General features: G+C 37.5%; 8 protein-coding genes and 1 long non-coding RNA gene across 13 annotated transcripts; 5 read left to right on the top strand and 4 right to left on the bottom strand.

The window, feature by feature from the left end:
• Positions 1-12,928: 12,928 nt before the first annotated feature.
• On the bottom strand, positions 12,929-16,203 carry LOC106353895 (LEAF RUST 10 DISEASE-RESISTANCE LOCUS RECEPTOR-LIKE PROTEIN KINASE-like 1.4). The gene is made up of 5 exons (XM_013793721.3): positions 15,307-16,203; positions 15,047-15,070; positions 14,621-14,950; positions 14,234-14,539; positions 12,929-13,749 (listed from the first exon to the last, which is right to left on the bottom strand). Exons 1-5 carry the CDS (start codon positions 16,124-16,126, stop codon positions 13,121-13,123), a joined length of 2,109 nt encoding a protein of 702 aa, XP_013649175.2. The 5' UTR covers positions 16,127-16,203; the 3' UTR covers positions 12,929-13,120.
• Positions 16,204-24,555: 8,352 nt separating this feature from the next.
• On the top strand, positions 24,556-30,034 carry LOC106406066 (disease resistance protein RPS6-like). 2 transcript variants are annotated; one of them, XM_048760786.1, is made up of 7 exons: positions 24,556-25,302; positions 25,410-26,520; positions 26,618-26,923; positions 27,030-27,437; positions 28,079-29,356; positions 29,436-29,551; positions 29,651-30,034. In XM_048760786.1, exons 1-6 carry the CDS (start codon positions 24,812-24,814, stop codon positions 29,502-29,504), a joined length of 3,663 nt encoding a protein of 1,220 aa, XP_048616743.1. In that variant the 5' UTR covers positions 24,556-24,811; the 3' UTR covers positions 29,505-29,551; positions 29,651-30,034. The 2 variants fall into 2 exon arrangements, with proteins under 2 accessions (XP_048616743.1, XP_048616744.1); XM_048760787.1 differs by having other exon boundaries at positions 24,610-25,302; positions 28,079-29,350.
• A 202-nt stretch (positions 30,035-30,236) lies between these two features.
• Positions 30,237-30,833, bottom strand: LOC106406067 (non-specific lipid-transfer protein 2). The gene has a single exon (XM_013846660.3). The coding sequence runs from the start codon at positions 30,706-30,708 to the stop codon at positions 30,418-30,420; it is 291 nt and encodes a 96-aa protein (XP_013702114.1). The 5' UTR covers positions 30,709-30,833; the 3' UTR covers positions 30,237-30,417.
• Positions 30,834-31,659: 826 nt separating this feature from the next.
• On the top strand, positions 31,660-34,159 carry LOC106406260 (protein PLASTID MOVEMENT IMPAIRED 2-like). Its single transcript, XM_013846886.3, has 3 exons — positions 31,660-31,900; positions 32,051-32,182; positions 32,280-34,159. Exons 2-3 carry the CDS (start codon positions 32,072-32,074, stop codon positions 33,966-33,968), a joined length of 1,800 nt encoding a protein of 599 aa, XP_013702340.2. The 5' UTR covers positions 31,660-31,900; positions 32,051-32,071; the 3' UTR covers positions 33,969-34,159.
• A 1,070-nt stretch (positions 34,160-35,229) lies between these two features.
• On the top strand, positions 35,230-38,029 carry LOC106402448 (probable inactive leucine-rich repeat receptor-like protein kinase At1g66830). Its single transcript, XM_013843185.3, has 2 exons — positions 35,230-36,761; positions 37,291-38,029. The coding sequence occupies exons 1-2, from the start codon at positions 35,318-35,320 to the stop codon at positions 37,908-37,910; spliced, it is 2,064 nt and encodes a 687-aa protein (XP_013698639.2). The 5' UTR covers positions 35,230-35,317; the 3' UTR covers positions 37,911-38,029.
• A 306-nt stretch (positions 38,030-38,335) lies between these two features.
• Positions 38,336-38,922, bottom strand: LOC106402449 (keratin, type II cytoskeletal I-like). Its single transcript, XM_013843186.3, has one exon. The coding sequence runs from the start codon at positions 38,874-38,876 to the stop codon at positions 38,499-38,501; it is 378 nt and encodes a 125-aa protein (XP_013698640.2). The 5' UTR covers positions 38,877-38,922; the 3' UTR covers positions 38,336-38,498.
• Positions 38,923-40,171: 1,249 nt separating this feature from the next.
• On the top strand, positions 40,172-41,956 carry LOC106403006 (zinc finger CCCH domain-containing protein 14). 4 transcript variants are annotated; one of them, XM_022704571.2, is made up of 4 exons: positions 40,229-40,499; positions 40,570-40,635; positions 40,732-41,395; positions 41,477-41,956. In XM_022704571.2, exons 3-4 carry the CDS (start codon positions 40,754-40,756, stop codon positions 41,777-41,779), a joined length of 945 nt encoding a protein of 314 aa, XP_022560292.2. In that variant the 5' UTR covers positions 40,229-40,499; positions 40,570-40,635; positions 40,732-40,753; the 3' UTR covers positions 41,780-41,956. The 4 variants fall into 4 exon arrangements, with proteins under 4 accessions (XP_022560293.2, XP_022560292.2, XP_013699290.2 ...); XM_022704572.2 differs by having other exon boundaries at positions 40,172-40,635; positions 41,489-41,956; XM_013843836.3 differs by having other exon boundaries at positions 40,229-40,635.
• Positions 41,646-46,947, bottom strand: LOC125588867. The gene is made up of 3 exons (XR_007325070.1): positions 45,251-46,947; positions 42,711-43,044; positions 41,646-41,780 (listed from the first exon to the last, which is right to left on the bottom strand). It is a non-coding gene; the product is annotated as an uncharacterized LOC125588867 (long non-coding RNA).
• Positions 46,948-58,733: 11,786 nt separating this feature from the next.
• Positions 58,734-61,849, top strand: LOC106404858 (beta-D-xylosidase 3-like). Its single transcript, XM_013845514.3, has 6 exons — positions 58,734-59,290; positions 59,403-59,690; positions 59,771-59,940; positions 60,123-60,571; positions 60,670-61,080; positions 61,185-61,849. Exons 1-6 carry the CDS (start codon positions 58,853-58,855, stop codon positions 61,751-61,753), a joined length of 2,325 nt encoding a protein of 774 aa, XP_013700968.2. The 5' UTR covers positions 58,734-58,852; the 3' UTR covers positions 61,754-61,849.
• The last annotated feature ends 4,879 nt before the right edge of the window (positions 61,850-66,728 follow it).

Genomic DNA, 66,728 nt, shown 5'->3' with positions numbered 1-66,728 from the left:
GGACTCTCCTTGTCTCTGGTACATAGCATTTGTACCCCTTTTGGTGCGTAGAGTATCCAATGAACATTGCCTTTGTGCTCTTTGCCTCCAGTTTGTTTCTTAGTTCTCCTGGAATCAAAACAAAGCACACACACCCAAACACACGCAAATGATCAATTGATGGTCTAGATTTGTTTAGTACCTCATATGGGGTGGCATCAAAGAGGACTCTTGTAGGTGTGCGGTTGATTAGGTAGGTGGCTGTGACTACTGCATCCCCCCAAAACCGCTTGGGTACATTTGTATGGAACATCATACTCCTTGCCACTTCCATCAAGTGTCTATTCTTTCTTTCAGCCACACCATTTTGTTGGGGTGTGTAAGGACAGCTGGTTTGTTGAATGATTCCATGTGAGGCTAGATGTTGTTTGAAGGTTGTGCTAGTATATTCACCACCATTATCTGATCTAAGAATTTTAATCTTAACATTGAAATGGTTAGTAATATAGTTCTGAAAATTTTTAAATGCTTCTAGCACCCTATCCTTAGATTGCAACAAAGTGATCCATGTGTATTTAGATTTTTCATCAATGAATGTCACAAAATATTTATGTTGTTCTCTAGATACACATGGAGCAGTCCACACATCAGAGTGAATCAAATCAAAGCAGTTTTCATATTGGGTTTTTGATTTAGGAAACACAGTTCTGCAATGTTTTCCTAATATACACGCTTCACACTCATTTTTAAAAGAAATACTAGGCAACAGGATGTTCAAGGCACGAGAATGGGGATGTCCTAGTCTAGCATGCCAGATTTCATCTTTAGGGAATTCAGAAACAGAATGAAACACACACGATAATTGAGATACAGGTCTTGTGTCCTCAAGTAAGTACAAGTCTCCCTTGGTAACACCTTTGCCAAGCAACTTACTAGAATCAATATCCTGAAAGTATACACTGTTAGGCGTGAAAGTAACTTGACAATTGAGATCATTAGTTACTTTTTTAACAGACAGTAGGTTTGAGGCAAATGTAGGCATATAGAAAGCTTTAGATTCTTTATCAAACAATCTAAGTTCACCTACACCTTTTATTGGAATTTTATCTCCATTTGCTATCATCACATTTCCTAAAGCCGGTTCTATGTTCTTAATCAGTTCTAAATCACTTATCATGTGATGAGAAGCACCAGAGTCTATAACTAAGGGCTTAGCCGATTTAAAATTATTCATAGAACCATTTGCATTGTGAGAAGCATTAAGGGAGATACCAAGAGTTTTAGATATACCAGATTCCTTGAGAGCCTTGATGAGAGCGGTTAAGTCAGACTTCTTGATGGTCTCATCTAGATTGGCTCTTGGCGTGGCATAGCCTGATGTGGAGGCAGTAGCTCTTCCCACACCTAGGTTGCTTATACCCATGGTGATTGGTGTTGTTGGCTCAGCACCATCAGTTGAGAAGTTGGCTCTTGCATCTTGGTATTGAGGGCGGTTGTCCCTAAATTTGTTGGGCTTGAGGTGCGGATGTAGTATCCAGCATTTGTCCTTCATGTGGCCCTTCTTCTTGCAGTGATCGCAGGTCAAGTTTTTCTTCTCATCTAGCTTGTAAGCTGCCTTGTTTGACACGGCTCGTTCAGCTTGATGTGCCATGTTTAAGTCTCCCTTGCCTCCAAATAAGCCCACAGAGCCTTCTTCCTTCTGAATTTGAGCGCATACTTCATCCAGGTCAGGTAACTTGTCAGCTCTCAGGATGTGCTTGATTAAGCTCCCATAAGATGGATTAAGCGTGAGCAGTAGTCCAAACACTCTGTCCTCTTCACGCCTGGTTAAGAGAGTGGCGGGGTCGGTAGTATGTGGTCTGAGTAGTTCCATCTCTGCCCAAAGAGACCGGAACTTGCCAAAGTGAGGCTGGAACTCCATATCTCCTTGGTTGAGGGTATTGATAGCTCTTTTTACTTCAAAGACCCTTGTAAGGTTGGAGGTATTTCCATACACTTTGTAGAGTGTATCCCACAGCTGCTTGGTAGTTTCACAGTAGGAGTAAGACTCCATGATGGCGGGTTCTAGGGAGCTAAGGAGCACTGTGAGAACCATGAGATCTTCCTGAGCCCATTTGTCTTCATCAGTAGCTACCACAATCTCCTGTCCATCTTCTCCTTGGGTGGTTTGTTTTGGAGCTGCTTCTGCTGAGACATGACTCCACAAACCCTTTCCTCCAAGGGCAATCTTCACCATCCTGGTCCACAAGAGGTAGTTAATCCCCTTCAGGGTCACAGGTATGCTGATGCGGTTGTTGTTATTGTTGTTGTTGTTCTCCATCTTGGGGATTTACTTGGTCAGAGGTAGAGTGTAAGAACTAGAAACAGAGTTTTGATTTTGCGGAATTTAGAAAGGTTTCAAGATTGTTGTGGCTCTGATACCATTATAATTTGTGGGATTATGAGAGCTTCTAAGTGTTTTAACCGTGATGAAGCACACGAACAAAGTAAAAAAAGAGTGAAGTAACCGTAATTATTTGAGAGAGAAGAGAAATTTGAGAATTTAAGAGAATGAGAGGATTTGTGAGATTGAGAGAATGAAAGAAATGTTTGTATTGAATTGTGTGTTTAATTGTGTAACATACATGGTGTATTTAAAGGAAACAAAAGCAATAAGCACTCAATGGTGGAAGAATAAATAACTAGTAGTGGACTAGCCACTCCTCCCCATTTGGTAAGTGATGTGGCCACTCCTCCCACTTCCTCCACTAACTAGTAGTGGACTAGCCACTCCTCCCCATTTGGTAAGTGATATGACCACTTCTCCCACTTCCTCCACTACTTCCCTTTGTTTAATTCTTCATGTCAACAGTCACAACCCAAGATAAGCCAAATTTTTTCAGATAGAAACCGCAACCATGAACAGCACAACCTATATACTTCAGTCTCTTTGATTTTATGTTTTCTTTCATAGTGTTGATCAAAAGAAAGCAGAGCTTGCGAGTTCTTCTTCCTGATGATCAGAGCTATCTTCTCAAATCATGACTCAGATGTCAATGCCATTCTGGTCAATTGCTGCAAATCTTACTTCTCCTTGACTAGCAGTGCTGATTAAAACCTATCTTCTCTTGTTTCGCTTCTTGTTGACTCAACATGTCCATCAAACCACAATTCTTCCCTGCTTTAGAAACTTACACAAAGCATCTGATACGTACTTTGGCCTTTATTGAATTTTTTGATTGATAAAGACACGAGAGCAACTACTACTCATTGTTATTATGAAGAGCATAATTCTCTACAACTAAACCACCAACAGATTTCGCCATCTGCCTGGTGGGACGACGCCACACACATGTGTGCCTCTCTCAAGAATACCCTGGGCACGTACCTTTTTCTTTGATGGCCTCCTGGTATTTATTTGATTGTCAAAACCCTAAACCTAGGACTTTTAGCAATCTTTCCTTTTTCTTCCCTCATTTTAAATATACTATTTAAGATGTTTACCCAACTCAATAGCCACGTCTTGGCTTGTATAAGTCGAGCACATGTTATCCACTTATGTATTTCAGTAGTCACCTCACAGCTTAGCTTCCTGAATGACTTCATGTACCACTTCCTGTACTACCACGTCTTTTGGCATATATCATGATCACTTCTGATAGCTTCTCAAACCAGTCAGCACTACATCTTTAGATGATGAATGTTGTGGGGGCTACTAGTCTCTTTTGTGGACGATAGACTTTTCTTCTTAGCTATATGTTGTTTCAAAGATGTGTTGTTACTCATGAGACGACACAAATTAACGTTTGGTATCTATGATGGATCACAAAAGATTCTTCTTCCTAATGTGATTGATCACGTTCTTGTGCTGAACCGAAAAAGCAATAGAGACAAGACAAGCAATTAGCTTAATTTCAGCTTGTATGCGGCTTAAATGAAGAAGCATGTTGATTCATAAGCTAGGAAAACCCAAACTTAAACCGAAATGATTTAGGAAATCAAATTCCTAACTGGAATTGGTTTACTTGTTCTTGATTTACATAACTTAATTATAAATAAATAAAAAAAGATTAAACCGACAATCTTCTCTCTTCTTGGTTTTTTCCTCTTCTTCCTTATGTGCACGAAATAAACTAAATGTTGGAGTGCATCTTGGTGGACTTTGGCTCTTACTCGTGTCGTTAGCCCATCCCAAAAGACAAGTAGCTCTTGTTTCTGCGCGCCAATCTCAATTTGAGCCATTGAGATCTTGTTTCGCCCATCTTCAGTTTGAGCTCGATCAACCACCATTCTGACTCGGCTGAATTGTTCTTCATGTATGGTAAGATGAACAATCTAGTCTCCTTTGTCCAATTTGACCTCAAGTGCATCATCCTCCTTTTCCTTTTCATTTCTCGCCCAAACGGCTCCATCACCATTGCATATCTCAGGTTTGTCCAACTCCTCATTGTATGCTTCGGCCAACTCCAACTCGCCCTCGTCCATCTTCAGCTTGTCCGGGTGCACCTCTACTCTATTCGACTAGTATTTATAATGGTTAATTGACACCTTAGATTCTTTATTTTTTCCAAAAGTGTTTTAGGTCAATTGTTGAAATGTACATCTTTTAAACTTAGTAAAACCATATTCTCCATTGTATGGTTTGGAAGAGTAACTCGGCTTCTCATTAATGAATAGCTAACTAAAAGAATGGAAACATGTTCATCTGTTCAAGTATATAGAATAATAACTCATGAATTTTCAACATCTTATACCAAAGATGAGCTAATTGTATAAGATTTAACTAATACCCTTCTTTTCATATTGATTACTTGATTAACCCATGGACAAAACATGAAATATGCAGTAACGTTAGGCAATCGGTATTCTAAAAGATGTGGTGCTAATACTACAATAGAAACTCGATAAATTAATAAACACAATATATTAACAAAGTTCTCTGATCATAAATTGGGTGGTGTAAAATAGAACTAAGATAATAAGATGATAATATTTTTAAGAAAATTCTTATGTAAATATATGGTCCTATTAAAATCATAATTAATAATTACCATATAAAAATTATATAAACATATACAAAACTATTTGTTGTGTATTTTTCTTCAAAATAAATTTCATCTCTAATATTATTTTCTTGTTTTATCAAATTACATATATAAGTTATTAGGAAAACTAATTAAAAATTACATATAAAAGTGAATTTGTATTATATGATATGTATTCATCATACATTAAATATATCAATATCTAACAAAAATAGTTAAATTCAAATCGATAAAATATAGCCAATATATATCAAGAATGAAATATTATCTTCATTTTTCCATTAGAAATAGAAAAATTTTTATTAGATAGTCCTTTTTAGTTTATTTTCACAAAAATAGACTCCCAAAGAGAAAAATGACCAAAAGAAGTTTTATTGAATGGTAAATATGCATTTATCCTTAGGGTTAACTAATATAAGACATAGGGTTTAAAGTTAAGGGGTTGGGTTTTGGAAATGTGTTCAAATTTTTAAAAATAAAAAAAATATTGAAATTTTTAAAATAAAAAGGCTATTTTGGTCATTTTATTTTTTGAGTGCTATTTTTGTGACAAAAACTTAAAAATAACTATTTGACAAAATTACCCTTAGAAAAATATATTTTAATATAAATCGAAAAAAAAAATTAATAAATTTTTATAGTCACGACATTATTAATTTATAGAGATTTTATTGAATGTTACAAATATGCCACTTTTGTAAACCAGACACTTAATATCATTTCATAAGATTAGAATAATATAGGTAAAGTTACAATATAATATTGGGAAAGCCAATTCATCAACATATATCATATGATTGTTGTGAAACTAATGGAAAAGTCTATCTTTATTCATAACATAGAGGTTCCTTATATAAGAGATTACACCGTCATAGATAAATGGAAAGATTACAAATCATAATCTTTTGGTTATGAGCCATCCACAATCTGGTTCATAACACTCCTCCTTGGATGCCATAACCATTTAGAGCTTGTAATGTGTTTTAATGTTGCCTCATTAAAACCTTACTATGAAAACCCAATTGAGACAAAACCATGGTGAATGAAAAAGAGTACAACACACATTACTCCCCCTGATTTGGACATTGCTGAAGGTCCCTTGGACCTCTCCAATTTTCTGCAATCCGTGGGTGATGAAGATCTTGGGCAGAATATGCTTCGTCCTCGAACATGATAGTTGGTCCTTCTTTACCATCGGCCATGCCACAATCTGATCGAACATATTGAGTCATCGACCTCAAATACACACACGAAATCTTGGATCATGTTGCTGTGATATGCGTGTACCACCATGTGTAAAACATAACCTGTCTGAAAACAAATCAACAAAACCAAATAACCCCTCTTTGGGCTGGTTAGTATAAAATAAACCAAAATCAAAGGCTTCTTCATCGTCCTTCTTATGGACCAATCAGATCAGTGTCTAAAACAAGACTTCTGCATCGTCCATCTCAGGACTAAATGGACTTCTTTATCGTCCACCTTTGGACTGAATGGATCAGTGTCCAAAACAAGTGATCTCACGCCCATGTACTAGATAATGGGTGAGACTGGTTCATATTAAATTTCTTGAGTACCATTTTCTGTATATACTATTTGATGCACAAGGATTTCATTGTTAATGTACTCAAGCTGTAATCCAAAACAAAACTTTGTTTTCCAAGATCTTTCATCTCAAACTCTTTCTTGAGATATTCAACTGTTTGGGAAATTGTATCCAGAGGTTCCTAGGATATTCAGATCATATACTTTGATGATTATCAATATTGTTCTCGAGAACTTGATGTACTTTCAGCTCAATACCCTCTAGTACTTTCATTATCCAGTGGACCATATAAATATGCAGTCACTACATCAATTTGCTGCAAGTCTAATTTTCTCTCTTATATAGCAGACTTATGAGAAATCTAAAAGTAGTTGCATCCACCACATGGGAGTATGTCTCCTCATAATCTATTACTGGTCTTTGTGAGAATCCTTGTGCAACATCAGCTTTATATCTCACGATTTCTATTCCTCACGAGACCCATTTATATCCACTGGTTTTAACATCATATGGCGTCTTAATCATATGGCCAAATACGCATTTCTTCCTTAAACTATTTAACCCCACGTTTCCATTCAATCCAATCTGTTCTACGAGTGCGCACTCTTATATTGACGTGGGTTCATGATCCTCGCTTATATTCATAAATTCAAGTGCTACCTTGTATGCAAATAAATCATCTTATGTCGACATTTCTTATTGGTTCCATTATGTTCCAGACATGATATAATCGATTGAGATTCATTATTATCAGGACCTTTAATACTTTGCAGCTTGGCGTCCCAAGGTACATTGTTTGGTACATGTACCTTAGAGCCGGCCGGCCTTATCTCCATGTCTGGGATGGTTTCCTTAGTTACCTTGGATTTGGATTTTGATTATCATTCTCTGTACCTTTCTTTTGTTTCTGAGGATTCTTATCTTTTGGAACCTATTGGTCTACCACGTTTCATACGTTGTCTAGACTTTGTAGCAACTTGACTGTGTCTCTTCTTGGACATCAAATTCGTTGGTGCTTTACAAGCTGGTTTATATATGACTTAGTCATTCTTTTTCGGCTCAACAAATGTGTCTGGCATTTGATTAGCTAGCTTTGTAAATGTATAATCTTTAGACGTCTATTTCATATTCTTTAGTCCGAGGATCTCTCCAAGACATTGATGATTGATTCCAATCTATTTCCTTTACCATTCTTTTACCAGCTTTATTATTTTTCTCCTCCTGGTCTTAAAATAATCTGTGTACTTGGCCTTAAATATAATCACTCATAGTTGGCTCAAAGTACTTTATTATTGTGGGAGAATCATATCCAACATATATCCTCATCCTCCTTTTGAAGTCCCATCTTAGTTCTCTGTGGTGGAGCAATTAGTACATAGACAGCACATCCAAATGTCTTATGATGGGGTATGTCTGGCTCTTGACCCGTTAATAATTATGATAGGGGATATTAATGCTCATTAAATGGCCTGATGCGTATTAACTTAGGTGCATGTAAATTTTGTGTGGCCCAAGCTGTGAATGGGAGTTTTGACCTCATAAGTTATGGTCTATCAATCAGCTATTTCCGTTTTAAAAGATTTCGGCCAAGCCGTTCTTGGTATGGACATGTATCACAGAATTGTCCACACTTACCCCCATGGACATACCATAATCATCTAAACGCTTGGAAAATGTATTCACCAGTATTATCTAGACATATAGTCTTTATTATGAAAAAGGGGCTCGTAGCCGTTTTACTAGTGATGGCCTAATGAGTTTCCCTTGTGTACATGCTACACACGTGAGATTATTTGGGATAACTCTTCTTATCTTTTAATGTGTGCCTTTTGAATATCAATTTTTGCATCATGTTTGGACCAGGATGGCCAATCCGGTCGTGCCATAAAGTGTATATTTTCGCAGGCTTTTAGTCTCTATCATACTGATCTATGCATAGTCTAGGTCAGTAGAGAATGCATGTATAGTCTTTAAGACTTATTATGGTCTTGGGCGATTTTATACATATATCTGAATGAACTCTTTGTTTCCTTCGCCCATTGTTTCAATATGGAAACCATTCATTCTTATATCTTTAAAACTCAATAGGCTGCTCTTGCTCTTAGAGCTGGGTAAATATAAGGCATCACTAATTTCTAGATGCATACCCTTAGGCAATAATATATTAGCCTAGCCATAGTCTTCTTTAAGACTGACGATACCTGCTTTAGTACTTATATTGGTGTTTTTCAGTGTACTCATATAGAAAAATCATTCATTCATTTAATCTAAGCCGACAATGTAATAGAAATAAATTCAAGGAGATAAAAATCAGAGAAATCATACAAGCAAAGCAATCACACAAGTTTGATGTCGAAATCAGATTATCAACTTGATTCATTTAGGCAATCATAAGTCTCATATTCCATAAGATCATCTTGATCATGTTCGAAATTATTTTCACCATCTTTATAGACCAAGTGGGTTTCAGGATTCTTCCCTTTCAGACTCTCTTTGGGAGTCCTTCATATCTTATCCCAATGGTTTCCCATTCCACATCTATGGCACACTGATTTTGTCGAGCTTTGTGGTTTAAGGGATATACCACGGCCACTGCCTTGACCATGGCTCAAATTGGGTTGATACCCACGGCCTCTGCCATAGTGATTCCCACGGCCAAATGTGTTATAGTGGCCATGGCCACGTCCTTTCCACCCTCCACGGCCATGGCCGTGTGGTCTATCATTCTGGACGTAGTTACCTTTTTTTTTCTGCGGCCTTATTGGTATCAGGTAATGAGGTTAATCCAGGAGGTCTCAATTCATTGTTTCGCATCAGTAATCCATTATTTTGTCCAGCTAGCAATAGACTCATCCACGGACTTATAGTCCTGGATTCTGGGATTCCTCCAATCAAATAGGGCCTTTGGTAATAACATCGTTTTTTGGTGATCATATCTCAATTTTTAACTCTGTCCAAAGGTCTAGAGGATTCTCTATAGTTAGATACTGATCTTTGAGACTCTTAATAAGATGATGGCTAATAATTAATATTGTCATGTATCAATCTTTCTCATTTGGCATTATCGCCTTTTGTGATTCATTCACCAAGTCCTTTGACTTTAGGATAAACTCAATATCCAGTGTCCATTTCAAATAATTATCTCCTGAGAGATTTAGGGCATCAAAATCCAAGTTGATTTATGACATCTCAAATCATATATCAATCAATTTTAGATCTCATAAAATATTTAACATACGGCCATAAACAAGACATGCTATCAAGTCAATACATTTCTAATAAGCAAACAAGCCACACGGCCAAAAGTGATATAATGCAATAAGGCCACACAGATTTATCAAGCAAGGGTATCGACCAAACAAGCAATTTCTATATGTTTTCATGCGGCCATATGGTTATAATGCAAACCTAGCATACTGATTATATATGTACAGGAGTGGAATTATGGAAACTCAATTTAAAACAATCAGATCATGCAAAGGTGATAATAATCAGATCATGCGCATAACATAAACATGTTGGTCGGGATGATATATGATGCTAACTGGCCACACGACCAAGTAGATATGATGCACTCATTGTTAGCAATCGGATTCTATATGTGCAAGGGTAATATTAAAACATTCAATCAAGGTTTAACAATTAATCAATCAGTTTCATGTATGAGATTTAGCTAGACTAATAATCAGATTCAATTAGGTTTTATCAAGACTAGCAATTGGATCAATAATCAAGAATAATCAAACGGATTCAAGCATTACACAATTTAGGGTTTTGATCCAAAAATAGGGTTTCAATCATGAAAAACCAAAACAATCAGTTTCAAGGCTGATTCTATCAATTTTATTAATCAGTTTCAAGGCTGATATTTATCAGTTTCAAGGCTGATATTAGCAAGCTGGAATCAAGCAATCTGATTTTAGGAATACGCAAATTAGGGTTGAAGGTTTCAATTCGAAATTAGGGTTTTATCAATCAATCAGCTTCTAGCAAATAATCTTAAACCTCAGAACAATTGATTATATCATGAAACTATCAACCTAGTATAATATGAAACCTCAAAACATTCAATTCGGATTATGCAATACACGGATTCTATTTTAGGATTTATCAATTCGAATTAGGGTTTATATTATAACAGATTCTAACATGCAATATTAAACCTCAAATCATTCAATCAGGTTATAAAAACTATCAATCCTAACTCACACGGATTTAAACCTCAAAGAAACATTCAATCAATCAAATAAAACAATCCATGCACACGTAATTTAGGGTTTACAGATTTTAGGGTTCCACTTTGAACATTAGTTCATTCGATTCTGGGTTCTTAGAGTTTAGGTATACCTTAAACCTTTGATGGGTTGAATGGACCACCAAGAGAATGAGCTTACGTGGATTGGTACAAACTGGAACCCTACGCGGACTGGTCCAAACTGTTTCCTTGCAGTCTGTGAGCTGAGATTGGGTACAAGTTGAGATCGAAAGTGATTAGGGTTTATCCATAGAGAGAGAGAGATCGATGGAGATTCAGATAGAGATCGAAAACTTAGCTTAGGTTGAGCTGATCGGGATCGTTGGTACGCGAGCTGGTACTTGCAGTCAAAGAACTCGTAGATCAGGAACAGTTTGATCACGAACTGGAACATGCTGATCGTACAATCTGGAATAGTTGAGGCGTACTAAAACTTGCAGAGATCAGTCCATAGATCGATCTTGTTGAGATCAGTGGTTGAATACAGATCAGGGTTATGATCAAAAAGAGGTGATCGATAGAGATTAGGGTTTTAGCAATGGAGAGAGATTTAGGGTTTATGGTCAATATTTTAGCGTAGGGTTTTAGAGATCAATCGTGCTGATAACGTGTTGTGAAAGTAATGGAAAAGTCTATCTTTATTCATAACATAGAGGTTCCTTATATAGGAGATTACACCGTCATAGATAAATTGAAAGATTACAAATCATAATTTCTTGGTTATGAGCCATCCACAATAATCCACAATCTCGTTCATAACAATCATGTAATTTTTTTGTCCAAGTATCAATTATTACAGTTTTTGTTCACCTGAAATCCAACACTCTATATATGTTACAATTTATTATGGAGTTGTGGTCCCCAAAAAATTACGATCAATGAAAATTAAATGTTATATGTAAATCAGTAAATGTAATGTGTTTGGTGTAAGGCAGAAAAAATCGATAAATCAATTATTTGTTTTATTCTTGTGCCCTCTGAGTAGGCCAGGGACGGATCGGGTATACGGATCGGGTATCCCGACAATTTTAAGGTATCCAGATCCGGATCTTTATCCGGCGGATCCATAATTTTATTATCCTTATCCGGATCCGAAATTTTCGGATATCCGGAGTTTTCGGATATCCGGGTGTCGGATATCCTTCTAAAAATTGTAATATCCGGCGGATATCCGGATCCGGATTTTGATCCTTAAAATAAATAAAAAATAATATCAATATATATAAAATATTAACAATAATTTAAAAATAAAAATATATATAATGTTTTTAATTATTTTTATATATAATATTACAAAATTTACATAAAATTTGTATATACTATTATAAAAATGAAAATATATTAAATAAAATTAATTTTTATACATAGATATTATTATTTTTGAAATAGTTATTAATAAAACTTACGGATCCAGATATCCGGACTAAAAAATATAAATCTCCGTTTTGACGGATCCAACATTTTACTATCCGGATCCGGATTCGGCCCCTCCGGATATCTGGATTTTCGGATCGGATCCGGATCGAATCTCGGATCGAATCCGGATCTCTACCTCTGACTATACAATATTTACGATGTATATACATAGAATTTTTCCTACTTTATTGTTTTAGGTGATTTTATATATGAGGATAATTGTTTAAGCAAATCTCCAAAATAGCACCTTTCTAAGTTTATATCACAAAAATAGCACTCAAAAACTAAAATGACCAAAATAGCACATTTCTAAGTTTATCCTTTGAAAATTTTAATTTTTTAATTTTTCAAAATTTGAAATCTTATCCCCAAAAACTCATTTCTCAACTCTAAACCCTAAACCCTAAACTCTAAACCCTAAACCCTATACCATAAACCCTAAACCCTAAACTCTAAACCCTAAACCCTAAACCCTAAAATTTAAACCCTAAACTCTAAACCCTAAACCCTAAACCCTAAATCCTAAACCCCACCCTTTAACTCTAAACCCTAAATTTGTGATTTTTGATAAAATACTAAGTGCTATTTTTGTGACTTTTGACCTTGAGTGCTAGTTTGAGAACATAAACTTGATTTAGTGCTATTTTTGTCTTTTTCTCTAGTTGTTTTAGATGATTATACATGAGGATTTCACTGTAAAAAAAAGAAGAAAGATACAAATCTTCTTATGCGTTGAAACATAAAACTAATATATAGGTCATTTGATACAGACGGGGAAAAATAAATAAATAAATAAGTCGAATTTTGACCCAAAATAAAAATAAAGAAGTCCAAGAACCACTTACCAGTGTGAATATACAAAACATACCACCGAGGGAGGAGGCCTAATTATACAATCTCTCAAAATGAACTCGCCGCCGTATCAGAACTGCTAGTCCACTTATCAGTATCCGGCGACACTGGCGGAGGAACACTATGCCTCAACAATCCAACGTCATCTTCTCCGCTTACCTCAATATCCACCACATCCGGTGGTGGCGTCACGCGGTTCTCCCCCTTGATCCCTTTCAAAATCTCCACGATCTCATCCATCGATGGCCTACCTTCCCTCTCCTGTTGCAAACATCGGAACGCAAGCTCAGCCACGGATACCATCATCCTTTTCACTTCTGGATCCTTCGAGAATCCAAGACTTGGATCGAGGAGCTCGTGCACCGCGTTGTTCTGGATTTTGGAGACGGCCATGTTCGCTAAGTTGATATCGTGGCGATGTCTTGTGATATCCACGGCTTCTTTGGAAGATATGAGTTCGGCGAGTACGACTCCGAAGCTGTACACGTCGCTCTTCTCGTTTAAACGGTAACATTGGTAATACTCGGGATCTACATATCCTGGAGTGCCTTGCGGTGCTGTGGAGACGTGAGTTTGGTCCGTCGAAAACAATCGTGAGAGTCCGAAATCAGCTACCTTCACCGTGGATTTCTCGTCTAGAAGAATGTTTGTTGTCTTTACGTCCCTATGTATGATCCCTGCAACAGAATCAAATCAAACGAAATTCTACTATGTTACCTAACATGTTGAGTACTATCTCTACTTAATCGCCTAAACTATGAATAAATTTAGAAACATTAAAAAAGATATATCGATAAATCATTACACTAATTTAGTAATTTTGTATGAATACATTTTGGTGCTTAAAACTTAATTAGCCTTTGTTGAGAATAAATGCAAATCAAATTTGAAAAAAACCAAAGAATTTTAAAAGCAAAGAATGTATTGAGGCAAATACTCGTTTAAGGTTTGTATATCATGATGTGAATTAATAATTTTATAATTGTCATACCCATTTTTATATCATTCTCAAAACCCCGATTTTTTTTTTCATTTAGAAATACATATTTATCCTAGAAAAAATACTTTCTCTAAATCTAAAAACCATTTACCGATAAATAAATAAATAAAGATTTAAGATACTTTTCAGAATTAACAGCCTCAGCACAATTATTGTTTTACCTGATTTGTGGAGGAAGGATAAAGCACTTGCGGTTTCGATCGCAATGTTCAGACGAACTGGCCAACAAATAGGACGGGCTTCAGCACGATCACCGTGAAGATGGTCGGCTAGAGTTCCGTTTGAGATATACTCGTAGACGAGCAAAAGCTCTGTGCTGTGTCTCGACGTGCATCCATAGAGAATCACGAGGTTTGTATGTTTCAACGATTTCAAGATGTCGATCTCGTTCTTGAACTGTTCAACGCGTTTAAGCGACCTCTCGTATAGTCGTTTGACTGCTACAGCTCGTCCATCTTTCAACACGCCTTTCAGAAATAGCCAAAAATGTTTGATCAGAATGCAAAATCTTTTGAAGCGAGGGTTAAAAAAAAATCAATGGTTCTTACCATAATAAACAGTACCGAAGCCGCCGTTTCCGAGTTCTCTAGAGAAATTTTCAGTGGCTTCCTCGAGTTCTTCGTAGCTGAAGACTTGGACTCCAAAGTAGGTGCTTGCGTTTGTGATGTAGGAGACTGAAGGGAGAAGAGAGTGATTGCTGCTGCTTGAAACTGTTGTGGAAGTTGGATAGCTTGATGTTTCTATGCTTGAAGATGACGTTATTGGCAAGCCTTTGCTCATGTGTTGAGCTGCCTGTGTCTTCTTTCGCCGTCTGATGAGACAGAACAAACCTACGGCTACAAGAATGGCCACCAGCAATACACAAACAACCACAATGCCTAGAGACATAAAAAAAAATTCATAATAAGAAGAGTATAGTGTTGCTTATGGTATTCAAATAAGGTGTTGCAAAAGAACAGGAAAAGGGTATGCACCTGCTATTGCTCCAGAAGAGATGCCTGCATCATCAGAATAACACCAGGAAAAGGTCAGTAAGATAAACTTTGAATCTTACTAGTAAATAAATATTAAAAATTTGAAACATGAAAAGGGAAAAAAGTTGACATAAAAAAGGAAAAGGGAATTTCTGTATATAATTAGCAGAAACTAAAGTAATCTATTTGGGGAAAGGACATGTGATGTTTTTTGGTGGAGGAACATAAGTAAATTAGAACATGTAAGCCAGATATCTTACCTTTTTTTCTAGAACTGCAAGTACTGTTATTTGTCTCATCTACACAATAGCAGACAAATCCACCTGAGTTTTGATTAAATCCACAAGCACCCTTAGAGTCTAAGCACGACAAACATTCTTGGTTAAGTCCAAGCTGGAAACCCTCTGCAAGAGCTTTCTGCAGATTATCTTGAGTCCGATTGTTCTGTAGTGTCTCCAGCCAAGGCCCTGATACACGAACACTTACGCTTGTGCAAGATGACCCGAAGTCTTCGAATTGACCTCTAATCCCGTTGAGTAGAGGGGACGAGAGGTTTCTTGTCACATAGTATCTTGTTCTGTCATCATCACCACCATTATTACCATCATCATCATCCTCACAAGGAAGATCTCCAACAAAAGTAGAAACATATTCTGGAAATACTCTTCTGCAGTCGTGATAGATTGTTAGAAACTCAGTGTCAGGAGCAAGTGGAAGAACCCTTTCGTCGAACGTCGCATTTAAAAGATCTTTAGGACAAAGACCACCGATAAAATCTGATCTCGCCAGTCGTATGATACCAGAGGCATAGTTCGCCTCTAAAATTCTATACTTCACCGAGGTTATGCTTATCTCTGCAAATCCACCACTACAGTCGACTTCGAACTCAGGGTGGCCACAGCCTTCTCTGCCAGATGTCCAGAAAGGATACGAGAGAGCGGTTTGATCTCCGCACCTAAACGATGGACGGCAACGGTCGTGAAGCTCGTTAGCTGAGAAGACACAAGAAGGTATCACAAAGAGCATCCATGTGATTATAGGGAACATAGATTTGGTTAAGAATAGAAACATATCGATCATTGTGTTGAGAGGCAAATAGAAAAATGGTTAAGAAGAAGAAGAAGAAGATATGAAGGAATGGGTGAATGTCTTGGTTTTGTAAGAGTTGAATATTAAAGGAACCTATGTTTGGTTTTTTTTTGACCAAGCTTCTCTTTATTATATATATTAATGTTACTTTCTGGGGTTTATATTTTTCAAATCGAAGGTTCTTTTGGAATTAGGTGACTTACAAGTTACAACGAAGACTTTGAATTCATACTGGTAAACTATGAAAAGAAACAGTGATTTTTAAACGAGTTTTTCTCTTTGTTGTTTATAGAATATAAAACGGTTCCGACCTGGGACTATAAAAAGGTTGATCATTCTTTGATATATTAGTATTAATTTTTCTGTACGACGATTTCAAAGTCAGGTGCTCGGAATTTTTGCAGAAGGACCTGATTGAAAAAAATAATTCCAAATATATTTTTATGTTTTTTCGAAATTTGACCAGTAAAAAAGTCCCTTTCCGTCATTGTTGTTATTCTGCTACAGTAATCTACAGAAATGTCAGAGAAATGGTGTGTGGAATAAAGCCAAAAACACCATTTACTACAGAAACTGACTGATTTAGAAGAAGAAAACGCAATAAATGAAAGAGAGTGACTAAATAAAAGATCAGTTAATGCCAAATGTCAAGGACTTAAGAACGTGTGATCTAGTGGTTTGGAGTGGATAAAGGATTCGTCATGTTGAAGAATCCGAATGATCGATCTATGAAAAATCGTTGTGGTTTATTTCTTGGCCTTTATTGAAAAAATTGTGTTAAAGGCGAAAAATCAGGCGATTCTGAAGGCGATTTTGAGATTTCAGATTCCGATGGATTCGGCCTTTCCGCCGGGTTCTTCTGATCGGACGGAGATAGATCGGGAACTTCAGGGTGTTAAGGATGGATCTCGGGTTGTAAAGGAAGTAAGGAAAGTGAGTTCACAGAAGGGAGATCCAAGTTGGGCTTCAATGGCGAAGGATAAGAAGGCGATGACGAAGTATGATGTTGAGATTTCATCGAGAGATGGTAAGAACAAGGTGGTGTTTCCAGACGATATTATCTCTGATTCAACACCATTATGGGAGGATTTTGTTGTTGGAAAATTTTTGGATATTGCGCCGCATATAGCCAAGGTTCACATGGTGGTTAACAAGATCTGGAGTTACGGAGATTCAAATGCTAAAGTGGAGGTGTATGATGTTGACGCAAAGACTATGAGATTTAAAATTGGAAATCAAAGGGCTCGGGAGAAGGTTTTTAAGAGAGGGATGTGGAATATAGCTGGAGTTCCAATGGTGGCGAAGAAATGGTCGCCTAAGGCTGAGGAGGATAAGCAGGAGGAAGATGCTATTCCAATGTGGGTGCACCTAAGGAAGATCCCTTTGAACACATTCTCGTGGGAGGCTCTAAGTTTCATGACGAGCACCGTGGGTTTTCCTGTTCGTCTTTCCTGTTCGTCTCCATCCAGAGACAATGTCTTGTTCGAATTTTGAAGAAGCGAAAGTGTTTGTGAAGGTAGATGTGTCGAAAACATTGCCTAAGGAGATTGACTTCACAATGGGTGGGAAGGAGTTCACTGCTGAATTTTATTATCCATGGTTACCTTCACGTTGCAATGTATGTGAGAAATGGGGTCACACAGATAAGGTTTGTGCGACGAAGAAAAGAGATAATATGGCAATGGTGAGAGAATCTGGAGGAAAGAGTAGTGGTAAAGTGGGTAGTGAAGTTGTAGAAGTTTTGAGGGAGAAGGAAAATAAACAGGAAGTAGAAGTTCAAAATAAGGGGCAAATCATAACGGAAGTTGATTTTGTGGATACAGTTAACGCTGATATGGTCTGCTCGGGAGGTAATGGTGGAAAAGCTAGTGACTGGTCACTGGTTTCTCCAGGAAAAATTGGAAGGGTGCAAATCTCTTCTCTGAGAGAAGTTGCTGAAGTCCAAATCTCGGCATCTAAGTATTATGTTCTCTTAATAGATGAAGTGGAGGAAGGTGAACTAGAAGAATCTCAGGAAGTGGAAGGTAAGGAAGAGGATGAAGTGGAGAGCACAGATAATCTGGAGGGAGTTTGTTTGGAGGATGAAATTCTGGGTGAGGGAAATAAGGCAGTAAAACAAAGAGGTGGAAGGAGAGTTAAGAAGACTAAAGCTCAAGAGGTTCAGCCGAAGAGTAAAAGGTCTTCTCGACGAAATCTTTAATTATGGCGTGTTTTTTCTGGAATGTTCGGGGATTCAATAAAGGTTTGAAGCATTCCAAAGTTAAAGAGTGGGTAAGTAATAAGGAGTTGGTGTTTGGTTGTATTCTGGAAACTAGAGTAAAGGAAAAGAAAGCAGAGAAGATTTTAAGAGAAGTATTTGGTGATTGGTCATCAATAACAAACTATGAAGACAGCCAAGGAGGTAGAATATGGTTATTATGGAGAGATACGGTATGTATGACGCCGGTTTACAAATCTGACCAAATAATCACTTGTTTGGTTGAGCTAAAAGGTGAAGAAGAGTTTTATTGTTCCTGTATATATGCGAGTAATCAAGTTGAGGGTAGGAGGGAGTTGTGGGAGGATATTGAGCATCACTATTGTTCTCCTCGATTCAAAAATAAAGCTTGGATGATCATGTGAGATTTCAATGAAATTCTCGATGGAGCTGAAAGTTCGAGGGTTGATAATATGAATAGAATTCCAGGGGGTATGCGAGACTTTCAGAGTGTAGTACTTCAGTGTCAGCTTACTGATATGGCCTATCAAGGTCCACAGTTCACTTGGAGTAATAAGAGGGAGGAAGGCATCATTTGTAAGAAATTGGATAGAGTATTATTGAATGAAGAGGGTCTGCAAAGATTTAGTAATGCTTATGCAGTTTTTGAAGCTGGAGGATGTTCGGACCACCTGAGGTGTAAAGTTCAATTATTTCCACCTAGAGAGAAGATCAAAAGACCTTTCAAGTATGTTAGTGTGATTGGAAGTCTACCTGACTATCTGCCTATGCTTCAGAGGTATTGGGACACAACGGAAAGACTATTTCACTCTACTTCGGCGTTGTTCAGGTTTTCGAAGAAGCTAAAGCAGCTGAAGCCATTAATTCGTGAGCTGGGTAGAGAAAAAATTGGGAACTTGACAGTGCGTACTAAAGAGGCGTATGATCACTTATGTGTTAAGCAGAGTAATACACTTATCAACCCGTGTGAAGCGGCAGTCAAGGAGGAGGCTGAAGCATATGGTAAATGGTTACATGTGGCTAGTCTGGAAGAAGAATACTTAAAGCAGAAAGCAAAGCTACATTGGTTAGATTGTGGAGACAAGAACAACAAGACATTTTACCGAGCAATAAAAACTAGGAAGGCTCAGAATGTGATAAGGGAGATAAGATGTACAGATGGTAGAGTGGTGAATAAACATTTTGAGATCAAGCAAGAGGCTGAGAAGTTTTTTTCAGAGTTTCTTAATCATAATCCAGAGAGCTATAAGGGTGCTTCTGAAGAGGAACTATAGGATTTGCTGAAGTTTCGATGTTCTTCTGAGGATTGTAGGTTGCTTGAAGCTGATGTTACTGAAGAAGAAATTCGCAAAGTTCTATTTTCCATGCCAAACAATAAGTCACCAGGGCCAGACGGCTATCCGTGTGAATTTTTCAAGACAGCTTGGTCAGTTATATCTCAGGATTTTGTGGTTGCGATACAATCAGTATTCAGATTTGGATTCTTGCCAAAGGGTGTCAATTCGACTATACTTGCGTTGGTTCCCAAAAGAGTTGATTCGATGGAGATGAAAGATTATCGCCCTATTGCTTGCTGTAATGTTCTCTATAAGGTAGTATCGAAGATTGTGGAAAACAGGCTGAAGATGTTGCTTCCGAGAATCATCACTGAAACTCAGTCTGCTTTCATTCAGGGGAGACTTCTCATGGAAAACGCACTGCTTGCTTCTGAGCTTGTTAAGGGTTATCATAAAGATGGGGTCTCTCCGAGGTGTGTTATGAAGATTGATATAGCTAAAGCATTTGACTCAGTGCAATGGGAATTTGTTCTGAAGAGCTTGAAGGTGTTGGGTTTCCCTGCGAGATTTGTTCATTGGATTGCGCTTTGCATCACAAGCCCATCTTTTTCCGTGCAAGTTAATGGCGATCTAGCTGGCTACTTCCAAAGTTCTAGGGGTCTTAGGCAGGGATGTTCTTTGTCCCCGTATTTGTTTGTCCTCTGCATGAATGTGTTATCTTTAAATATGGATAGAGCAGGGGTGGAAAAGAAGTTCAAACTACATCCAGGCTGTAAGAAGCTTGCTATTACTCATCTATGTTTTGCAGATGATTTAATGGTGTTTGTGGAAGGATCAAAAAAGTCTATAGAGGGAGCTCTTTCGGTCTTTGATGAGTTTGAAGAGTGGGCAGGGTTAAAGATAAGTCTAGAGAAATCCACTATCTATATGGCAGGAGTACCGGAGGCTGAGAAAAGAAGTATCTTAACTAATTTTCCTTTGGCTGAGGGTGAACTTCCGGTGAGGTATTTGGGTCTTCCTCTAATGACCAAAGCAATGAGAACACAAGATTATCTACCTTTGATGGAAAGTATCAGGAGCAGAGTAAGCTCTTGGACAAGTAGATTCTTGTCTTATGCTGGTAGATTGCAGTTGATAAGATCAGTATTGTTGAGTCTTGTTAATTTCTGGATAGCAGTTTTTCGTCTTCCTAGTGCTTGTATTAAGGAGGTGGAGAAGCTATGTGCAGCATTTCTCTGGACAGGGTCGGTTCTTAAGTCGTCGAGTACTAAAGTATCATGGAAAGATGTCTGTAGTTTGAAGAGTGGAGGAAGGCTGGGATTAAGAAATCTTAAGGAGGTTAATAAAGTATTTGGGCTTAAGTTGATTTGGAGAATGTTAGCTGGAGACTCGTTGTGGGGAAAATGGATCAAAGAGAATCTGTTGAAGGGTAAGAGTTTCTGGGAAGTGAGTATCAAAACTCAGAAGGGATCATGGATGTGGCGGAAAATGTTGAAGCTCAGAGAAGTTGCAAAGTTGTTTCATAAGAAAGAGGTGGGTAATGGAAGACATATATCATTCTGGTTTGATAAATGGTCGGATAAGGGTGCTCTGCTTGATTTGTTTGGGTCAAGAGGCATCATGGATTTGGGAGTTTGTAGAGATGCTACTTTGGAGGATGCCGTACTAAATAGAAGGAGACGAAGACATCGTATAGGATTACTCACTGAAGTTGAGGAGGAGTTGGTCATCATTGGAGGAAAACTAAATCAAGAGAGTAAGGATGTGAGTCTTTGGAAAGGAAAATTAGGTTTCAAACAGAGATTCTCCTCTAGTGAAACTTGGTTAATGCTCAGAGAGAGTAAGGCACAATGGTCTTGGTCTAGGGGCGTATGGTTTTCTCAGGCAACTCCGAAGTTTGCTTTTATGGCATGGTTGTCTGTAAGAGACAGGATGTCGACGTTAGACAGGGTATCGAGATGGAGTAGTGGATTGGATACTACGTGTGTGCTCTGTAAAATGCTATGGAAACAAGAAGCCACTTGTTCTTCGAATGTGATTACTCTGCACAGATATGGGAGTATATTGCTAAGGGTATATTACGAGATTCGTTCACAGTCATCTGGTCTGAAGTATTGGTTATTCTAATGAATGAGAAAAGAGAAAGGATGTCTCTCTTCTGTATAAGATATGCATTCCAAGCAGTTTTATATGCTATCTGGAGAGAGAGGAACAAGATCTTGCATGGAAAGAAGCTACTGCCTTTGCCAGTGATCAAAAGGATGATAGAGAAGGGTATTCGCAATAAGATTTCGTTGATGAGATCGAAAAGGTTAAAAGGGATGGAGAAGCTGATGCAATTTTGGTTTCTAACCAAAATGTAAATAGATGAAGATTCTTTAAATTGGGGAAATAGTAAAGATAGAAGAGGTTTCTTTAACTTGGGGGGAAATTAGTAGAGTTTGAAATCTTCATATTTAAGAAATGACACACTTGATGTAATAAGGCTTTTTTGATGAATAAATTTAACATTCATTCAAAAAAAAAAATTGTGTTAAGAGAGGTGATACAGAAAGGAAAAACACTAACGGAACATAACATATTTCACTTAGATAAGGTTTATGGTTGTGAGAAGGATAAAAAAGGTCTATAAAATGAGAAAATAACTTGTAAAATAAACTTAGATTTTGAAGTTCATCAAGAGAAATTGTAGAATTCGAGCTTATCATAAGCTCCCAGCTTAGAACCAATTGTTAAAAAATTGATGTGGGAGCTTAGAGCATCATTAACGCATGGTTCTTAGTACAAGGTTCTTAGCAGAATATAAGAACCCGACTCTTAACTTTTAACTGAAAAAGTTAAGAGTCGGCTCTTAAATCTCTTATTTAAGAGCCGACTCTTAGCATTTTCAGTTAAAAATTAAGAGTCGGGTTCTTATATTCTGTTAAGAACCTTGTACTAAGAACCATGCGTTAATGATGCTCTTATATTCTCATTCGAGATAATCGTTTGTATAACCATTAATCTCGACAATATCTTTTTTTTTAATTATGTAGGGGTATTCTGGTTCTACAGAAGTGGTTTAGACTAGTCAATGTTATCACGTATTGATCCTCTGTCTATGGCGATGGCAAAATGTTAATTCTCCGGTGGCCGGGACTGATATCTTAGTCTAGACTCTTGTAGAAAGGTGAAAGCAAAGTTGTGGATAAAAATGTAGCACTGAAGAGAGAACTTTGAAGCTCTGCTCTGTCAAGTCTAAGGGTGTTAGATGCTTGATCTATATGGAGAACACCATACAGATGGTTCGAGATGATTAAAGAGGTGTTGTTTCTAAAGCATATGAAGCTCCCAGTATGGATGGCCACAAACTTCGAGATTACTCCCACCCGAGAAGGGGAAACCAGTGGTGACATTCCCACACTTGAAACAGAGCTTCACACTATCCAAATCTCTTTTAATTTGCGCACTTAAATTAATATGTATTGTTGGAAACGTAAAGAGAAGCAGAGGTAGAAAACATTGAGGTTATTGGGTTGGGAAAAGCTTGGAAATTTCTGGATGTAAAATTGTGTTGGTGACGTAAAAGGAGCAAAACAACCCAGATGGTATGATTTGTCAAGTGTAAGAGTGTTAATATATGGTGATTCATTTGTAGAACTTTTGAACACCTGATTTGAGATAACTATAGAGGTGATGTTTTTGATGAATTTAAGTTCCAGCAATTTTTAATCTATAACAAAGAAAGATTACAACTTCTTTAATTTGACATAATGCGAACCAAATTATGAATGTAAAGTATTGTAAACTAACAATGATGTCCTTAGTCAAATTCTTTGAAGTTCCAGTACTATACAAATCACGTTTTAAGATTGTCTTTTTTTTTTTTTTTTTGTCAACATCTTTCATTTCATTAGACACAGAGGCCTAGATAAGAAAACAACAGAGTCACAGAAAGATTACATATTTAATAAATATAGTTGGAAGCAGAGTGAAACGCGTGTCAACTGTGGAGCCTTCAATGATATCACGTAATCACTACGTGTTCTTCAACAACGAGACAACAAGCACGGCCGTCGAGACGGCTTCTCCACCGTGACACCAGCAAATTCACCTCCAAACTCTTCGCTTCTCTGTTGCCATTCCATTAGCTTATACCATATTGCCTTCCAGCTAAACCTCGGTTACTTGATCGGACTACCCTTATTTCACAGGAATTCCAAAACAAAGGACGCATAAGCCATAACTAAATATCGATCATTTGTTGGACCGTAGAACGCCAACTCTTCTTAATCGACTTCACAGATGGCTGAAGCAATCCATCAAACTACATCAACTCCCAATCAGAGACGCTATCCTCGACGCCATAATTGGCTTTCTTATAAGGAAGACTGATTCTCATAGAGAGGGATGCAAGTGGCGGCAAAACAAAGGAGTCTTCTCAACTCACCAACGGGCTTTAATTGAGGACCAAGTGGAAGGCTGATTTCAATCTCATCGAGATAAAAGAAACAAACTTGAAGAGCTTCTCGAATGAGATTGATACAAAAAGTCGCCAAGCGAAAGCAAAATCGGCAAACCCGAAACCATAGTCGATCGAAGCTTTATTTATCCGCACACGGAAGAGTAGATCGACTCATAGGTCGGATATGTACAACAAAAAACAAAAGTCGGTGGTGACCGACGACAGAACCGCCGCCGGACACCGAACGCGAAGACTGTTTACGAGAGTTCTAGATTTAGAGAGAGGTTAGAGGAAAATTAAGAGAGAGACGTTTTAAGATTGTCACTAGACAGAAATGATAACGAATTAATTTGTAACAGATTCAACATGTCTTCACTCAAAGTTTTAAAAAATCTTAAACAAGTTGTAGATATGTATTGGCCCAAGCTTGAGGAAATAACATAGGAAAGAAGAAACACTGTTCGTTGAAAAGTCTTACGAATGTGGATGTGAGTTGTGCGGTGGTTATTAAATCATCCTTTTCAAATGAGGAAACTTCCGGTAAAAGTAGCGTGAACTCTGAGAAATACTCCACTTATGAAGTAAGCAAGTAACCACTCTGCTGCTTCCAGGCAACATGCTCAATCTATGGATTTATAATAAAGGACAATTCTGCTTGATTAGAGGTGTTTTTGTTTTTCTTTCCCCCAAATTTGTTTTATTTACCAGAATCACCGCGTTGTGGTTGTTCTCAAGATATGTTGCCTCCTCTTGCTATGGCATCTTGTTCTTCCTCCTCTTCCCGCAGCTGGTCATACGATGTTTTCCCAAGCTTTAGCGGAGAGGATGTCCGCAAAACATTCCTCAGCCACTTTCTCAGGGAGCTTGAGCGGAATTCGATCATTGCTTTCAAAGACAACGAGATGGAGAGGAGCCAGTCAATCGCCCCGGAGCTTGTACAGGCCATTAGAGATTCGAGGATCGCGGTGGTTGTATTCTCCAAAAACTACGCATCTTCAAGCTGGTGTCTAAATGAGTTGCTTGAGATTCTTCAATGCAATGAAGAGTTTGGCCAACTGGTGATACCGATCTTTTACGGTTTGGATCCTTCTCACCTTAGGAAACAGACGGGAGACTTTGGAGAGGCATTTAAAAAGACTTGCCAAAACCAAACACATGAAGTGGAAGACCAGTGGAAGCAAGCTTTGACCAATGTCGCAAATATCCTCGGATACCATTCTAAAAACTGGTATGTGAATGTGATCTTTTAAAAATAAAAATGCTTCTTCTAAAGATGTGATTATTGATATTTATTTTGATGTTCCATGTTTGTTCATTGGCGTTTCTTCTCGTTAGTGATAGTGAAGCTGCAATGATTGAAGAAATCTCCAATGATATTTTAGGTAAACTTGATGTAACTCCATCGTCTAATGAGTTTGAGGACTTTGTCGGCATCAAAGATCATATCGCAGAGGTGATATTACTGATGAATTTGGAATCCAAGGAAGTGAAGATGGTTGGGATATGGGGTACTTCGGGAATTGGCAAGACTACTATTGCAAGAGCTTTATTTTGTAATATCTCTAATCAGTTCCAAAAAAGTGTTTTCATAGACAGAGCCTTCATATCGAAGAGTATGGAAGTTTATGGCCGAGCCAATCCAGTTGACTATAACATGAAGCTGCGCTTGCGGATGAACTTCCTGTCAGAAATCTTGGACAGAAAGAACATGAAGATCGGTGCAATGGAAGAAAGGCTAAAGCACCAGAAAGTTCTTGTCGTTATCGATGATTTGGATGATCCATACGTGTTAGATGCTTTAGCGGGTCAAACCAAATGGTTTGGGAGTGGGAGTAGAATTATTGTGGTTACAACTGATAAGCAACTCTTAAAAGCCCATGGGATTGATTCTATATACGAGGTTGGTCTCCCATCCGATGAACAAGCTCTAGAGATGTTCTGTCGATCTGCTTTCAGGCAAGACTCTCCACCTGATGGTTTGATGGAGTTTGCTTCCGAAGTTGTGGAACGTGCTGGTAGTCTTCCTTTGGGTCTCGACGTTTTGGGTTCGTCTTTGCGGGGTTTGAACAAGGAGGATTGTTTGAATATGCTGCCTAGGCTTAGAAGAAGTCTAGATGGTAAAATAGAGGAGACACTAAGAGTCGGTTATGATGGGTTACTTGGAGAAGATAAGGCGATATTTCGGCATATTGCATGTCTTTTCAATCATGTAGACGTCAAAGACATCAAGCTGTTTCTTGCTGATAGTGAGCTGGATGTTGATATCGGGCTGAAAAACCTAGTTAACAAGTCCCTCATTCAGGTGAGGTGGGGTAAAGTGGAGATGCACCATTTGCTACAAGAAATGGGTAGAAACGTGGTTTGGTTACAGTCCATTAAAAAACCTCAAAAGCGGGAATTTCTAGTGGATTCAAAAGATATATGTGATGTACTCAGTGAAGGCATTGTAAGTTTCTTTTAATCCATAGTCGTTTTATTACTTAGTATATGAGGTTAAGCTTCTGATTTGGTCTATCTCTTATTGATGTTATAATAATTCTCAGGGTACTTCAAAGCTCTTAGGGATATCATTGAATGTTGATGAGATTGATGAGTTACAAGTACATGAGAGTGCCTTCAAAGGGATGCGTAATCTCCATTTTCTAGAAATTTACTCGAACAAAGTTAGGTTTGTAAATGGAGACAAACTGAAGCTGCCCAAAAGCTTCGACTGGTTGCCTCCTAAGCTCAAACTACTGTGTTGGTCTGGGTATCCAATGCGATGTATGCCTTCTACGCTTTGTACAGATAGGCTCGTCAAGCTTAAAATGCGGAATAGCAAGCTAGAGAGACTGTGGAAAGGAGTTATGGTAAGTTTTTGGAATAGTAATTAATTCTTACTTCACTTTTTGGATGCCAATATACATGATGTGTAATTTCTACTAATCTATGTGTTCTGTTTTTGGTTGAGTACAGTCTCTTACATGTCTCATTGAGATGGATTTGTGTGGATCACATGACCTGAAAGAAATCCCAGATCTTACGACGGCCACCAATCTTGAAACACTTAATCTTCAATCTTGTAGGAGTTTGGTAGAACTTCCTTCCTCAATACGAAATCTCAATAAACTGATAAAATTGGACATGCAGTTCTGTAAAAAGCTGAAGACTCTCCCAACTGGCATTAATCTCAAATCTCTCGACCACATCAATCTCAGTTTCTGCTCACAGTTGAGGACATTTCCCAAAATCTCAACCAACATCTCATATCTCTTTCTTGAGGAAACATCAGTGGTAGAGTTCCCCACTAATTTGCATCTCAAGAATCTTGTTAAGCTTCACATGTCAAAAGTAACGACAAATAAACAATGGGAAATGTTGCAGGTATGTATTTTTATTTCTAAATTCAAAAGCCGTTTGCACATGAGAAATTGCCATTTTTATTAGTTAATAGTTTTTATTCTTTTTAAGATTAAATTTATATCAAATTAATTTGGTTAATGGGGGTTTGTAGTCAAAGTGAAATTTAGAATAATTTGTATTAAAATGAAAATTCATTATTCAAACATATACATATTTTGAAACGTTATTTAAAATGTAATGTTTTAGACGAAAAACAAAATGTTTTAGACGATTAAAAAATCCAATGTTACTGACTTGTCATTTTTAAATGTATTTAAAATCTTATGTTATTTGAAATATTTGAAATTATGGATTTTATGAGATTTGTTGTATATATATTTTAAGAATCTATAGTAGCTGTAGAAATCTTAAATTTTAAGAAATTCCTAAGAATTCATCTACCAATAACCTTTTATTAAAATATCAAAAGTTAAATCTCTTGGTCTTAGGTACGATTCTGAAATGTTTTAACTAGAATCACAATAACTTTCATAATTCATCCATAATCATCTAAAATCTCGTTGAAAAATCAAACCACTTCAAATATTGTCCAATACTATATTGAATATTATTGCAAGATTCATGATTTTGTTTAACATTTCTAAATTGTTTACTTGATTCAGCTGCTTACACCCTTCATGCCTATGTTGTCTCCCACTTTGACGGAGTTGTATCTCTTCAACATCCCAAGTTTAGTGGAGCTTCCTTCCTCATTTCGGAATCTCAATAAACTAAGAGATTTGAAGATTAATAGATGCACGAATCTTGAAACTCTTCCCACAGGCATCAACCTCAAATCTCTCAAGAGCCTCGACCTCACTAAGTGCTCACGGTTGATAACTTTTCCTAATATCTCAACCAACATCTCAGATCTCAATCTTAGCTACACAGCAATAGAAGAAGTTCCATGGTGGGTCGAGATCTTCTCTAAGCTCAGAAGCCTAAATATGGAAAGTTGCAGTAAGTTGGAATATGTACACCCAAACATTTCTAAACTGCCACGTCTTGCTGTTGACTTTTCACACTGTGAGGCACTGAACATAGTTGATTTGAGTAGCCGAACTTCGTCAAGTGGGTTGATAACGGAAGCATCTAATAGCGACACAGTTTCCGAGGAGTCTTCCTCAGATAAGTTTATCCCAAAAGTCGGTTTCATAAACTACTTCAAGTTTAATCAAGACGTTCTCTTACAACAACTATCAGTCGGCTTCGAGTCCATGACGTTTCTAGGTGAAGCAGTGCCTTCATATTTCATTCACCATACTACAGAATCTTCTCTGGCCATCCCTCTACTTGACACATCTCCCACGCAAACATTTTTCAGATTTAAGGTTTGTGCAGTGGTTGTTTTCGACACTATGTCTAAAACTGGTCCCAGTGGATTAAGTATCCGTGTAAAATGTCGGTTCAAAGGCATATGTGGGAACATATTTGATTCCTCAAGTGAGGAACATAGCTTTCGCACTTTTGAGAAAGATGGTCGGCTGTTTATATTCGACTGTTGTGTCCCTCTGAACAAAGACAATGCTCTTGTTGCTCATCACGTGGATATGCATATTCAGATAAGCGGTTGGCAAGAAGACTCTACATTCAGATTAACAGGATGGGGTATACGCCTCTGTTCTTCGCCTGAGAACGGACTTGCTGATCCAGAATCTCTTCCACATGTTTGTAAAGCCGGAAAAGATGATATGTTTAGTGATGAATGCCACAAGACTGAACTAGGTGAAGAATGTGGAGGCAGCGATGTAGAGATAGAACACAATGAAAAATGTGGAGGCAGTGATGCAGAGATGAAGGGTAGCAACAAAACAGTCCAGGTATGCATTAAGGATGAGACTGAATGTGGAGACAACATTGTGGAGAGAACGGAAAGCAGGAAGGGAATGGGAATGGGAATGGTAAGTATGTGACAAACTTCATAGAAAAAATATATATGTTATGTAAATGAAAATAAGTGTGACTGTTTCTGTTCTGTAGATTATACTGGGGAGATTACTATTCAAGAAACTGCTGAGTCGCTATGCAACCAAACCGCAAGATACATAAGAATATCTATAACTATATAGACAGGGAGAAGCAGAAAGCCAGTGCGGGTAAGCTTTAACCATGATCTGAACAATATACTATATTAGAAAAGAAATTCAGGAATGTTTTTAATATAGATCACTAAATTTTTTATTTACTTTTGGCAGATTGAATGGCGATAAAATGAGTAGTTTTCCGGTTGTTATATAAGAACAGGATTGAAGGCGGACATGCAGAGACGCTTCACTATCGCTCAGCTGGATATATGTTGTCAGGTTTCATAACGATCTTATTTTGGTTCTCATCAATTATGAGCGGAGGAGAATCTTTATTAAGGACAATTACAATAGATTTTGTAACCGGACCATAGAGTTGATTCAATTTGTGATTTCATAAGCTGCCTTTGTTTTTTAAGTCTTGATACTTTTTTGTTTACAAAGTCGCTGGATTATTTACTACTACCCTAGCTAGATAACTTGAGAGTTATTTTTTGATGTGCAAATGTGTTGGACAAGTTATTCTATTCTATTCTATCAAACTTTTCTCTGCTCTATCAAATTTATATACGTCCTTGTTTGATTAAGCATTTATCAAGTCTATGCTGGTCCTCTATATAATATACCAGTACTATTATACCAGTTTATATTGTTTTCCTACCATATTGTTGCCACTTTAACTTATTCTCCAAATTGCACTTTTACTAATTTGAACATTTATAATCAAATTGATATTTTGGAGTTTTTTGGCATTGGGTTTTTAGTTTACACGAGAAAGCTACAAAAATAAATAAGAAACTTCTTTAATGAACCGTATAAACGATTACATTAATCCAAACGGTTACATTGTTTCATTAACATAGTTTGATAAAATGTTATTTATCTTCGTTACTCGTTAATTATTTATTTATTTAATTAATTATAAAATCTCTAGATTTTTAGCAACTTGGATAAGGAATACCACAAGCGGATAGGACTTTGCGAGAGTTCGGAGAGCTAATGTACTGAGCAAACGCAGGGTTCTTAGCAAATCCACATAAGCATGGCTGCTGCTCCTTCAGCTTTGCACAACAATCACCCGAGGGTTGGCCTCCTCCTGTAATCGCTGCCAGGCAAGGCTGAAGCTGCTTAGCGTCACATGCCGCTCCGAGTGCCACTTCAGTTGGAGCCGCAAATGATGGCGAAAGAATGACGAAAACCATGAGTGTCAATGCCAAGATCTTCATCATGTCTATTTAGTTAGTTTTATAATAAATTGTTTGGATTTTGACTGTGTTTTATATATTTTCTAAGGAACATTTGAGGTCTTGTTTTGGTATTTATTGGGTATGGGTTCACACTGATTTGCATAATGCAAAATGCATGTGCTGCTATATCATTAAATAACGTGAACGTAACTGGTCTTCATGCGAAAGGAACCTAAAACTGATTAAGGTCGAAAACAAGTAATAGTTGTTCGATTTCATGCGATTTTGGTTTACCAAGTAAGATAAAAAAAAATACCTTATTGGCTAGCCACTGACGTGTAATAGGGTATACGAGACTTCCTAAAGAGGGAAAACTCAAGTTTATGTGAATGTGCGGATGATAGAGAGAAAGTTGATTTAATCCAATTTACTACGATTTGACATTTTTATATATCTGAATAAATTATGTATATCTGAATCTTCTGATTAGAAGCATAGGAATGCCGAAGGCATATATATGTTCTTCACTTATTGTCTACTATTTAGAACGCATATTGTTTAGTGAAAGATATGAGATGGTTTTATGTGGATAGAGTTGAAGAAAATGAGATTTTTTTACAGGTCAAGAACTGCAACACATGAAAAGTCAATCAACAACATTATAGAGGTCACTAATATCTGAAGAAGCCTATAACTTTTAAAATTTTAATTTTGCAAGGGAATGTATGAATATCCTGTAGTTTTTGGAGATTGTGTTTGCAAACGACTCTTTTCAACTTAAGAAGATTGTGTTTATAATTATTGTTTACTGCCAACATAATTATTGGTTTTACGTGAATTTGAACGATAAAAAGAGTTATGACGTGCGCAAATTTCTCATTTTCAAAGTATTGATTTTCCTCCACTGATTTGGTTTTCTAAATTAGTGAGTTCTCTAGTTATTGTTGTGTACAGTCGAATATGTTTTTAAATTTACTTTTGGGGGTTTTCCTTATGTCACATATGTCAGTGCTACTTGTGGTAACCTTGGCCTCAGATCAGTGTCCAGAAGAAACAAACTTTCATAAATTCTCCCTGATTTTTCCAGTAAGAACAAAAAGAAAAGAAAAGAAAATGATAAAAAAGCAGAGGGATGTGAGCCAATCATCATCATCATCATCATCTCCATCTCTTCTGTTTATCCTCTGCTACACATAACAACAATCTCTCTCTTCCTCCAACATCTCACTCTCCTGTAAGTTCCTCCTTCAAACATTCCCTTTCTTATCATAGTCGTTTTTTTAAACTCAAAAGTTTATCTCTTTCTGGAGAATCTTGTCTGGTGGCTTTTCTGGGCATCTCTTCCATTTCGAGATTCTGGCTGAAGTTTTGTATGTTTGAGTAGAAACCCAGGAGGAGCGAATCAATGGCAGAAGGTGGAGGAAGAAGAATAGGATCAGTAAAAGCCGCCATTAACATGTACGGACAAAGAGCTACTCGCACCGTCTCTCCTCAGTTCGATTTGCCAGAAGCTAAGGTGAGGCCGCCAAAGATCAATCCTTTAGATCTTTTGGTTTGCTAAAGTTTCGATCTTGATGAGTTTTTTTTCTTTGTTCTCTGTTTTTTGTTAACAGTCTGTTGCTGAGGACTTGCACAAGTCAGGGAGAGAGCTTGGCATGTACAGAGAGAGCAGAAAGGCTTCCGACTCTGCAAAGGCCAAAGCAGAAGCTGAACTAAGCAAGGCCAAGAAGACAGCGCAGGAGCTGACTTTACTTATAGAGCAGTCAAATCTCCGGTTAAAGTCTGTGAAGAAGTTAAAGATCGATGGAAACGGTAACTACGCTCAGATCATTCGAGAGTTAGAGGGTGTGAAGCAAGAACTGAGCAAGCTTAAGCTCGACGCAGCCTATGTTTTAAAAGAGAAGGTTGCGGCGGAGAAGGAAGTAATGGAGTTGGGGGCTAAAACGGAAGAGAATTTGAACTTGGTTGAGAGTCTTAAGCTAGAGGTCGACGCTGCGAACGAAGAGCATGTTTTGGTTGAGTTGGCGAAGATGGAGGCTTTGAAGGAATGTAAAGAGGTGGAAGAGGAGAGAGAGAGGGAAAAGAAGGAAGCGTTCGAGGAATTGGAGAAGATGAAGAAGAGGACGAAGGAGATGAAGAAAGAGATAAAGAGATCAAAGGAGTATGAGAATGTGTTGTCAGAGACTTTGGCTGATATCGAGATGTTGGAAACGCAGTTAAGCCTTGTTAAGGACATGGAGAGGAAGGCTCCCAAGAACCAAAGAGGGAAGAAGGACGCTTTGACGGTTTTGAGAGAAGTTACGGAAGAGACGGAAGCTAAGAAGGAAGAGCTCGCTTCTCTTAACGCGGAGGTTCTTTATCTCGGCGGTATAATGGATGCGTTGAGTAAAGAGCTTGAGGAAGTTAAACGAGAAGCGGCTCGGTTTGAGAAGGTCATACGAAAGGATGATGAAATGATTGAGAGACTCAATACAAAGCTGCTTATGGCGAAAGGTAGACTAGAAGCAGTGTCTGCAGATGAAGAAAGAATCAGCTCTCTTGCTGATAATTTAATCTGTTCTTTAGAGAAGTTAAAGAACGATAAAGAAGCTGCGAAGAAAGAAGAGGTTGAACTTAAAGAAGAGGCGAGGATCATCAAGAAAACCGAAATCGGATTCGGCGGGAAAGAGAAAGAGTTGATATCCAAGTTAGATGAGCTGGAGAAGGCGAAACGAGCAGAGAGTTTAGCACTAGAGAAGCTTGAATCAATGGTAGAGAGAACAGTGGTAACCAGAGAAATGGATTCTCAGAGTAGCTCAACCATCACAATCTCTAGATTCGAGTACGAGTATCTGAGTGGACAAGCGCGTCACGCCGAAGAAACCGCGGAGAAGAAAGTGGAAGCAGCAATGGCGTGGGTGGAAGCGCTGAAGGCAAGCACTAAGGAGATTGTGATGAAGACTGAGACTCTAGAGAGGGAGAGTGGGAAAACGATGGTGGAAGAGGAGAGGGCGTCGTTTAGGATGCAGAGGTCGCTGTCGATAAAGAGACTGGTGCAGAACGAGATTGAGAAGTTCAAGGAGGAATCAGCAGAAGACAAAAGCAGCAGCTTGGTGGTCTCTTCTTCTCCTAAACCGGTGAGAAAGTCAGTGAGGATTAGTGGGAGGTTTACTCCGGTTCAGGGAGGGAAGACGAGGAGATACTCTTCGGGAAACAGAGGGACGACTCCGAGTTACTTTGTAATTAAGAAGAAGAAGAAGAAAGTTCCGAACTTGGTCAAGTTTTTTAGCCGGAAGAGAGATAAGTCGTCTTTAGAGCAATGAGAAGTTTAGTTGTTTTGTTGTAGTGACTACTGAAAGTGTTTTTGCTTCCGTTTTAAGTTTCACATTGTTGTTAACTTGTTATTGGTTTATTTGTTTGTATCTTTGCTATATTTTGTGTATACCTAGGTGTATAACGGTGATGCAGTATTGCATTCTATAAACAGAGTAATACTTTTTTTCTTTTTTGTTAAGGAATCTTCAACTCCACTCTATTTTCGTAAAAATGATCTAATGGTACTCTATTTTATATTATATAATAGCATAAACCTATTTTTTCACTCTAAAATAGAGTACCATTGGAGCAACATCCAACTCTATTATAGAGTTACTCTATTTTAGAGAAAAAAATAGAGTAAATCATTGGAGATGGTCTTAATCACTTCATTTCCTATTCCATTTTGGAGTAAAATATAAAGTGGAGTTAAAAATGGTCTTAGTAATTTAATCAGATTTTTTTTTGGTTATTTTGGGCTTTATAAAATAGATTTTAGTTTAGATAAATTTCATTTTGATTATTTTTAGATTTTAGAACATACATCCTATTCGAAATCAAACTTCAATTTAGTTCGATTTGGATTTGAACTAAAACTAACAAAACTAAATAATTTTATAAAAAATATTTAAATATTTTGTTCAATATACTTAACTAATTATTTCTTTCTTTATAGAATCTCAGTTCAGGTTATAGTTTGAGTTTAATCTGAATTAGACATCGTAAGGAGAAATGTTTGGTCATGACTTGTGAAAAACACTTCAAGTATGTTTTGCCAAACAAAAGTATGTTTTCCCAAAAAAAGTATGTTTTTCATGTAACTTTATTGTGTTTTTCATGTTAAGTGTTACCTATAATTCTTTCAGAAAACTAGCCAGATTGCTTCAGACTCCAAAAAAAAAAAAAAAAAAAAAAAAATCTAAAAACGTATATGAAAAAAGATCGTACCGACTCAAAATTAAATTGACCGCCACAATAATTTTTCTGGTGGAGATTTGACTTTAGGATTTGGAAGCTAATAGGCGTCAATACGTTTCCCCACCACTAAACAACTAGAAACTAGAAAGCTGTTCCTCATTACATTACGTGCTCCCATACTGTTCCAATCATCGCCTCAATCGCCGCTAATTTTCATTCAAATACTATTCAAAAATACCATATTCTATAGAAAAGTATTCGGTTCTATTGTATTCTTGCTGGTAACAAAAAAAACAAAAATCTTTAAATGTTAGAAGTGAAAATGAATTACAACTGTTGACTTGGAAAAACTAGGCCAGTCCAACGTACAGCAACTCTATATACTTTCTTCCTTTTAGGAGCCAAACTTTACTCAATTCAGAACAGTTTCTTTTTAGAGATGGCTCAATTATTTCTCATTCTCTGCTTCTTGCTAACCCTTTTCATTTCCATGGCTACTTCTCTAAACGATCAAGGCCTTGCTCTTCTTTCCTTTAAGCAAGCCTTACTAAACCAGAAAGACTACTCTGTCTTAACCACTTGGAACTCCTCAGATTCAAACCCTTGTTTTTGGCTAGGCATTACATGTAACAAAGATCTGAGAGTTATCTCAATTCGTCTTCCGAACAAAAACCTTTCAGGCTCTCTTCATCCTTCCATAGGAACCCTCTTGTCCCTTCGACACATTAATCTCAAAAACAATGAGTTTCAAGGAAAGTTACCTACAGAGCTCTTTGCACCTGAAGGGCTTCAAAGCTTGGTGCTTTCTGGAAATTCTTTTTCCGGGTTTGTTCCAGAAGAGATAGGGAGGTTGAAGAGTCTGATCACTTTGGATCTTTCAAAGAATTCTTTCAACGGTTCAATACCTTTGTCGCTTCTTCAATGCAAGAAGCTGAAGACGCTTGTTCTAAGCAACAACAACTTCTCTGGAGATCTTCCGACCCGGTTTGGTTCTAGTTTGGTTCAGCTCCGGACGCTGAATCTTTCTTTCAATCGCTTAAGTGGAACAATTCCCGAAGATATAAGTAATCTGAAGAATCTGAAAGGTACTCTTGATCTTTCTCACAACTCCTTGTCAGGTATGATTCCAACAAGCCTTGGAGATCTCCCGGAGGTTCTCTATGTCGATCTTTCTTACAATAATCTCAGTGGTCCGATACCACAATCAAATGTCCTGTTGAACGCCGGTCCAAATGCTTTCCAAGGGAACCCTTTGCTCTGTGGAATACCCACAAAGGTTTCTTGCGCAACAAGAAACACACAAACAATTCCTTCTCAACTATATACGCAAAAAGCCAACCATCATTCTAGATTTTGCACCATCCTTACAGCCACCGGATGCACAGTTGCTGGAATCATATTTCTTGTTTCATTATTCATCTACCATCTCCGAAAAGCATCCGCCGCTAGTGCTGACAAGGATCATCAAAACAACCGAACAAGTCATTCAGAGAAGAAGACAATGCAAGAGTTTCTCTGTTTCAAAGGAAACTCAGCATCCGAGGCGCTAGATGAGAACAAAACTCAACAGGTTTTCATGCCTATGGACCCGGAGATTCAATTTGACCTCGACCAGCTTCTGAAAGCATCGGCTTTTCTTCTAGGAAAGAGCAGAATCGGGCTTGTCTACAAAGTTGTTCTTGAAAACGGGTTAATGTTGGCCGTTAGAAGATTGGGAGATAAAGGTTGGTTACGGCTCAAAGAGTTTCTTGCTGATGTTGAAGCAATGGCGAAAATCAAGCATCCGAATGTCTTGAATCTACAAGCTTGTTGCTGGTCTCAAGAAGAGAAACTCCTAATCTATGATTACATACCAAATGGTGACCTTGGTTCTGTAATTCAAGGTAAGTTCTGATCAAATCGTGTAAATTCTTGAATATTGAAGGTCTTCTTCGATCATTTTTATAGTAATGTTCTAAAAATCGGTGTAGGTGAGACTAAACGTCCGCCTAGACTGCAAATAGACCTTACCGGAAACGATTTTTTAAAAATCCGATTTATAAAATTCAAACCAGTTTAAACCGGTTTTAAATTGGTTAAAATTAGTTTATATCGATCTAAATTAGTTTAAATATGATAAATTAAGCAACAATATCCGTGAAAACTCACAAACTTGTCTAGTTTATTTTCTTGCATATATAATTTTTATAGTTCATCAAAATATTTTTATAAATAAATCCAAAAACTAAAAATTTAATGTAAATATAAAAAATATTAAAATAAATCAGTTATTTGTTAACTAATAGGCTCTGAATAATCCGCATAGTAGCTATTTCTTTAGAAGAGCCTAGCTACATTCTAGTGATTTTTTGAACATTGTTTGATAGTTAAGAACTTTAGGATCAAGTCTAATTCATACAAGTTATATAACAGGTAGACCAGGTAGCTTGTCATGCAAGCAACTTTCTTGGCCGGTTCGGTTAAGAATATTGAGAGGAATCGCAAAAGGATTGACGTACATTCATGAGTTCAGCGCCAAGAGATACGTCCATGGAAACATAAACTCCAGCAACATACTTCTCGGACCGAATCTTGAACCGAAAATTTCAGGTTTCGGTTTGGGGCGCATTGTCGACATGCCTTCTTCAGACATTAGATCGGATCAGATCTCTCCGATGGAGTCGCGCTCACCAAGCGTCTCAAGAGAAGCATATTACCAAGCTCCTGAAGCTTCCAAGATGACTAAACCGTCTCAGAAATGGGACGTGTATTCATTCGGTTTAGTGGTACTCGAAATGGTAACCGGGAAATTTCCGGTTATGCAGATGAGTAATTCAGAGACCGATTTGGTTATGTGGGTTGAAGCAGCTGCTGAGAGAAATAAACCGGTTTGGTATGTTCTTGACCCGGTTTTAGCTAGAGATAGAGATATGGAAGACAGTATGGTTCAAGTGGTCAAAATTGGATTAGATTGTGTAAAGAAGAGTCCAGATAAAAGACCAAGCATGAGAAATGTCTTTGAGAGCTTCGAGAAACTGGCATCTTCAATTTGAAACAACTATGTTTTTCGTTTTTTTTTGGTTCAACAGAATAACTAATTTATCATGAATATTTGATGTAACTATCGCCATTATGTTTATGTGTATCTTTTATAAATTTGATATTACGGTGAGGTAATAAGTAGATTAGGAGTTTCTAATTCCATTTGCTGACTGAAGAGAGAGAGAGATGGGAGTCATTGCATAATGACTCTATCAGTCAATGCAATCAGCACATGAGGTAATAAGTAGCTTCAGCCTCTTAATACCATTTTTGTAGTCATTGCATAATGCTTGTAATACTTCCCTACAGTCCCACAAAACTCCTATGCCTTTTAACAATCACACTCTCACAAAAGATTAGCCATTCTAGGATCTATAAGCAGTTTTCCAAAGCTACTCTCAGCTTCTGGCACTACTAAATCGTTGAAAACAACCCAGAAGACAAGGCTCAATGATTCCATAAATAAGATTACAGACATGAACTTAAACCGGAACTGAGATACATAAACCGAAAGACATGGTTAAACCAAAATAAAGAAGACAACACGGACGAGTACTTTGACTGAAAAAATGGATAATTAACAAAGATTTCTTTAATAATCAATTGAAAAAAAATCCTTTACCAGACCCGGACTTTGAACCGGAGCTTTTCTCATAGGTCAAATAATCTCCAATGTCATCGAAATTGATTCCGCCGCCAACTCCAAATCCGTACCCAAACCCCAACCCGATACCGCAACCCATTCCGATTCCAAACACCACATTGCTATGGTTCAGCCCTTCAGAAGCGTCTAACCCGAGCCCGCCGGTTAGACCGATACCGAGCCCAGCTCCGCAGCCTAAACCGCCGCCAACTCCTGGACCGCCGGTTATGTCCTTGATTTTCTCGAGGTATCCACGGATGAATCTGATAACCGGAAACTCGGATTTGCCGGTTTTGACGACTGGTGATCGACTCCAGAGCTTATCTGACTTCATGGTTTAGTTTTGTCGTTACTGTGAGTTCATTACATGTTTTGGGTTTAACGAGAAAAAAAAGTATACATATGTACAAATGGGCCTAAACCTTATATAAATGGCCCATTTATGTCTCTTCTTTTATCATTAACCCATTTTTTGATTAACTAATCGATTATTCATGTAATTCGCGATACAACGACAGAAGTATACGTGATAATTACTGAGAATAGACTATATAATATTAGTTGCTAAAAAAAAATAGAAAAAAAAACAAAAATAGCACTAAATCAATATTTTGTTCTCGAACTATCACTCAAGGTCAAAAGTCACAAAAATAGCACTTAATGTTTTATCAAAAGTCACAAACTTATGGTTTATAGTTAAAGGGTGGGGTTTAGGATTTAGGGTTTAGGGTTTAAGGTTTAGGGTTTAGGGTTTAGGGTTTATAGTTTAAGGTTTAGGGTTTAGGGTTTAGAGTTTAGGGTTTAGGGTTTAGAGTTGAGAAATGAAGTTTTGGGGATAAGATTTCAAATTTTGAAAAATAAAAAAATTAAAATTTTCAAAGGATAAACTTAGAAAAGTACTATTTTAGTCATTTTAGTTTTTGATTGCTATTTTTGTGATATAAACTTAGAAATGTGCTATTTTGAAGATTTGCCCAAAAAAATATTATATAATATTTAAGAAAAACCGAGGGTAAGAAAGTAAACTCCGTTGGGTTGTTGGGTTTGAAGGAAGGGAACATTTTCTAGTTAGTTAGCCCACAACGATAGATTTCGATTGAAGTATGTGCACAAGGAAGAAGAGGGACCATATAGTTAGTTAAAGCTGTGTTCTCGAAGCAAACTCTCACTTGTCTTCCTTACCTTACTACTGTCGTTTGCAACCTGAAACTTTAAACAATGACATCTAATTTTTATTATTTCATCATCAGTTAATTAACTATTCTTATTCATGATCGAGCCAACCAAACTTTAAAATAGAATTCTCGATTAATTTTTCTTTTCTTATTTTCTACAAGCCACATCACTACCTTTTGTATCCTCCAAATTACAATTCCTTAAGTGACAAGCAAAACTTCCCCCGTAACAAACATTTTTGTTTCCATCTAAATTTTCAAATTACGTTTTGTTAGTCTTTTTGACGTCGAATATTCATCATATATTCCAGAAAATTTGCCAAATGAGAAGTTTGATAATTTTGAGTACAATTTTAAGCAAGTTGTAATTACACAAGTTGCTAATTAGTAATTCATAAAACGGTACACGTGGGTTAAAATTTTATAGTGAATATTTGTCACAATCCCATTCCCACGCTTAAAACCATACACCAAACCGAATATACTAATCATTTTTCTCAGTGTCCTTGTATGCAATTTCCAAACACTAGTTTTGCAGTTGAAGCTATCTACATTTTCCCTAAAAATAAAATAAATAAATGATAATATTCTGTTAAAGACCTCTAACGGTTCTGAAGTAGGCGGGAAAAGCCAAGTAGGTAGAGTACTCTTCTGTGCTTTACTTAATCACAGGGAAGCGATTCGCTAACCAATTAAATACACCCAGATCCATAAGCCGACTCACTCTACGGTCTAGATTGAGTATAGGAACAACCTTCTGGTGGTCTCTCCCGCATGTGATTGTAACTCTTCTTCTCCCTCACCTATCTCTTTGTTCGGTATTTGACAGTGTATATATATACTCATTTACAGAGCATTGTTCATCTTTCTTTCACCGCCTCTTTCTCTTTTGCTTCTCCACACTTCAACGATACTCAGGTACTCTCTCTCCTCCTCTCTAGGTTTTGCTCGTTGTGTACTTTTATCGTCTTCTCTAATTAAACCAGAGCAATTTTATGAACAAATCTTCTTCAGGAAGCTTTTAACAGAATCGCAAATGGAGAAAGTGGCGTCCACCGTAACGGATCTGGCCTGCGTGACGGCGCTAAACTCGCCGCCGCCTCCGCTATCGCCTCAGTCTGACAAAAGCGTCACCAAACAGCACCAGGAAGATTTCGCCGCCAGCTTCGCCTCGCTCTACAACTCGATCTTCTCGCCGGAATCTCAGTTCCCCGACTCGCTATCCCTCTCTCCGTCTCCTCCGTACTCCTCCTCCTCTCCTCCCGCTCGCGTCGACACCGCCACCGAGCACCGCCTCCGCCAAGCGAGCCTCATCCTCGAGTACGACGAGCTCAACGAGCACTACGAGGTTTGCCTCTCCCGCCTCCAGTCCCTGATGACGGAGCTCGACTCGCTCCACCGCGAAAACGACGCGCTCCGCCAGGAAAACGTCGATCTCCTCAAGCTTATCCACATCTCCACTTCGTCTTCCTCCTCCTCCGTCTCTCCGCCGCACGTCCGTAACCGCCAACAGATCTCCGATTTCGGTAGCCAAGCGAGGAGGAGGAGCGATCCGGAGAGGAACTCGTTGCCTAAGAGCATCTCCGTCCGCTCGCCGGGATATCTCAAGATGATGAACCAGGGAAGCCATGGATACGGCGGTGCGAATCGTCAAACGAGTCAACTCGGTTCCGACTCGGTAATCCTCACTCATTATTATTTTTATTTTTATTCACTTTCTTTTTAATTTTGTTAATAAAATGCTTATAAATCTGTGAAGGTAACTCAAAAGGTGTGTGTGCCGACGAAAGGAGAGAGAGATGCGTTGGAGCTTGAGGTATACCGTCAAGGGATGACGAAGACGGAGCTTTGCAACAAATGGCAACAGACCGGAGCTTGTCCTTACGCCGATAACTGCCAGTTCGCTCACGGAATCGACGAGCTCCGTCCGGTGATAAGGCACCCTCGCTACAAAACCGAAGTGTGCCGTATGATCGTCACCGGAGCCACCTGTCCTTATGGTCACCGTTGCCATTTCCGTCACTCACTCACCGAGCAAGAGAGGATGCTTCTCACTCACTAATCTGCGAAGAGCAAAGGTTATACATAATAATAATAATAAAAAAGGGTAATAATAATTTGTACAGATTTGATACCTATAAATATCGTAATTTTTTTCTGGGTAATTGAATGATAGAAAGGGAACGATGTTAAATGAATGTTGATACGATTAAAGGAATATAATTACGGTTGGAAATGATGAAAGTTTTCAACTTTGTGCAAAAGTATGCAACTTTCTTTCAATCCTCTATGTTCTGTTTGATTTGTTTAGGTAGTTTTGGTTTCTTGACTTGTTGATAATTTTGAGTTGTGATCTATTTGTGTTGGTATTATACCACTGGTTTTGATTTCTCATGTTAAGACTATGTTCGTTTCACAAGAAACCAGTGGTATAGTTTTTGTTGATCTACTGAACATGAGAAAGGGTTAAATTGGTCTGTTGTGAAACGAACATAGTCTTAAGTCATATGATGATGTGCATCTTTGAGTTTATCTGCAACTACTTCGTTAAGGTTTCAACTTACACGACTGATGAGTTTGTAGAATATCTTGTCATCCCTCACTTAGCTTACTTTTTATCTTACCCTCACATTAAGAATGCAGTAACTGTGTAGAATGATACTTTTCTTTTTATGTGTTGAGTTGTTCTGCTTAGGGTCTACAACAGAGCGCTGTGGCTCAGCTAGTTGTATTGAGAACCTTTATGTGTAGATGCATTCTGTGAACTGAAGAGTTAAATTTCCTATTATAGTAATCACTTCTAGTTATCATGCTCTTCTACTAGATGATGTGTGGCCTTCACGAGCTATTTGCTGTATGTAGAGTTAGTATTTGATTCCACAACACAATTCTTAACCTCTTTCTGAGTTACCTGTTTTCAAGTTATGTAGTGAACTTAACGGAACGTTAATGCTCCTTCTAAGGGATACTTATTCCTTAACAAAGTTTGTTACCTCTAATGTAGCATCTCACGTCTGGGTGTTACCTCCTGTCTTTACTTCTCTTAACCTTATAGATCAAGTGTCGCCTTATTGTCCAGTGACCTGTGAGCTTAATGCATCCATTCATTCTTTGTTATTTGCTTACACTTGAGCTTTGAAATATCATTAGCCCTGTTCGGTAAAGGATCGCAGCGTCAGCGTCAATCCTTCAAAACAATGCCTAATTGTAAGTTTCTTGAGGCTTAAGGATGCGGAGAATAAATGGCGGTGACACCCGCGTTTGACGACGAAGGCAATTCCGATGAACGCTGTTTTATTCAGCGTCACTATATTCAGCGGCAACACTCTGTAAAATAAACACAGCGATCTTCTTTTAATTCTTTACTGCTATATTTATCAATCGATGACGTTTAAATTATCGCCGCTTGACGCTAACGCTGCGACAACGTAAAGAACAGGGCTATTGTTGTTTAGCCATCAAAATATAGGAACATAGCAGGTGACATATCACTGTTGTTTAGCCATCAAAATATAGGAACATAGCGGGGGGCCTTTTGAAAACTGATGAGTTTCGTAGACATGTTTCATGCGGGTTTGCTCTGTGAAATGTCATTATATAACGTAGCCTACTTTTGATTTTACCCCGGTGAAAACACGTTAAGCATGCTGTAGTTTTGAAAGATGATATTTATATGATGTTGTGACTGAATGTTTTGCCATAACCAGACAAAATTTTCGGTTGATGTACAAGTTTCTACAAACGATATTTAATTTAGGAGGCCACAAATGTTTATTTGCGTTTACATCTGCGTTTCTATGATATGATGAACGAAATGTTATTAACATAGAGAGCACTCATCACTGCATGACGAATGAGAATTGTGATTATGATGTGATCAGATTTTGAATATTTATATACCAGAAGTGCACAATAGTTCGTGGTAGTATTTAGAGACTGAATCTTAAAATACTAAAGTTACATTATGAATCTATGAGATACAAAATGGTTTGTTTTTGTTGTTTCTAATTACAAAGAATGTAAAAAAGAAAATGTAAACGAAATTTAAAATGGAGAAAAAAGCGTTAGGCCGCGAGTAATACTTAAGAAACAAAATTCATGAAATATCTGCAAGACACGGAATACGATTAGAACTATTTTCGTACCGAAACTTCTTTAACTAGATTAGCCAGGAGAAGGTACTTCTTATGTTTAGATAGGTGAAGACTAACTTCCGTTGAATCCAACAACACAGACATGCAATCTATACAAGTTTGATTGTTCATAAACTCCTAACATCAACTTTCATTGGTCAAGAATATTTTGTTCATATATCTTCGTTTAGATATTTAAACAGTCACTTTCGGTGTATTAAACTATTCAGCCCAATCCTTTTTCTCCTCTTTCTCTTCAATTTACATTTGAAGAATCCTATTTTTTTGTTGGTGACGAAAAAGGGAAAGTGAGAAGTGAAGGGGAAAGTTATAAGTAGAGGGGAAATCAGAAGGAATCGAGGTCATCGCTCATTAACCTCCATTGATTTTGTGAACTAGAGTTAACAATCTCTTATGCTTCTGTTCATAGTTTATTCATAATTTTAGTGCTCTTCCCCTGCCATTTGCATAAGCATGATTCTATTTTCCATTTATGAGTTTTGTTCAATCGGTCAGTTGTGTTCTTTATTCCATTTCTGATTTTTAAGTTTTAGTGTTCTTTACTACATTTCTTAGCTGTGTTCAAAAACTATTGTTGACGTGTATTCTTTGAATTCGAATTTATCCGCTTTCTTTTATTTTGAATTAGATGTGTTGTGGAGGAAATATTTTAACTTTGATTATTGAATAATACAAATGAAATTTTTAAAAGTTTTTGGTTAATATATAAATATTTTTTAAAATATATTAAATAAGTATAATATTACTCTATGTATATTCTCATATTTATTTCAGATTTTTATACGCTATGCGCAGTCTATCTGTTCGACTTTGACTCGTGAGTAGCGCCGCTAATCGAAGGAAAGAAACTGAGAGCAACTCTAAAAAACCTAAAATGATCAAGGTAACCAACTCCAATATCATATTCACTATATAGATCATATAGGATTCAAAACTAAAAATTGATCACTAATCTTTCACTCTAAAAACGATTTGGATATAGCTAATTAAAATACCTCTCGAACCAAATTTGAATGTTAGACAACTCAATAAAGAACACAATATATATCAATATTAGAACATATGATCATGCAAGTTCAGTTTTTCTTGATCAAAACATGTTTAGGGCTAAACTGTGTATTCTTTATAGTTTCAAATAGTAATTAAGTCATGAATAAAAAAATAGGTTATATATACGGTGGGTTAAGGCAAGTAACGAGTGATGACAGAAGACTAGAGAGCACAAAGGAGTACGATGCATACAAGCTGCTCCAAATTGCATCTCATCATCTGTGCTCTCTATCTTCTGTCAACACTATCAACGCCTACCAAACGTTAAAGGTCGACTACAGAATCCTGATTGAAAAGAACACTAAATGCTATAAAAAGAAGATAAATACCTCTAGCGACTATCAAGATCTTGATAAAAATACCAAATTTGGTGATCATTGTAGTTATAACTCAACATCTTTGTATATATTGGAGAACTATATTGTTAGATGTATCATGTATGTATGGGGGTAGAGAAGTACCAGAAGGTTGGTGATGAGATGATGATGAGGATTCTTGAAGCCACTATTTATAGACGTACATAGAGCAGCGAGATGATTTCTCTTCTCCAATTTCATTGAACCTTTTGTTTCAAGAAGTTTGGAATAATATTGTAATTATTTGGGTTCCTTTGGTATATACGGATTTTCGAATCTATGCTTGTCAACAATAGAAAATTATTCTTAGTCCACTTTTCTGGAACTGTCTACCTGTTTTGCAAGATTAATTACCTCTTTGGGATGAAAATAGTTAGCGATATCTTTATGGAAAACGTGTGACGTCAAACTCGCATTTTTTTTATCCAAAAAAAAAACGTGTGACGTCAAACTCGCATTATATATTGAATCATTGATGGAAAGTCACATCAAAGGGCCAGGAACGGGAAAAAGAAATTAAAAAAAAAAACAAAAGAATTTGTTCTTCTATGAAATTACAATTTTCAACATAGGATCAACTTGCGTTTAAAACCGACTGTAAAACATTAATAGCCTTGATTGTTTCACCAAAAAAAATAGCCTTAATCACAACAAGACAGGGCCAGCTCAAGAATTTGATGGCCCTAGTGCAATTTTTTTTTTGTATCCTTAAACCTAATATTTATTTAAAGTTTTCATAGATGTTCAAAATATGATAATACTAAATATATATATATATATATATATATATATAATTTTTTATAAAAATTGATGAAATATATATATATATATGGAAACTACATAAAAATGGGGGACATCATATCGAATCCGAAGCAGTCTCAACGTTTATCCCCCACTTAAATCGCCCCTGCACGAGAGAGTGCAAATAACATAATTTTTAAGGCCGAACGTTTGATTACTAATCTAAAATCTATCAATACATAAAATTATTTGACGTTCTTTTGTGTGTGCCAAATATGTGAATTCTATTAAAAAAAAAGGGGAAAGAGTTTGTAACAAGTTACAATAATTTAGACTAGGCTAGGATTTACCTTGGCAAAATGAATAAAAACAAGTTCAAGCCTTGATATTAAAAACCGAGTGAGATTGCTCACGCACAAGCCATTGTTGCATTAGGTTCCCCATTATGTTTCTGATTTCTCTTCATCAGAATAGCATCCCTGATGAAACTAGACGTTCTTTGCCCTATGTCTTTTTTTTATTATATAGATTTAGGATACATAACATAGTTGTCCACTCACACCGTTCGATACGTACTACATATTTAGACGTATGATTGGTTTCTCCTTACACTGTTGTTACTGTTTATTACTGTTGTGGAGCGAGAAACAAATAAGAGAGAATTCTGGTAAGTCCGAATTTTTTTAAGGACTCTGAATTCTATTTTAATGAAATCAGTAATGGTGAAAAGTTGACGTAGATTTAAAAGTGATCCACTATAATCGTATATATCCACTATAATCGTATATAAGTCCTTTTGTTACTCTTCTCTGGTAATTTACTGTGATCTACAGAAGAAATCATTTACTATGATCTTCGATATTGTTTTAAATACATATCTCTTACGTCGTTCTGTATTTACTGTTTTCTTGCGAACCAGTTAAAATTCACACAAAGAGTATAGTTATTGTCTTCCTAGTTTATATAATTCTTTGGGTTTATGGGTGAGATAGCCATATTTGAATGTGAAATTAAGTAAGTAACATTGATTTTGACATAATTAAATATCAGATTTTTGGTATCCTTTCAAGTAGCAGGTTATCAGTTGCATTTTGTAAAATGACACATGAATATTGTTCCAAATGAAAGAAAGAAGAGTCATCCACATATACATTTATTAATCACATACATATTTACGGAGTGTGCTATTCCATATCACTGAAGTAGTATAGGATTATAACTTCTCCTACAACCCCTAAATACTAAATAGATCCCAACCCCGATCTCTAGTCTCATCCCAACCTTTAAATACTAAACTCTACTATTTAATCAGTAAACCATAAGCTCAAATAAAAACTATAAAACCAAATATGAACCCAAAATTCAAATTGAAGGGAACAAAATAAATACCATAGTACATATTAGTGAAACTATGAAATGTCTACGATTACATGGAAGAAGTTAATATTGACCTCAACCATACTCGTTACCTTATAAATACTAAACCCTAAACTCTAGTCACTAAACTCTTACCCAAATATAAACCCAAATAGAATTGAACCAAATAAATACCATAGTACATATTGGTAAAATACTGAAATGTCTATGATTACAACAGGGGTGAGTTTCTCATCCCCCTAACTCTAGAGTATCGCTGTTTGGATCTTTCGTAACTAGAGAGAGAGAGAGATAGATTACTGTAGTTATATAAGAACATGTAAACAAGATCCGGTAAAAACAACAAAAATATCAAACAGAAATGTGTTGAGGAGAGACCAAAACAGTATCACCGCAGAAATATCCTAAGAAGAAAAAAGTATAACTCAGAAAAAGAATGTTCCAACACTGGTCTGGTAACTAGCAAACTGTACAGCGACAAAGGCAACCACATTGCATAGAGAAGGAAATATGAAACCTCAAGACATGCAATAGTGAAGACAGCTCGAGTAAGTCGGGACTGTTCAATCAAATAAGCAACTTTCAAATTAAAATCAAGTTTCTTTTCATAAGAGTGCCAAAATAATCAGACCTTGGAATCTCGTACAGACAACATCAAGATGGTGCATCGCAGCGACCATGGCGAATTCAGCGACGGCTCCCGGGTGGCGTTTTCCCACTGCCACGGTGGCGCCATCAAAAAGTACTTAGATGCAATCAAACTGAACGTGATTTGGTTACAGTGGTAATATGAGACACATTGGAAAGCTGATGAAAGATTTCGTCGTCCTCCGGTGTAGTCTCCGACTCTGAGTTAACGTCTGAGATTTGTGTGTGACGACGCCGTTTCAATCGTAAGTGTTCTTCTTAAGCTTAAGACCCAGATAGAAAAATACTTTAGTCGGCCCAATACTACGATTAAAATCTCAATCTTTGGTTTATCACTATTCTCAAAATCGCCCCAATACAATAACATTGATCAAAATCATAATGATATATGCACGTTGGAAATTGGAATCCTGAAAATAAAGGTAAACACCAAATACATCTGCCAATACACTTGAAAGAAAAGACACCATATTCCTTACGAACATATACTCCCTCCGTTCCCGAAAGTAAGATGTTTTAGATTTTTTACTTATTCCACAAAGATAGATTTTCTATATGTTTAAGTTACTTTTTTATACTTTTAAGAAACATTAAATGAAAATATTTGAATTGATCAAATTTCTTTGGTGAAAAGTTATTAAAAATATATAATAAAGTAAAAGAAAAATTAAATTATAAATATTTATTGAATTCTTAATAAGCGTGAACACTTTAGAAAATCTTACTTTCGGGAACAGAGTGAGTAGTAAATAATAAACACACACACAATCATACTAACAAACCCAAAAGAAATCCATATTTAACTCAACATGGTATATGCCAACACAAATGCTTGCAACTAACCTTTTAAAGATAAAAGTTATTATCATACATTTTTTTTACAAATGCAAACCTAAAACACAAACCACAAAATCATACAAAAAATAATAAACTAGATCGCAAGTAAATTATATCCCGTCCGTATGGCGGGCCGGCCCTAGTATATTTATAAATTCAAATTTTCATCTAAGGCATCAATAAAATTCTAAGCAAAATTACACCAAAAAAAACCACCCACTCTCCACCTGGTTCCGCCACTGGTCTTTTCTATCGCTCAGCCCAGATAAACTAAATCGTTGCCATGATTCCGTCATGCAGTCTTTTGTAAAAGTTGCTAACGTTACTTTTGCAGTTTCACCATCACATCACTATCTCACGGCTAGAATGCAAATATATTGATGACCTGATATAATAAAAGGGCAGAGCTAACATTTATTCAGACATCTCCGGCAGGCGTTTTCCGGATTGTTGATAAATCCAATAGGAATGCCTCTTCCGGCTCTCATTGATAATTCACCGGTATCACACTAGTAGGATTTTCGGTGAGTAATTAATAACTATTCGAGGTATAATGTACTATATTATGTCTGAGCAATTTGTTTACCTTTCTATTCTTTGGTAGAACCATGAGGTTTTATTTGAATCAACTTCACCTGGTATTGTCGGCTGAACTTTTATCAAGGATTTGTCTATCCATCATTTGAGTTACAAGTATACCCATTTTTTATGTTAAAAAACCAAAAAGTATATACCCAGTTTAGCGATATCCAAGCATGCTCTGGAATTTGGGTTCTTCTTTTACGAATAAACACAGTTTACCAGTCTGCGCGGCGGACAAAGCAGTGACGGATCTAGAAAATATTTTGAGTGAAAGCAGAAAATAATTAATTAATTAATATATTTTTAATAAAAAAATTATATATATATATATTAGTATATATATTTTTTTATTTGATAATGTTATATAAATTTTATATACTTCAAAAGAAGAAAAGAAACTAATAAAATGATACAAAACAAAAAGACATTGTACAAATAAAGGAAGAGAAATGATGTATCAAGCTACTAAAACTATTTGGTAAAAAAATTACTGAATACAAAATTGATTTTGAAATGAAAAAAACCAAAGAACCAATGAATAAAAAAAACTAAAACAATGCAACGTAAGAAAAAAAAAAGAAAATGATAGGTGGCCCAAAAAATCAGAAAAATAAATTAAAAACAGTAAAAATAATCAATGAACAAAAAACACTAAAAGAAAGCAAGGTAAGAAAAAAGGAATATAATAAGCCATGGATAAGAAGTAGCCAAAAAGCAAAATTAAAAACAATAATAAAATAGGTTAAAACGTTCTGATGAATATTTGATTGGTGGTTTAGTGGGGCAAACTTTGCTGCTTAAGTTTCACTATCTTATATATGCAAATAAAACTATTTGTAATTTTTATGGTGGCAGCTGCCCCCACCTTATTCAACGTAGATTCGTCCCAGACAAAGCGCTCCTGCTTGACAACGAAAGAAGATATATAATAAAGTTAGAAACGACACACTACAAGAAAACATAATCTTAACGAAAGCGGTTTTCCTCGTGAGTTCGTCGTAAAAGAGGCTTTACGACAAATTAGCGAAGAAATACGTTTGCTCGTTACTCATCCGTCGTAACACATATTTCCTCGCCAATTCGTCGTAACTTAGCGAGGAAAAGATTTCGTCGTAAAGACGAAGTACATCATTTCATCGTAAAGACCACATACATATTCCACGTAAGGAGGTCGCTATATTTCCTCATAAATACCTCGAAACGAGTTCCTCGTAAACTACACGTAAATACCTTGAAAGTGTTTCCTCGCAAAATACACGTAACTACCACGAAAGTATTTCCTCGTAAAATACTCGTTTATCTTTTCTCGTCATTTCCTCGTAAATGTTTTCTCGTAAAATACTCGTTTATTATTTCTCGTCATTTCCTCGTAAGGTTTCCACGTAAATAGGTCGTACATTAGCTACAAATTTACTTCGTTTTTATTATTTTACAGAATTTAAAAATATAATTAAAAAATAATTAAAATTATTTAATTTATTAATAAAATTATAATTTAAAATAAAAATAAATCAATACGAAAATATTTTATATATAAATAAGTTTTGAATTTATAATACAACAACCGGAAAAAAAGAACTAAGGGTCGTTCATCGCCTGGTAGAATTCATCACTCCTCCTCGCAACATCCGCCTCGTTATGTATGTCGGATGACTCGCCTCGAATGGGATGTTGTTGTCGCATGTTCCTCAACATGGACTTCCATTCCGGATTTGTGGCCGCTATAACGTCCAAGAAGCCCTCGACTCCACCCATACGAGATTTTATCGCGGCCAACTCGTTACGCAGCTCAGTGACTTCATCATCCCGTCGCTGACCATAAGACGATGTCGCTCTCGGAACATCGTTGATGGAACCAATCGCCAACGTCCGTCCCTTTTTTTTTAGGGAGAACCTTAAAAACAAAAAATAAATATTGTTAGTAAAAATTTAAAGTTATATTAAATGAATAATAAAAAATTAAAATTTTTGAAAATTTACCTCCTCGTAAATCTTATTCACTTCAAGTGTGGATAAGGTGACAGGTAAACCGTCGGTGGACTGCTGGGTCAGCTGGGTCTGGCGGTCTTCACCCCGAGCAACCACGTCGTTGTAGATTTGCTCGGACTTGCCATCTACAAATACGCCCGCCTTGTTCTTGTGGGTCCTCTCGTAAAGTTCCATAAGAGACGGGAGATGTCCCGTCTCTTTGGCCTAAAAACCATTTAAGAAAGTTAGAATACAAATATATATATTAAAAAATTTATTTAATAAAATATTTAATTACCATTTCCAAACGGATACCGGCGTGGTGTTTTTGGCCCGTAGTGTGAAGCATCGGCCTGTTTCCGTGCTCATCGACCGTGTTACGGGAGTTCGAACAAGCCTGGCCGATTCTAATGGAATCAGGAAGACGCCATCAACGGATGAGGCCATCCCACACATACGTGGTGAACTCAGCGGGTTTGCCACGCTCATACCCCTTCACAATCCTGTCACCCTTCCAGTTGGAGACCGTGTCCAACCAGCGAACTTTCGCCTTCGCGTTAAACTTCTTCCTCACCCTCTCAGTGATCCCCAAGGCCCGATTATATTTTTTCTGTTGAAAAAAATAAATTAACAATTAGTTTTTTAGAAAGTATATATATAAATCATGAAAAAATTAAAGTATATATAATTAATTAATAGAAACTTACAGCGTAAATTTTGAACCACGTCTTTCTGACATAGTGAGACGTCTTACTCCAGTTTGGATGTGCCATGGAGAAGTAACCTTTGATCGTGTCGGTTACGTCCGAAGCAAGACATCCGTCAACCCTCCACCTGGAAATTACAAATTTAAAATATATATTTTTTTTTAATGCTATAAAAGAATTTTAAACGAATTAAAATAAAAATTAATGCAACATACCACAAAGTTCCGTCCGGTCGGTCGGGGTTGATGACTGGTAAACCTTCTCTGCCTGGCAGACGGAGAATGTCCTCTACAGTGTACTGCGAGTAAGGAGCACTCGGAGGCACCATCAAATCGGGATGAATATCGGCGGCCATCGGAAGTGCCATCGGAGGAGGCACATGAGGAGGCATCGTCGGATGAGCCATCGGGGAAGGCACATGAGGAGCCGATGGTGCAGTAGAAGAAGTAGAACCAGAGACTCTCTGAGTGTACTGAGTCTCGGGGACAGTCTCCTGACTCGAAGAACCGGGAGCTGAAGAAGAGGCCGGGTCTAAACGACTACCCGGCTCACCGGAGATCTCTCTGTAATGGACAGTAAGTCTTCCTTTTCGAACCTGGGAAAAAAATTAAATTTTTAAAATTAACATCAACAGTATATTTCCCAACATTATCGACTTAATCAACACTAAATAACATAAAATCCGTAAACCTATCTAAATTTCCTATACTAACCACCTAATCTAACCACCTAATCTATTCTAAACTAACCAAATTAGAGAGGAATTAGAGAGTCTTACCATTGCTGCGAAATGGAGAGGAAGTGGAGAGGAAGTAGAGAGGAAAGAAAGAGTGAGCGCTCGGGGGTATATATAAGATTACATATCGTCGCAAATTCCTCGTAAGGTTACGACGAAATAGCGAGCAGTTACAAAGGCCCGTGTTTTTCTGTACGAGGAAATTGCGAGGAATCACAAAGGCCCGTGTTTTTATATACGAGGTATTAACGACGATTTTGCTTACGTGGAATTAACGAGCCTTGCTTTCCTATAAATATACCCACAACTCTCATTCTCAAACCACACACAAACTCCCAAATCACACCCTATCTCAAATCACATTCCTCAGCAAAATCCTATTCAAATTATAAATGTTTGAAAAAAGGAAAAGGAGAAGATATTAGAATTCATGTGGGCGAGACTTACGTATTATAATTGCTGGAAGTCTTGCCACATGTTAATATGGTATTTTTTTCCTTTTCCTTTTTTTTTTCTAGTTTTTACACTACGAGGTATTTACGACGATTTCTGCTTACGTGGTGTTTACGACGATTTCTGCTTACGTGGAATTAACGAGTGTTATGTTTAAATCCCTTTACGTGGTGTTTACGATGATTCCTTTTACGTGGTATTTACGATGATTTCTGCATACGTGGAATTAACGAGTGTTATGTTTAATCCCTGAAATCCGAAACCCCAAACCCCAAACCCCATATTCCTTATTTTCTACTTCATATATTCCAAACTCCATCTTTATTTTTAAATTTCGTCGTTATTTCTTCGTTGGCTTACGTGGTGTTTACGACGATTTGCGCTTACGTGGAATTAACGAGCCCCGCATTCTTTATTTTTATATTTCGTCGTTATTTCCTCGTCGGCTTACGAGTCCTTTACGACGATTTTTGCTTACGTGGAATTAACGAGTGTTATGTTTAAATCCCTAAGATCCGAAACCCCAAACCCCATATTCCTTATTTTCTACTTCATATATTCCAAACCCCATCTTTATTTCCAATTCAAACCACAATTCCCACATTTGCTTATTCATAATACAAACTCCCACATTACCTTATTCATAAAACAAACCCCACATTACCTTATTCATAAGACGAACTCCCACATCTTATTCATAAAACACACTACACAAAATCAAATACATCAATCGGATACATCGACATTCTCATCATCACTAGAAACATCATCATTTTCATTAAACTCGTCTTCAACAGCTTCGTCTGTGGCATCATCGGTAAGATCTTCGTACTCGTGATTATGCGGATCAATGAGAAGGATGTCATCAATTTCTTGTTCAGGTTCCTCGACTTCATTTATCTATTATTTTTGCAATGGTGGTTCTTCTCCAGTGATGATTCGTCCTCGAGGTGTAACTTTGATCACTGCTAACCAATTTATACCTGAATCTCTCATCCGAGGGTATGGAAGGAAGCTAACTTGGTCTGCTTGTGAAGCTAAGATGAAAGGCTCGAATTTGTTGTACCTTCGTCCACCGTTGACATCAACAACACCGAATTAGTTAAACCGAACACCTCTGTTGACGACGGGGTCGAACCATTCACATTTGAAGAGGACGCATTTCAGCTTCAGTATCCCTGGAAATTTGACTTCAATAATCTCCGTCAAGATCCCGTAGAAATATGTTTCCCCTTTCACACATATTTCATAGTTACTGGTCGCCCGCTGTCTACCATACTCATATGTGTAAAAAGTATAGCCTCGTGTGAAATACATCTGTGATGTGGTGACCTTTACAAGTGGAGATTGAATTACTTCATGTAACCACTTAGGATAATCTGCATCGTCGTCGTCATAATCAACCTGCAAAAATAAAGAGAATGTTAATGAAATACAGATCATGTATGAAAAAAGAGTTTGAGTTAATACCTGATTCCGCAACCACTTAATGAAGTGTTGATCTTTCCTTTTGTCTACGTCACTTGTGGATATACCAGGAAATATTTCTTCGACTTGAGAAACAAATAGGCTGTAAAATCACATTTTATAGGAATGAATCGCTCGCAATTATATGTGTTTCGAAGTGTCCATATATGTTACCTTTCAAAATAATGCATCAATGGATCTTCGCAATTGAGTAGAATATAGGTGTGTGCACTATGAGCGTCTTGTTCACTCGACCACCAAACCTCTTTAGACTTCCCACCGAGTCGCCCAATCTGGCTAAAGATGTCTGGAACACCAGCAACTGCATATGTTGGCGCAACACCACCATCATCATATCTTCTTGGAGCTCTTCTCCGGGTACGTACTTTTGACGCAAAGTAGTACGATGTGAAGTGAGAAACTGCTTCCGTCAAATTTCCAGCAATTATAGAACCTTCAACTTTGGCGAGGTTCTTTGCTTTTCCCTTCAAATATTTCATGGTTCGCTCATACTGATACATCCATCCGTAATGTACAGGTCCACGAAGCAATGCCTCATATGGGAGGTGCACAGCTAGATGCTCCATGACGTCAAAAAATCCGGGAGGAAATATCTTCTCCAAGTTGTACAATAAGATGGGAATGTTCTCCTGAAGCTGTTCCACAACTTCTTCTTTAAGAGTGAGTGTGCTCAGATCCCTGAAAAATGCTCCAATGCCTTTTATATTCCAAAAAAAATAAACACTTTGTTAGTCATATATTATTTTGCAAATTAGACCGTTATAAAATTATTGTGATATAATACACTACGTACCTGCAAGTGCTTCATGTACGTTTGTTGGAAGTAGCTCCGCAAATGCAAAGGGAAGTAGTCGTTGCATAAAGACATGACAATCATGACTCTTCATCTCGGAGAACTTTTGACCCTTTTCAACACATCTAGAGAGATTCGAAACATACCCATCGGAGAACTTCACTTCTGATGTCACCCAGTTGAACAACACCGACTTTTTTCTGAAGATAATCTGAATATCTGAACGGAAAATTGGCCATTGCTTTTAATATGTAACTCGCTTCTTGAGCAAATATCCGGCAAGTCCAACCTCGATTTTATGTTGTCTTTTGTCTTCCCTGGGACATTCAATATTGTATTCATGATGTTCTCAAAGAAATTCTTCTCTATATGCATCACATCAAGGTTGTGGCGCAGAAGAAGATCCTTCCAATATGGCAACTCCCAAAATATACTCTTCTTGTGCCAGTTGTGATGAACACCGTAAGAATCAGGCATATTACGAGGGACATGCCTATTACCACCCCAACGAACTGTTTCGTTAGCTCCGTAGTAGTCGATTTGCGCTTCAATTTGTTCTCCATTTAGATATGGAGGAGTGTCTCTCACAACCCTTTTGTGCCTAAACAAATTCTTGTTTCTTCGGTAAGGATGGCCAATGAGAAGAAATCGACGGTGACAATCAAACCAACTTGTCTTCCTACCATTCTTCAGTTGAAACGCATCTGTCGTTCCATTACAATATGGACAAGCTAATCTCTCATGTGTAGTCCATCCAGATAACATCCCATAGGCAGGAAAATTACCTTATGGTTCAAAAAAACATCGCTCGCATCGTAAAATTCGTCTTCGTTGAACAGTAATACGTCCTCACCCATGTTGACCATAAATCCTTCAACTCTTTTATCATTGGTTGTAGGAAAACATCCAGGAACCTTTTTGGATGGTTCGGACCAGGTATTAATATGGTCAAGAATAGCAACTCCGTTGCATGCACATCGCCGGTGGCAGGTTGTATGGTGTAAGAAAGACTGGCCACAATGAATATTGTCTCCCTGACATTCCCAACGGACTAAATCCATTTGTGCATAGTCCGAGATACACATTCTGGCTATTGCTAGCGAAATCCGGATGTACTTTGTTGAAATGTTTCCAGGCTCTTGCATCTGATGGATGAATCATCTCACCATTCGTCTGAGTATGCTCGGCATGCCATCTCATCTTTCCAGCAGTCTGCTCTGATTGATACAATCTTTTCAATCTGTCTGTAATTGGTAGGTGCCACATCCTTTGGTATGGTACCCTATTACGTCCCCGTCCTTGCGGCTTGAATCGTGGCTTCTTGCAGAATCGACATTCTTCTAGCTTCTCATCATCTCCCCAATAGATCATGCAGTTATCGATGCAAATATCTATCATCTACGAAGGCAACCCAAGACTATAAACCAGTTTCTGAATCTCATAATAAGAATCAGCAGACACATTGTCTTCCGGCAAATACTCTTTAAACAAGTCCGCCCATTCGTTCATACAACTTTCAGGTAGATTGTGATCAGTTTTAATATTCATCATTCTAGCAGCTAACGACAATTTAGAGATACCTTCTCTACAGTAGTTGATTCGCCGCGTTTAACATTTCGTAAAACTTTTTTGCATCTATATTAGGTTCTTCATCTTCATCATGAGCTACGAATGCCTCAACTACCATATCATGAACCCTATCATAATCTACCATCTCCTCCTGATGGTAACTATGTTCATTATGCAAATGATGATCAACCGGTTCTTTTTCCTAAAAATTGCTATTACTACTACTAGCTTCGTTCTGATCATAATTAAAACCTTCTCCATGTTGAAACCAGATATAGTAATTTGGCGTGAAACTTCTATTTATTAAATGCTTCCAAACATTTTCACGGTTTGCCAGTTTCGAATTGTTGCATTTCCGACAAGGACATAACATCTTACCACTTTCTTGGGCGAGCGGTGTTGAATCTGCTTGATGCATAAATGTCTCCAGGCCCGCAAGGTATTCTTTCGTCACTCTCCCGTTAGCATCTCTATGCATATACATCCACTTCCGCAACTCGTAGATAGTCTCGGAGCCAACCATTTTTTCACGTTTTTTGTTGTTGGTGTGTTTAAAATGATGTTCAAACATCCATATTTATAGGAAATTTTGAATCTGGTAGTTGTAATTTTCCTTTGAATTTACGACAAAAATTAATTAGGTGGCAAAAAAAACGTGTAACACCTATAAAGTTGGTGGATTCAAAATTTCCTCGCTAAATACACGTAAACTATTTCCTCGTAAATAACACGCGAAGTTTACGTCGTATTTACGTGGAAATAGTATTTCCTCGTAAAATACTCGTCAGATTACATCCACTTTACGACGAAACGCTTTTGTCGTTACTTTACGAGGAAATAATGATAACATTAGTTTTCCACGTAAGTTTCTCGTAAAATCGACGTAAATTTACGAGGATTGTTTTTCCTCGTTAAATTTCCTCGTTAAGCATGTGTTTTCTTGTAGTGTTCATAAAATGTTTTTTTATAGAAGCAAAATATATCTTTCTCACTTTACGTATGAGAAAAAGACATGACAGCTAACTAAAATTCTTAATTCTTTTTTGATAATTTGTATTTTTATGTACTTTAGTACTTTTTTATTTCGTTTACGTCCAAAGTAGATTTGCCGCTAATATATATTACGAGTCTACGAGACAGTCGTATTCTCAATTAAACAGAATTGCTAAAAATATCTTGATGTCAAATTATGGAAGCCCCAAAGTTGTTTTCAAAACAATACCCAAAATAGAAAATTTGACTTGTCTGGATGAATAAGTAAAAAAAAGGATAGAATTTAGATCACTAAGCATACGGACACCTCATAACTCCATCCTGAACTTATCACATACTGTTTACCTGCTGAAGAAAAAAATCTCTTAACTCTTGCAACAAGGAAACAAAATATACATGTTTCTAATCAGAGTATAGGAGAATCAGATTTATGATACATTTTTAATACAGTTTCTTTGTTAGAATTTTTAACAAATAGCAGGAAATATAATTATTATCCGTAGCAATCTTATCATTTGCATCTCCATCTTTTTATATCTAGATAAAATGCCAGCACATATACGACTTTCTAAAGTTCAAATTCTAAAATTGCAATCTTCTATTAGTATATATAGTGGCATCAAACTGTTGATAAACTAAACACACACAAACGAGAAAACAAACAAGAGACAAACACAAAGCAAATGAGTTATCATCGGCAAACAAGAGGAAACAGAGCACTCCCCTCTGTTTCCACACTTCTCCTCAGTATTCTCTTCTTCATCTCCAAGCCATCTAACGCCCAATCTTCTTCTCCAGTGTTCGCATGTGACGTCATCACAAACCCTTCTCTAGCCGGTTACGGATTCTGCAACACGGGTTTGAAGGCCGAAGCCAGAGTCACCGATCTCGTCGGAAGATTAACGTTGGTGGAGAAAATCGGGTTTCTTGTGAGTAAAGCTACCGGCGTGAGCCGTCTTGGGATTCCAGATTATAACTGGTGGTCGGAGGCACTTCACGGTGTCTCTGATGTCGGAGGTGGTTCTAGTTTTACCGGTCTAGTCCCTGGTGCCACTAGCTTCCCTCAAGTCATACTCACCGCTGCTTCCTTCAACGTATCTCTCTTCCAAGCCATTGGCAAGGTGAAAGAAACTATCCCCCACAATGGAAGATTTTGTTTCTTTGGTTACAAGTAATAGACAACAGTCCTTTGCACGCTTCTAGTAATATTTTCTATTTATGGCATGGTTTAAGGTTGTGTCGACGGAGGCGAGGGCAATGTACAACGTTGGAGCAGCTGGATTAACGTTTTGGTCTCCGAATGTAAACATATTCCGTGACCCGAGATGGGGAAGAGGTCAAGAGACCCCTGGCGAGGACCCGACGCTCGTAAGCAAATACGCGGTGGCTTATGTTAAAGGTCTTCAAGGTACTGACGGTGGAGATCCTAACCGTCTAAAAGTTGCCGCTTGCTGTAAACACTACACCGCCTACGATGTTGATAACTGGAAAGACGTCAATCGTTACACTTTCAACTCCGTGGTAAGAAAACGAGAACATTTGTATCCTTATTGTTATTGGGTCACACCAAATACATTTATATCTTCTTTGTGTTCGATTAGGTGAACCAACAAGATATGGATGATACATTCCAACCACCGTTTAGGAGCTGTGTGGTTGATGGAAATGTGGCTAGTGTCATGTGTTCGTACAACCAAGTTAACGGTAAACCGACATGCGCTGATCCTGACCTGCTTTCTGGTGTGATTCGCGGTCAATGGAAGTTAAATGGGTAAGATTTTTTTACATGGTTTCAAACTGTGTAGGGGTTTTTTTTCTTCTGAATACAACCGCATGAAACATTTGTCTTGGCCCGTAAATGTTAAAGAGCTATTATACATAAGTTTCCATTGCCTCTAAATTGTCAAAAAAAAATTATTAAGGTTAATCTATTTTTTGGGTTTATGTTATTAGGTACATTGTTTCGGATTGTGATTCAGTAGAAGTGATATATGCGAGCCAGCACTACACCAAGACTCCAGAAGAAGCTGTTGCCAAATCTATGTTGGCAGGTTTGGATTTGAATTGTGATCATTTCACTGGTCAACACGCAATGGGTGCGGTCGATGCCGGTTTGGTAAACGAATCAGATGTTGACACTGCAATTTCAAACAACTTCGCGACTTTGATGCGTTTAGGATTCTTCGATGGTGACCCCAAGAAGCAGCCCTACGGCAATCTTGGTCCTCAGGACGTTTGCACAGCTGAGAACCAAGAACTCGCTAGAGAAGCGGCAAGACAAGGCATTGTGCTGCTCAAGAACTCTGATGGCTCGCTTCCGTTCTCACCTTTTGCGATTAAGACGGTAGCAGTTATTGGACCAAACGCTAATGTCACCGATACAATGATCGGAAACTACCACGGTAAAAATTAAAATTAACTCAAGTGATATTTTTTGTGTCCACGATTTAGACTTAGGCTTGAATCTTTAAAAACGATATTGTTTTTTAATCTTCTTCAGGCATACCGTGCAAGTACACAACACCACTTCAAGGACTAGTGGAAACGGTGTCGGCTACATATCAGAAGGGCTGTCCTAACGTGGCGTGCACAGAGGCGGATATAGATTCAGCTGCTTCTTTAGCGGGTTCAGCTGATGCGGTTGTGCTAGTGATGGGAACAGATTTATCCATTGAGAGGGAGGACCACGACCGACTCGACTTGCTCCTTCCCGGGAAACAGCAACAGCTTGTGACTGAGGTGGCTAATGCTGCCAAAGGACCGGTGGTGCTGGTCATCATGTCCGGTGGAGGATTGGACGTTACTTTCGCCAAGAACGATCCAAAGATCACAAGCATCATGTGGGTCGGGTTTCCTGGCCAAGCCGGTGGTCTCGCCATTGCTGACGTCATCTTTGGTCGTCATAATCCGAGTAAGAAAGACACTGTTCTTCTCCATACTAAACCAACCGGTTTGGTTTTACGATTATAATTCGCTGACTAACCGGTAGCTTTTGTATTTTTGTTTTTGGTGTAGGCGGAAGATTGCCGATGACGTGGTATCCTCAGTCGTACGTGGAAAACCTTCCGATGTCAAACATGAACATGAGACCCGATAACTCTGCCGGGTATCCGGGTCGAAGTTATCGATTCTACACCGGAGAAACAGTGTACAGCTTCGGAGACGGCATCAGCTACACTCAGTTCCACCACCGGCTTATCAGAGCTCCAGGGTTCGTCTCCCTCAGACTTGATGCGAGCCACCCTTGCAGGTCTTCAAAGTGCCTATCGGTGGACGCGACTGGAACGTACTGCGGGAAGACCGTGGAAGTCCAGCTTAAAGTAAGGAATGCGGGAATCAGAGAAGGAAGCCACACAGTGTTTCTGTTCATGACGCCACCGGCTGTGCACAGGTCGCCGGTTAAGCATCTGGTGACGTTCGAGAAGGTGCTTCTCGGGAGGACGGAAAAGGCGGTGGTGAGGTTTGAGTTGGATGTGTGTAAGGATCTGAGTGTGGTTGATGAAACAGGGAAGAGGAAGATTGCTTTGGGGGAACATGTTCTCCATGTCGGAAGCTTGAAGTACTCCCTGTACATTACGATCTGATGTGATTCAATTTGTTTAATATTTGTGTTCAATGTTTTAGTTTCTACAAGAAATGAAAATTCGTTGAAATAAAAATGTTGAGAACGTTGATTGTTTCTTTTTCTTCTTCATATTTTCCACTCAGATTGCACAGGTTCATTTAAATTAAAGTGTTATTTCTTAACTGAACTGGGCGTTCGGGTACCCGTTGACATTCGGATCGGGTTTTTCGGGTTTTCGGATTTTCGGGTTTACGCTTCTAGGTCCCATACTAAAATTTTATTAGTACGGGTCGGGTTCGGATAATAACACTTCGGGTTCGGTTCAAAATTGTATTGCATCATAAAACCCATAAAGTAATCATATATCGTACGGATTCGGGTTATATCGGTTCGGTTCGGATATAACCAAAGTAAAAAACAAAATTTAAAACATAAAGAAAAACATCTAAATTAAATAAAAATTAATCTATCACATATAAAATTGATAAAATAGCAATAAAATGTTAAATCAAGCATGAAAACAAACATCATTTGTAAACAATATGTATTGCCTTAAAGAAAGTAGACTTTTTATTTCAATGATCAAATTATAAAATACTTATTTATAACTAATTGTGTACTTAAATCATTTATTAGAATTTTAATATTTATTATTATATATAATATTACCACAAATATTGAATTTAATAATTGGAATACTTATATATATTTCAAAATATTTATATTGACTATTAATTTCGGATTTTTCGGGTTACCCGTTCGGGTTCGGTTAATAACACTTCGGGTTCGGATATTTTTTGTACCACCCTACAAAACCCATTCGGGTATTTTTTACGTTTCGGGTCAGATAACGGGTCGGGTTTTTCGGTTCGGGTTCGGTTCGGATTTCGGGTTCCGGATTTTATGCCCAGGCCTAACTGAACCAATGGAACCAGGACGAACTAATTTTAATAGATTAGTTATGAATTTGGAGGCTATACCTGTGTCCCAAGTAACCTGGAGGTTACACACATATCTTATACAAGAATTTTTTTTCTTCTTCTTAAATATCATAATTTTCTGAGTTGTCTATGTATATATAACCTCTAAAAAATTGAAGGGCAAGTCCAATGTTACATAGGACTCTACCCAGATCTGGCCTTTGGCTCTGTCTGATTCCTTATCAAGTAATCAACCAATTTGACAATTGATCAATCCTTCAAAATTGTTTAGACAACAAAGCCGTATTATATTTCCTTGGTTTTATCCTCAGGTTGCAACGTGCACATTTCTTCAAATGATAACCAATGAATATTGCAGTAACAGCCATTAGAACTCTAGTTTTAATTTAACATATTGTTTTGGGTTTTATTTTTGATGTTCTCTTTGATAATTTGAAGAAATCATTTATGTGTTTCAGTGTTTGTTTGGAATCCATGCTTTATGAATTACATGACGTTTATTCACTTACAGAGAATATTCTTACGAAGTGTCATTTTAGGTGATCTCAACCATGGAGCCATGGAGTCCATTAACATTTTTTTTTTTGTTCTTCTGTTTCACCTATATTTTATTCATGTCTAAGTAAACTAGAGAACACCTCTAACCCCTTTTCCACTAGCTCTTTGTTTTTATATTAAGGTGAATTGAAAAAACACACTTTAAATATGGGCTATAGGATGAGTTGGTAACCTACAGATCTGAAAGTTTAACTAAAGAATTCTTTTTGAATAAATAATATTTGAAGATTTCACCATTATCTGTAGCTTATAGAGTTTACAAAAAGAGCAGATGAGATCGAACCATTACTCTATCTCTCTCTCTGAATATCATGAGTTGTTTTTTTTTTGTAAATTTAAATTCATGATTCTCAAAGGTATGTAGCTAATATAAATTTGCAGTAAAAGAAAAGAGTTTTCATATAAAAAAATAGTTGAATAAAGTTCTATGGAACCAGGTAAAAATAATAATAATACAACAACTACTCGTGTCTCAACCGGCAGAGAATGAGGTAGAGAAAAGTTTCTGGTGACCCCTGCCATAAATAACGTCACGAACATGCCTGTCAATGAGCTTGAAGGTTTTCCGTCGTGCAGTCTTTTCCAGTGGCTGATCTAGGATGAATTTTTCTATCTAGGGCAAAACAACAAAACACTAATAATCTATCTATTTATATAAAGTAGTGTTTCCTCCCTCCTAAGAGCGCCACAGAGGAGTTGACACGTATCTGTTTTTCTTTAACTTTTTTTTTGCTGTTCGTTTGTGTTCTTCATGGGCTTCACGACTACATAATATTGGGCTTCAAATTATGTTTATCAACCTGCAAAAATTAACAAAAAAATCAGCTCTTTTTGACCTTCATCTTCTTCAACAATGTCGACTCTAGATTTCTAAGGTTCTTCGTATTTTCGAAACGCAAAAAGATTATTGCCTAACAATCACAAAGTAGTCTATGGAGAAGAGGAACTCTTTACCAATAAATTATCAGCGGATTCAGATTTTTGATATCTTGCATATTTGCATTGTTTTAAGCTTCCATTTTTGTACATAATGTTCATATAGAGTAAGAGTTTAGCATCTTTAGGATCCATTTTGCATTCATATGTCTTAATCAGGTATTAGAGTGACCTATGGAGTGATTGGAGGTGTTTAGAGGCATGGGAGTTAAAGAAAAGATGAAAATGAAGTTTAGTTCGAGTTCAAGCCAGTTCAACTCGGGGAGAACCAGTGCGGGTTAGTTTACCCGCGTCGAGATGTCGAGAAGAACAGAGTGAAGAACTTCAACGCGGCTTGGATCAACGCGGGGTCGAGTACCCGCTCGCACAAGCTAGGAAAATCATCGGAAATCCAGCGCGGGAAGATGACGCGGGTTGGTGTCGATCGTCTCAACCCGCGTCACGAAGAGGCGGGGCGGAGCCACGCGGGACGGAGCCACGCGGGATCGACTACCCGCGCGCATGACGAGAGAGTAGCCTCGACAGTCTGACGCGGGACGAAGGCCGCGGGTTCCATTACCCGCGCGCATGACAGGAAAGATCGGCAACGGTCTGACGCGGGATGAATGCCGTGGGTTCCACTACCCGCGCGCATGAAGCAGAAGATCAGCAAGCATCCGACGCGGGTTGTGTGACGCGGGGTATGCCCAGTCGCTCCAACCCGAGTCGATACTTTACCTTAGTCGAATTTTAATATTTTCAAGGGCTTTTTTGACTTTTTAATGGAAACCATTAGGTTTACCAAAGACCTATAAATACTTTTGTAATCCCAAGAGGGGATCTTATCTTGTTTTCTATCACAATAAAAAAGAACTTTTAGGTGAAAGATCTTACTTTGATCATTTCTTCTTGTGATTTGCTTGATTAATCTGGTTATTAATCATGATTAGCATCAAATCATCATTGATTCTTGGGCTCATCATGAAGAGTATTGAGTAGTCATCTTTGGATTCATGGGCTAGGGTGATTAAGGGTGATTAGAGATGATCTAGGGTGTTTAAAGTTAGATCTACTTGTTTCCTTGCTTGTTGAGGGTTCCAAATGTTATTTTAGTCTTGATCATACTAAAATAGATCTCTAGGCATTTCCTGCCCACAAGGTGTATGATGAAATGCCTGAACCAACTCTTCAATGCTTTTAGCTTTCTTTATTGAAGTTAAACTTGATTTTTGGTTATGCTTAATTATGGGCCAATAAACTACTAAACCCAAAATTAAGCTCAAGTTCTAGAATCTTTCTAGAATTATCATCACCTCCTCAAGAAAAAAAAAAATCTAGATATTGTATTAGAAAAATCTAGAGAATAAGAAAATATCTAAGAAGTAAGGAGGTGATGGTGGAATAATCTAGATCTTTGTAAGATAGTTTAGGAGGCTATAAATACCTCATCATCCTTTCATTTGTAGTAACACAAGAAGTTGAACAAGTAAAGTATAAGAAAGTTTTCTTAAAGAAAGAGTGTTCTACTCAAAGTTCTCTAAATCTCTTTGAGAGTTCTTCCATATTATTCTTCATACTTGGAAGTTTTCTTGTTTCTTTCGGGCTCTCGGGTATTACGATCTTGGGCTAGTGCTAAGCACTATCAAGGGTGGTTTCTTTACATGGTATCAGAGCCAAGCTAATCTTGTGCTCATCAAGATCGGTTTTTAAAGAGAGCTCGGGTCTATTCTAAGTATGGAATCAACGGGTCGTGTTGGTGGATTGGGAATGGAAATCCTAAACCAATCTAACTACCGGTTATGGAAGTCATGCATGGAGTCATACCTGGTGAGTGAGGACTTATGGGATGTCGTCGGTGGTAACAACACAACACCACCAAGGGGAAATGCTGTAACCCCGGAAGCGACAAAGGAGTGGACACAGAAGAATGCCAAGGCAGAGTTTGCTTTGAAGAGGTCCATATCTTCAAGCATATTTGAGCATGTCTCAAGGTGTACTTCCGCTAGTTCCATTTGGCAAGCTTTAGATCAATTGTTCAACAAGAAGAATGAGGCTAAACTACAATTATTAGAGAATGAGCTTGCGAATGCGAAGCAGGGGGAGTCTTCAATCTCGGAGTTTTTTATCAAGGTAAAGAACCTATGCTCTGAGATTAATACTCTAAATCCGGAGGAGTCAATTTCTGAAGCACGGTTGAAGCGGTCTATCATTCGAGGTCTACGGCCTGAATATACACCGTTTGTGACTTCGGTTCAAGGATGGGCTACACAACCTTCCTTGGAAGAGTTTGAAAATTTGCTAGCTTCGCAAGAGTCATTAGCCATGCAAATGTCAGGAGTCAAAATCAATGATGACTCGGGAAGCGCCTTTGTAGCTCGGAGACAACAAAGCTTCAAGGCGAAAAACAAAGATGGAGGTTCAAGACACAATGATGGAAGTGAAGGATCTTCTATGGATAAGAAAAAGTTCAAGTGCTATCGGTGTGGAAAGCTTGGGCATTTCAAAAGGGATTGTCGAGTCAAGTTGAGGAAACAAATATGGTGGAGTCAAAAAGTCATACGGAAGATGAAGAATGGGGGA

This window comes from Brassica napus, chromosome C6 (genome assembly GCF_020379485.1).
Source record: "Brassica napus cultivar Da-Ae chromosome C6, Da-Ae, whole genome shotgun sequence".
Taxonomy (NCBI): domain Eukaryota; kingdom Viridiplantae; phylum Streptophyta; class Magnoliopsida; order Brassicales; family Brassicaceae; genus Brassica; species Brassica napus.
The sequence above is the reverse complement of the archived record's forward strand: the minus strand, read 5'-3'. Positions and strand labels throughout refer to the sequence as shown.

Excerpts from the sequence above, each read along its gene's own strand:
- LOC106353895 (XM_013793721.3), bottom strand. The coding sequence starts at position 16,126 with ATGATCGATATGTTTCTATTCTTAACCAAATCTATGTTCCCTATAATC. Across the intron at positions 14,540-14,620 it reads CTTCGGTACTGTTTATTATG|GCGTGTTGAAAGATGGACGA; the intron begins GTAAGAACCATT and ends TATTTCTGAAAG. Across the intron at positions 13,750-14,233 it reads ATCCTTCCTCCACAAATCAG|GGATCATACATAGGGACGTA; the intron begins GTAAAACAATAA and ends ATTCTGTTGCAG.
- LOC106406066 (XM_048760786.1), top strand. The coding sequence starts at position 24,812 with ATGTTGCCTCCTCTTGCTATGGCATCTTGTTCTTCCTCCTCTTCCCGC. Across the intron at positions 27,438-28,078 it reads AACAATGGGAAATGTTGCAG|CTGCTTACACCCTTCATGCC; the intron begins GTATGTATTTTT and ends TACTTGATTCAG. Across the intron at positions 29,357-29,435 it reads AGGGAATGGGAATGGGAATG|ATTATACTGGGGAGATTACT; the intron begins GTAAGTATGTGA and ends TCTGTTCTGTAG.
- LOC106406067 (XM_013846660.3), bottom strand. The coding sequence starts at position 30,708 with ATGATGAAGATCTTGGCATTGACACTCATGGTTTTCGTCATTCTTTCG.
- LOC106406260 (XM_013846886.3), top strand. The coding sequence starts at position 32,072 with ATGGCAGAAGGTGGAGGAAGAAGAATAGGATCAGTAAAAGCCGCCATT. Across the intron at positions 32,183-32,279 it reads TCGATTTGCCAGAAGCTAAG|TCTGTTGCTGAGGACTTGCA; the intron begins GTGAGGCCGCCA and ends TTTTGTTAACAG.
- LOC106402448 (XM_013843185.3), top strand. The coding sequence starts at position 35,318 with ATGGCTCAATTATTTCTCATTCTCTGCTTCTTGCTAACCCTTTTCATT. Across the intron at positions 36,762-37,290 it reads CCTTGGTTCTGTAATTCAAG|GTAGACCAGGTAGCTTGTCA; the intron begins GTAAGTTCTGAT and ends GTTATATAACAG.
- LOC106402449 (XM_013843186.3), bottom strand. The coding sequence starts at position 38,876 with ATGAAGTCAGATAAGCTCTGGAGTCGATCACCAGTCGTCAAAACCGGC.
- LOC106403006 (XM_022704571.2), top strand. The coding sequence starts at position 40,754 with ATGGAGAAAGTGGCGTCCACCGTAACGGATCTGGCCTGCGTGACGGCG. Across the intron at positions 41,396-41,476 it reads GTCAACTCGGTTCCGACTCG|GTAACTCAAAAGGTGTGTGT; the intron begins GTAATCCTCACT and ends AAATCTGTGAAG.
- LOC106404858 (XM_013845514.3), top strand. The coding sequence starts at position 58,853 with ATGAGTTATCATCGGCAAACAAGAGGAAACAGAGCACTCCCCTCTGTT. Across the intron at positions 59,291-59,402 it reads TCTTCCAAGCCATTGGCAAG|GTTGTGTCGACGGAGGCGAG; the intron begins GTGAAAGAAACT and ends GCATGGTTTAAG. Across the intron at positions 59,941-60,122 it reads GGTCAATGGAAGTTAAATGG|GTACATTGTTTCGGATTGTG; the intron begins GTAAGATTTTTT and ends TTATGTTATTAG.